This window comes from Natator depressus, chromosome 12 (genome assembly GCF_965152275.1).
Source record: "Natator depressus isolate rNatDep1 chromosome 12, rNatDep2.hap1, whole genome shotgun sequence".
NCBI classification, from domain to species: Eukaryota; Metazoa; Chordata; order Testudines; family Cheloniidae; genus Natator; species Natator depressus.
The window spans coordinates 40,170,479-40,231,426 of NC_134245.1; the positions used below are offsets into that span (position 1 = coordinate 40,170,479).

The window sequence follows — 60,948 nt, forward strand, 5'->3', positions numbered from 1 at the left end:
TTACACCTTTCATTAAACTGGGTCAACTTTCTCATAGAGACAAGGCTTTAAGCACATATTTTTGGGCTTTCATTCTGCATAAAAGCTCCCGAATTCAGGAGTGTGAAACTTCTCCCAGTGCACAGGGTCTGTTCCACTCTGCTTAAGCCCATATTGTGAGGCTGTACTTAAGTGATGAACAGAGCCTCATGCAGGCTTTTTTCACTGCGGTGAAAATCACCCACAATATTGTGTGTGTGTTATGCTGACATTGGCCATCTGTGTCAGACATTGAGGGCACACTGGTTCCCTTTGCCAGTGTTCTGAAAGGTGGATCTGAGAGCAAACATGTGCCCTAATAGGGGAAAGGAACAAAGGTTTGTGTGCTGGGGGTGGGTTGTTTTGACTGATCATTTTAATATTGCCACTTATTCAGATTTTGTGAGCCCCAAAATTAAACTCCTTTTTTTTTTAAACCCTTATGTCTCTTTCTTCATTGACTTTGAAGCCAGTTTGCTCTGAGCTTATGAGCAGAGTAGATATGGACATTTTTTTTATATTAAAAATAATAAATACTGCCTGTTCAGTGGATAGTCTTTTTCCCAAGACTGTACAGGTGGCTTTCTTTATTGTTTCCATCCTCCGCATAAAGCCTCATGTAAAGATAAACATGAGGTCTGACCAAGGAGGTCTGAACACATCTCCTTTAGCACCACTCCCAAACTGCTCCAGTGGGGTGATAACATTGGAGGTCTTTTCAGGAGCCAAACATGCTGCCTCACAGCAAATATAACAAGGTTCGTAGGACTGAGCTCTTATCTCTAATTCAGACCTCACTGCACCAATATTGGCCAACTGGCTTGCCCAGCTTCAAAGGTTTATATTTTCGGGTGCACACAATTGTTACTTTTGGTACCCCACAGCAGACACACAATACGGACTAAGCTCAAATGTCTTTCTTCATAGTTCCACTTATATTTTGTAATCTGTTTCATATTCCCAGCAGTTAGATTGGTGGTGTGCCTGCCAACAAAATACACTCAAGACGCCACTTGCAGTAGATTCTGTGGATGTCTTCCCAAACCAGAGAAAGTGAGGGGAGCAACTGTCAGGTGTTGGTATAAAAGAAACATCATGAGCTCTATAATCAAGTGAAATTCTGGAGATGTGGGTGAGACAGCTAATTCAAAGGCAAGGGTCAAGATGTGATGCTGAATGCCAGGTGTGCATGAGTACTGTTCACTCATGGAACTTGAAGTCTTTAAACCAGGATTTGAGGACTTCAATAGCTCAGACATAGGTGAGAGGTTTTTCGCAGGAGTGGTGGGTGAACTTCTGTGGCCTGCGTTGTGCAGGAGGTCAGACTAGATGATCATAATGGTCCCTTCTGACCTAAATATCTATGAATCTATAAGACTGCATGGGACATGTTTGGCCACATACTCGGTGCCATCTCCAGCTGGTTCATGTCAACAGCAGCATCTCACTCATTTCTAGAGAGCACTTCCATTTCTTCTGTTGTTTACTCCACTGATACCCTTACCCTATCCACAAAAGAGCTCTCCATAGGTCCTAGTGGGACCCTGCTGGCTGGTACTTCACAGGACAACCCAAATGCTCCTTCCAGCAGCAGGACTGAAGAGGGACACACCATGCAGCCTACTATTCAGCTGCTTTTGGAACACATCAGATGGAAAGGTTGACAATGCCCCAAACCCACACTGTTGCTAACAGGGAATACCCCCTCTGCCCCATTGTATCAGCCATCCCTTCCCATGATGGGTAACCTCCAGGCAAAGAAATCAACCGGGCCATGATGTCTGACATTTGGTAGTGGGGGGGGATGGGACGGGGGGGACTCTCCAGGATGAACTAAACATTTAAGGCTTTAATATAATACATTGCCCTTCTGAAAGAGCTTCACAGATGCTGGCTGAGCTCCACAACTTCCCTGTGGGGCGGATTACTCTCCCTTTGCAGCTGGGGAATCACAAGCAAGGGAGATTAAGTGACCTACCCCTCATCACACGGGAAGTCTGCACCAATGCAGGAAACCAAATCCAAGTCTCTTGACAGCACGTTTCCTGCCTTACCTACAAGACCTTCCTTCCTCCTACACGTCCTTTCATCTGTCCCTGTGCCCGCGTGCCCTGTCACTCCAGCTATACTCTGGCCAGGACGGTTCACATTCAGAACTTCCGACCACTCAGCAGCCTTGTTTGGCTAACCAGGCTCAACCTTTGCCACCCCATGCAGCACACTAACAGCCTGGCAGTCATCCTTAGGAACCCTACCCTTGCTCTCAATATCACTTAATGGATCTTCAATTCTGCAGCCAGAACACTGGGAATGAAACCCGCCCAGTGCTGCGCTCTCTTGGCTGCGGCTGGTCCAGTTTAATTTCCACTGAATCCTAACTGCAAATTCACACGGAGGTGATAATTGATAGACTCCTTGTGCCAACATAACCAACCACTTTCAGCATCCAAACATTAACCACGCAGGGACTCTTTCCAAGCCAGCATAAATGTAGCTTTGTTTGTTACAAAACATAACTGGCATTTTATGGGCACTGGCACATCTGTCTGGAAAATCAGAGCACATCTAGTCAGGCAAAGGGTTAGAAAACAAATGGATATAGGAGCAAGCTCACAACACACTTCGGCTTGACTTAAAACAGCAGCTCTCTTCCACACAGTGCCAAGGATCCTCAGGGCAAAAATCCATGCCCTCGCTCATGCAGTCACCCAGGTTTTGTCACATATCTGGGGGATACAGTCCAAGTGGCAGTGCCTCCTGTGAGCAGTCTGAAGGGGAGAGGAGGTAAAACCTTTGTAGAGCAGAATACCTTTCCCGGGGAATCTCCTTTGAAAACTGTCAATCAGGGGAGAGAGAATGTAAAATTCTGGGCTGCAGTGCCATCCATCCATCATCTAGGTTCTCACGTTCCCCTTTGTATTGTAGTGTCTTCATACAGGATCAGAGCGTAGATTTGCATGAGAGTGCCTAGAGGCCCCGGCCAAAACCGGAACTCTGCTCTTCTGGGCACAACACGTAGAAAGAAACAATCCCTGGCCCAAAGGGCTTACAAACAAATAAGACAAAGAGTGGGAAGGGAATCAGGGTAAGTTATTTGCCCAAGATCGTACAATAAGTCTGCTGCAGCCATTGGAATAGAACCCAGGCCTCCTGACTCCCCATCCAAAGCCCTAGCCACTAGACTGTGCTCCTCTCAGCTCTGCATCTTTTTTCATGGATGCAGACAATGCATTTTCTCTGCTTCCTAGTCTCTTGCCAAGATAGAGACTTGTATGACAGCAAACTGTCTCCAATCTCTCTCTCTAATACTTGGGACCAATACAACTACAACACACAACAAATGGTCTGAAATTCAACCCAAAAAGGCAGAGGTGACAGGGGAAAGCAGCACGTGAATCTGAGGGGGTACAATCTGCCCTCTCTCAAGCAAGAGTGCCTCTTTTTAACCGTGGGTTGTATCTGAGTCCTGGTTCTTTTGGACTCCCAACAGCCTATGGAAGCTGAGGTAGTGGTGATGGACACTAGCATTTTGCACTGGGCTAGGTTATGATTTTTCTTCTTTAATACAGACCCCTCCACAATGATCCATGTTTTTGTCTCTGCTACGTGAGACTGCTCCAAAGTGCTCTGCACTGGGGGTTACTGAAGCTTGAACTGGTGCAGAAAGCATAACACATTTGCTTGATGTTAGTCATATGCACATAATCATCCTGGGCTGGTAAGGAGAACTGGCTTCCTATCTGCTTCAGGATCCAATTCAGAGCATTGATTCTGTTCCAGATAATGGCTATAAGATAACAGCTTTCTATGAACCATGCCTATAACTGAGATCAACTGAAGGACTTCTTGCTGATACAGACCCAGTGATATTGCATGATGGGACCTTCAGTCTCCAAACTCTGTACCCTAAAAGACAAGGGTGGTTACAATCTGTTCCGTTTTAGATAAGAGACATAGCCCTTGGGCTTCGGGCACATTGCCAGTATGGCTCTTGGTAGAGCAGACTGGTCAATCCAACGAACATGAACAGGGTTTTTCTGCATAGACATCCATCCCCACATGGGATACGTTGGGGAATGATGATGAACCAGTGAGTACTGGGCCTTACAATCTCCAGAGCAGGGTGAAGGAAGCCCATGGATGTGCTCTCTTCAGAACAGTTGGAGCTGCCTTCAATGCTCCAGTCAAGAGAGGTGACAAATCTTCAGTGGGAGCTTTTCTCTACTAAACTCTTTCCTTCGGCTGCTACTGATACTGAACAGTTTTGGCTCAAATACCACAGGGAAGGATCTTGTGCAGAGAGAAGAAGCAGTTACTCCACTCTCACAATTGCTTCCTATCTAAATCAACTTGGATAAAGACCCAAAAGAGAGCAAACTGCAGAAATTCTTGATTTCATCCCTATTGTTATCCCACATGTGAGAAATCAGCAGTCCAACTCCTGCTGCCTCTTCTGTTCTTGAGTATCTTCACTTATAAGAAAGCAACAATGCCTTCTGTTTAATTCACCCGCCATCTTGGTAGCAGCTGGTCAAATTCCTAGAAACTCCAACTGCTCTATCAGACAGTCTGACTGAGGAAAAGGATCAAGAATGCAAATAGCTTGATGGGCATCATACTTTCATTTCATCAGCTCAAAGTAAGAGTACATGGCCAGGGAGGAAGCATGGGAGTCAGGCTTTGGGTTCCCTTCCCAGCTCCGCTACTTAAACGTGTGGCCCGCGGAACATGACATAGAGAGGAATTTTCAAAAGTGTCTGCATGGCTTAGTCCTGCTGCCTTTCAATGAGACTTGTGCTGAGAAATTACTTTGGCACTTTTGACAATCCCACTCTTAATCTATATGTGCCTCAGTTTCCCCATCTGTACAAAAATGGATAACACTGAGAAATCCACAGAAAGGCAAATTGTTTACACTTAACCGTCAAGGCAAGTTTCAGCTATGTGTTTTATTTACGGACAATGGCACAATAGGGAGTGACTGTGTCCCAGACAGCCTTGGCTCCGAGGCGGACTCAGACACAGTGCTGAACAGGGCTGGCTGAATTCCTTGCTCAGCATTTAATCTAAAGACGTGAATGTACGTACTAAGCTCCCTTCCCTGTGGTGTTTCCCTTTAAATCTTCCAGTCACAGCTGGCAGCTGGAGAAGATGTTCGAGGGCTGGGCCGCTGGCCCACGAGCCGCTGCCACAGCCGAAGCCTGTCCGAAGTCGCAGGGGGCTTCGTTTTGCTCCGGGGGGTGCCCCGTCGCCCCCGCCTGGCACCACCAGGGATACGCACGGGCCCCAATAAGGCGACCCACACGCCCTGCCCGGGAGCCCAGCTTCCCCGCCCCCACCCGGCCGGCTATATAACGGCCTGGCCCCGGGCGCTGGGCCCCGAGGGAGCATGCTCGGGATGGGAACCGGCTTCCCCGCCTTCCTCCTCCTCCTGCTGCTGGCCGGCGTCCCCGCCTCCCGCTGCGGGGCGGGCGGGGCGGCCCCCCCGCCGGAAGCGGGGCCCGGGGCGGGCGGGGCGGCCCCCCCGCCGGAAGCGGGGCCCGGGGCGGGCGGCGGCAGCCGGCGGCTGAAGATCGGCATCGTCTGCGCGCTGGGGGCGCTGGTGATGGTGAGCAACGGGGCGGCGGGGGCGGTGGCCGCCTCGGCCGTGGCGGGCTGGAGCCGCAGCAGCCGCCTCACGCTGCTCTCGCTGGCGGCGGCCGACGCGGCGCTGGCGCTGCTGGTGGTGCCGCTCAACCTGTACGGCAGCCTGGGGCCCGGGGCGCCGCCCGAGGCCTACTGCCGCGCCGTGGCCTTCGTCAGCGCCAGCCTCTTCGGCGCCGCGCTCTACTCGCTGGCCGGCGTCTCGCTCGAGCGCTACGTCGCCGTGGCCTTCCCGCTGCGCCACGCGCGCCTGCTGGGCCGGCGCCGCCTCGCGCTGCTGCTGGCGGGCGCCTGGCTGGGCCCCGCCCTGCTGCTGCTGCCCGTCGCCCTGCCCGGCCGCGCCGCCGTCCTGCGCGTGCGCTTCTCGGCCGCCGCGCTGCTCTGCGAGCCGGACTACGGCTCCAACGCCGCCTACGCCGGCCTGCTGGCCGCCGCCATCTTCTGTCCCGCCGCGGCCACCGTCACCTTCGCCAACCTGCGGCTCTGGCAGGCGGCGCGCGCCCAGCGCCGACGCGGCGAAGGGGCGGGGCTGAGGCGGCTCCGCCTGCTGCAGCTGGACGCCGCCTCCCGGGTCCTAGTGCCCGTCGTCGTGGCCTTCTACGTGTGCTGGGCGCCCTGCATGGCCACCATCCTGTACAACGGTGAGGAGTGGAAAGGGGCAGTGGGGAGGGTCAGGGGGATGGGATGGAGCAGTAGGGTGGGGCAGTGGGATGGGGTGGGGGATGGTGGAAGGGGGAAGTGAGGGAAGAGCAGGGGGTTGGGATGGAGCAGTAGGGTGGGGCAGGGAGCAGGGGGATGGGAAGGGGGCAGTGGGAGGAGCAGTGGGGTAGGGGTGGGGGATGGTGGAAGTGGGGAGGAGCAGGGGGTTGGGGAGGAGCAGTAGGGTGGAGCAGGGGGATGGGAAGGGGGCAGTGGGGAGGAGCAGGGGGGAGGGATGAGGAGGGGGTACTGGGGAGGGTCAGAGGGATGGTATGGGGCAGGGACCAGGGGGCTGGGAAGGGAGCAGTGGGGGATGGTGGAAGTGGGGAGGAGCAGGGGGTTGGGATGGAGCAGTAGGGTGGGGCAGGGAGCAGGGGGATGGGAAGGGGGCAGTGGGGAGGAGCAGGGGGGAGGGATGGGGAGGGAGGAGGGGATAGTGGGGAGGGTCAGGGATGGTATGGGGCTGGGGGAAGTGGGGAGGAGCAGGGGGATGGGAAGGGGCAGTGGGAGTCAGGGATGGGATGGAGCAGTGGGGAGGGTCAGGGGGATGGGATGGAGCAGTAGGGTGGGGCAGGGAGCAGGGGGATGGGAAAGGGGTGGGGTGGGGGATGGTGGAAGGGGGAAGTGGGGAGGAGCAGGGGGATGGGATGGAGCAGTAGGGTGGGGCAGGGGGATGGTGTGGGGGAAGGGGGCAGTGGGGTGGGGAAGGGAGATGGCAGCTGTGGGATGAGGTGGGGGGGAGACATGGGGTATAGATAATGGAAACTGATGAGCTGCAGTGGGTACCACGCTCTTAGAAGCCTGTGCCCAGGGTTGCTGCTGGGCTCCCATGCTCTTAGAAGCCTGTGCTGCAGGGAGTGGGACCCTTGCACAATGAGGATGCAAGAGGCTCAGTGGAGCTCCGTTGGGTGTGTGGGGGTGTCACTGAGTTCCTGGGCAATGCTCTGGAACTGCTCCCCATGAAGCCAGTCAGGACTCTGGGGCAGTTGCCTTCCTGTGAGCAGCCTGTCTTCAGGACACACAGCTCACCCGGCTTCCACCTTCCTGGGTCTGACCTCGGAGCATTCAGCATCCTCTGCCCCTCTGTGCGCTTCCCACAGAGAGTCCGCCCAGGCGGGGTCCTGGGGAAGCCAGAGGGTCCTGCCCCCCAATTTCACAGTCAGACGTGACTCTCAGCCAGCCAGTAAAACAGAAGGTTTATTAGACGACAGGAACATGGTCTAACACAGAGCTTGTAGGTGTGGAGAACCGGACCCCTCAGCTGGCTCCATTTTGGGGGGCAGTGAGCCAGACAACCACGTCTGCCCTTCACTCCATGTCCCAGCCAGCCCCAAACTGAAACTCCCCCCAGCCTCTCCTCCTCTGGGCTTTGTCCCTTTCCTGGGCCAGGAGGTCACCTGATTCCTTTGTTCTCCAACCCTTTAGCTCTCACCTTGCAGGGGGGAAGGGCCCAGGCCATCAGTTGCCAGGAAACAGGGTGTCGGCCATCCTCTGTGTCCAGACCCCTGCACACACCTGCCCTCTAGGGCTCTGCAGTGATCATACACCCTTATCCCACCACCTAGATACTTAAGAACTGCATAGGGGAAACTGAGGCACCCCCACACTATTCAGAGGAAACATTAAGAACAGTCCCACTTCGTCACAGGCGGTGCGCACGTGTTTGTGTCAGATCACATCTTAAACCTGAAATGCTCACGCCCAGGTTGGCTGTCAGGGGAGCACAAACAAAAACTGCTCATGCTTTTATGATCTCTGAGCTTTTTAAGCCAACCTCATGTCTTTGGGGGTCTGACTTGTGTGTGTAACCTTTGGGGCTGGCAATACTAGGATCAGCCTCCGGGGAGGGGCACCTCAATGCCATGTGCTGATATTTATTATTAGGTGCACTTGCCCTGTCCTGGGGGAGAGGAGAGACCCAAAACCAAGGGGTGGTTGGGAGCCCCGCTTGAAGTGGCCTGGCTTTGAGTGCTTGCCTGGGAGAGGTGAGGGGTGGGGAATTGGGAGACTTGGTTTCCCTTTACCTCTGCCCCATGTTACAGGTGAGTCATGGTCTCAGCTGGGGCAAGTGAGGGTCTAGAATGGGAGCATCACACTAGTGGGCCTGGGCTGGTGTGGTGCTGAGGCTGCCCACAATGAGTGGGGAAGGACCATAGGGTCTCACCCCTGGGCATGAAGAGCCCCGTGTAATGTGGGGAACACTCACCTGGTGCTCTCCTTCTTGCAGCAATCACGAAGGATAGAGTCCACGAGTGGCTGGAGTTCGTGGCCCTGTGGCTGCCTAGCGGCAGTGGCTTTCTCAACTGCTTTGTCTACTTCTGGACCAACAGGAACTTCAGGCACAAGTTCCAGAAGATCGGGCACAAGCTCTGTGGGCCCTGCAGCCGAGACACGTGGGAGCAGGACGTGCACAGGATGGTCACCATCAGTGCAGTGGTGGAGAGGAGCAGCAGCCAGCCTGTTCTCCCTCTGGACCGCTCCTGCAGTGGGTCTTCCACCAGCATCTTACTGCCCAGAGAAGCACAAACTAGCCTATAAGCTACTTTGACACCTTCTGTGTCAGCTACAGTGTGTCAGGCTCTTTGTGGCCTGCAAGATGTGTGAACGCCTGGCTTTGTCAAGAGCCTGGACACTTGTGCAGCAGAAGGAGCTGCTGCCTCCTCCTGGGGCTGAGGCTGCTCTGGCTGTGGGAAAGAAAATTGTGAAAAGTCACCAGAGGAGGTCAAGCATCTTTCTGTGAGCTTCACCAAATGGTGTCAGTGGAGAAATATACAAAGAGTGTTTGGGTTAAGGAGCCCTCCCTGGGAAGGGGTTTTGTGTGGGGAAACTGGTCACAGCATGGACATGAGCGTCTGCTGTGAAAGAAACAGGACATCCACTCGGAGCTAAGTGCCCTGAACCACCCCAGCCAGGGGCAGAGAAGGTATAAAGTCCCTGCTGCCCTAGCCCCACATGCAACTACCTCTCTGATCAGCGCAGTGTGACAAGGTCTCCCTCTAAGCCAAAGGGGACGCGGTTCTCTCACCACCAAGCCAGGTCACTCCAAAGTACCTGATGGGTTGGCAATAATGGCTAGTGCCAGGTTTTCAGGAGAAGGTTGGGTGAAGCTTAAGAGCTGAGGGGAAGGTGTGAGATCCTGACTGCAAAAGGGACTGTCAAGCAGGCATTGCGGTTCATGCCCCATGGCTATTACACCTGCCATGTGATCACTTCTGAAACCTGCCCAAGGGCCTGCTACACTGTTGCTCTGGCTGCAGACTTGCCTACCTCCATTCACCAGGTTCAGGTTCTGCCTCCGCTCTGTTTGCCATCCCAGCTGGGTGATCCTCCTTCCCCTCCCCTCACTTCACGGGGACCCTGGGCATAGAAGGACACAAACTCACTTGGGGGAAGGGTGGAATATTTTTATATAAGTTAAAAGAGAACTGCAGCTTCTGGTGTGACAGTCTGGTTTTAACACCTTTTTATCGGCCAGCCTCTGCCATCCAGATGTTGAGGGTTTTTAGAGTAGGTTTTAGTTAAATTGGATAAATTCTCACTGTCCGTGTGTTTGATCAATCTGGACAAAGGACTGCTGGTCATAGGGGTGGAACTTTAGGGAGCCCTTTGCTGACAGCATTGATTTTTTGGGTGCTCTCCTAAACTGTGTCCTGGTGCAAAGGAAGGAGCAGCAGGCTGATGGGTAGCCTCACTCCTCCACTGTATGGCTGGGGGTTTTGCTAGGCTGAATGTCCCATTCTACTGGAGCTGCCTCCCTTGCACCTTGCTGGCCCACTCCCCAGAAACAGGTGAGGAAATTGACATTTCGTAATTAGTTAACCAGACTTTTAATGACTTGGGCTGGTAATGGAGAAAGGTCAGGAGATGGAGCTCGTCCTCCATTCTCCTCTCACTTCTAGTCAGACCAGAGGATTAAATGAACAATCACAGAAAGATGACGTGAGCAAACCGAACATGTAGCAATCTGGGAAGTGCAGCTGTGGTTAAGGCCTGCCCAGTTTGTCTTTGCTCTTTTGCAAGGTGAATTCTTCCAGCTGCTGAAACCTCCCCATCCAGGGAAAGGCTGGGGTTTGTTCCTATTGTCAAAAAATATTAAGTCTTAAAGAGAATGTGTGATGTCACAAGGAAAGCAGTAGTGCTGCGTTAGAGGAAAATGGCCTCTGCTCTCCACTGTGCCTTAAATTAGGGAATTATTCTCTTACTGTTGGATTGTAAATAGCCTTTTTACCTGCTCTCCCCTCCCAGGGTTCCTGCTGCTCTTCTCCCCTCCTGCCCCCCGTGATTTATACATCAGGGACCAGTGGAAACTGCATCAAATTGAAATAGTATTTGTAACTGACTTGATCAAGTGTATACTGTAGTGGATTTGGAAAAAGCTTTACTGTGGAGTCTCTCCTGTCCTGTATGCACCAAACCCTCTTAAAATACACCTTAGACAGCAATAAAAAATACAGTGTGCATTTAATCTCTTGGGTTTGGAGCTGTCTGTAGGGAGATTCCCCTCCCCCTCAATCTTTAAATGTTCTATTTCTGGAAAAAAATATTTAATTACAAGGACTGTAAATAAAAAATAAAGATTTAGTTATTTAACTTCAGGCTGAATGTGTTTCCTTGGCTGGCTGCGGACTGCAAAAGCAGCAAATCTGACACGCCAAAGGGGTCTGGAATAGGGGAGGTGTTCTGGTGAGCAAGAGTTTTTGGCAGGGGTTGTGGAGTTCTCAGGACTCTGGTGAAGTAGGATTGGGATGACAAGCACCAGAGGAGCTTGCAGTGTAATGTAAAGGACAATAGCACTGCCGGACTTAGAGTACACTTGGCTGGAATTACAATAAATGAAAAGTTATGGGGGCCAGGGGAGGGGGGAACCTCCATGATCTAGAATAGGATGGAGACAGTTCTGCTCCTGCTTTCAAGCTTGCATGAGCAAATCTGGGTATTTTCCCACATAAATTAGGTGCACAAAATGCATGTGCAGTTGGGTACCTATCTTAAGCTAAAAAATCTGGTCCCTAAAACGTCCTTGACACTTTGAATCCCTGGGCAGGTAAAACAGTCCTGATGCTCATGGAACTGAGTGAGTTCCAAACTCTCCGGGAAGAGAACTGGAGTTCTAGTAACGTCAGCCTGGCCACCCTGCGTACGTGCCTCAAGGCCTCGTTCTTATTTTTAAACAACCGGCTGTTGTCATAGAGAAGGCAGCAGCCAAGTTCTGTGCAGCTTCATGTGACATTTTATGTAGAGCGTTTAATCAGCCAGTTTGCAAAACCATCCACTCAACTTCCTGTACCGTGTGGCTACAGGGTTGATAAGGGCAGCCTGGCTGCACAGAAGTCTGTTTTACTCCTGAGGGCATTCTACACTAAAAAAAAAAATTAAAACTACACCAAAAAATTAAAATATTGTGCACAGAATTTTTAAAATTATGCAAATTTTATTTGTCAAATAAACGTGAAGGCTCCAGCATAGCAGTGGGGAGCACAGGCCACTGGCTGCACAGAGGTGGGAGATCAGTGTGCAGCTCCCCCACTACAGGACACGCACTGAGGGAAGAGGCTGCACCCAACCCTGACACCGTGCAAGGACCGGGCCTGCCCCAGAAACACCTCAGGGCCCTGCCCCTCCATGCCAGGTGTGGACAGGCAGGCTCAGCAAGGCAGGATCCAAGTGTGGAGGGGCTTAGTGTGAGGGGATCCAGGTGTGGGTTGAGAGGGTTCTCTGTGGGGCAATCTGCACTAGGCAGGCAGCTCGGTGGGGGATCCGGGTGCAGGGGGGAATCTGAATGCACAGGGGCTTATTGTAGGGGGGGCTCTGGTGTAATGGGACTCCACAGGGGGGTCCAGGTGAAGGTGGTTCAGGCTCAGCGGGTGTGGGAGGAGATAGAGCTTTCAGGGGGGCCTTGGTGTGTGGGGCTCAGCAGGGGAGGACCTAGATGCTGGAGGAGTGGGGCTCAGTGAGGTGGGGATTCAGGTGTAACTGGCTCATCAGGGTGGTCTAGGTGCAGGGGGAGTGGGGCTTATCGGGGGGGAGTTCTGGGTGTTGGGGGGGGTTGAGGCTCAGTGAGAGGGTCTGGGTATGATGCACAGGGGTTGGGCAGATGGGGAGAAGCTCCCTGTACAGTGATCCTGCCCTGTGCAGCTGAGGGGAGGAGGGTGGGTGGGTTGCAGAGCTTCTTACAGCTGGGGGAGAAATCTGGGGTGGGTCTGACCTGGCCCTGGATGCCATGCAGGGGTTAGCCCTGCTTTGAGCAGGGGTTTGGACTAGATGACCTCCTGAAGTCTCTTCCAACCCTAATCTTCTATGAAAAGGAAGTCCCTGTCCTCCCTAACCCAGCCAGGACTAGCAGCTGAGCCCGTCTCGGGGTAGGAGCCACCAGCTGTGTCTTCCCCAGTCCTGCCCCTTGCCCCACAGTAATTTACCTCTCTGCCGGCTGCACTGGGCACCCGAAACATATTGCTGGGGAGGGACTAATGACCACTCTTGTGGCTTCCCGTTGCTTCCCTGTCAAAGATATTTTTCTGTGGGGATGCAAAGAAGTCTGTAGGGAACATAAATTCTGCACATGTTCAGAAGCGCAGAATTCCCCCAGGAGTACTGTTTGTCAGAGGCGCAGCCACAGAGCAAACTCCCTTCACCTTGATCTCAGGGGAATAGGGGAAAGCAGCTTCCTTTAGGGCAGAGTGGGGCAGTTCAGCTGCCATGGGGTGCCTTGCCTAGGCCTTCCAGAGGTGAGTCTAGCATTGCTTCACATTTCCCCAAGACTCTGCCTTGTTTTTTTCAGTGGGAGGCCATGCCTCCTTGCCCTGGATATGGGTTTGTGTTTCAATGCTGTACCAAGCACACCTGTGTGCTGGGCAGTGCCTGCTGGCTCATGTGAACGCTGGGCCAGTCTCCCCCAACCAAGGCCCAGTGGGAGACACTGGCATATCTGTTTGGGCAGTTTGATGGTTCTCCAAAGAATTCACCAGACACTTTCCATAAACGGAACCATTCAATAATTACACATAACACTCCAATACAAAAACCAGCCCCAGCTCTGAGGGCACGAGTGACCCCCCTCGCCCCCTGGGTGCGCTCAGCACTGTCACCATAATATAGAACTGTGGCAGTTAGACAAGTCTTCAACCCGCTGGCCATGGCAGGGGCTGCTGGTTGGCAGGGCCTGCAGGCTGGTTTGCACTGGGCCAAGGGCTGCCGCTTGGGCCAATGGGCCCGCCAGCCCGAGGAGAAGTCTGCTGCCTTCCGATATATAAATACAGCTTATCCACAAACCCTCTGGTCAGAGTCAGCCTGTCATTCTGAAGCTTATTTTGGCTTGAAGACAGGAGAACCTTGTTTCCTAAAATGATTCACAGGAATTTCACGGCAGCCACCAAAGCTGCATCCCTCCCCATCCCCCGGGGCCGGTGCTTCCTTTTTTGGTCACAGTCGGTGTTTTGCAAAGTCTGAGGAAGGGGGGAGTAACTGGGCCGAGGCAACGTTCCCCCATCAGGGCCCCCAGAAAGGCTGCTGCCCTGGCTCCCTCTAGGGGACTGGCACAGCCCAGCGGGCGCTCACTTTTGAGAAGGGCTGGGGGATGGTGCTCATAGCTGTGTGTGGGGTAACATTCAGCAGGGCGGGGGCTTGTGACCCTGGTTGTGACCAATGCATCCCCCCCGTGATGTTCCATCCAATCTTCTGTGTGCCCCCCGCCACTCCAGGAGAGGTTAGGGGCCTTGGTCAGCTCCCTAGGGCTGTGACTGGCACAGCCTTCTCCACTGTCCGGGGCTGGCTGGTGGGGGGCCCAGCACATGTTGCCCAACAAAGTACATAGCTTAGAGTTTTGTTTCCTGAGTCCCAGCTGTGGACAAAGCCTCTGCCCTGCCTGCTTAGCCATGTCCCTCGCCCGTGCAGCCCCCGCATCAGTCCATGAGCCAGCGGAAGCACAGACTGGAGTCCCGCATCTCCTCCTGGTAGATCTTGTGGAAGAGCATGTTCTGCCGTGGGGTGAAGTGGTCTCTCCAGTCTCCAACTGTCCCTAAAGCAGAGGAGAAGATGCAGAGTGAAGCCGGGTACTGGGCCAGAGCCAGGCTTGGCAGCCTTTTCCCTATCAGGGCCCAGATACCATGGCGATAGGCGCAAAAGGCCCATCTAGAGGACACATAGCTCTGGGATTCACTCTGGTCCTTAGCACCCCACAGGGGATCAGCTCAGAATGCAGAACATCTGCCTCCAGGAGCACGGCATGCTGCCCCTCCCCACTCCAGCCGCAAAAGCCCCGGGGCTGCTGCAGGACAGCCCTTTGAAGGTTTGCTAGCAGTCCCCGGTGGGAGGAGTTCCCTGGAGTCCCTGCAGCCAAGCCTGGGTTACATCAGCCCCTGCCCATTGCAAACCACTGCCTTGGCAGCAAGGGCTGCGGGCACACAAGCAAGCAGGGCATGCCTGGCTCCTTCTGACTCAGGCTGCCTGCCCGCGGGGGCAGCTCACACCCATCGTTGGCTCCCATCCGGGGGCAGCCACAGGGCGGCGAGCTGGTTCCATCCTGCCGCAGCAGTCAGAGCCTCAAACCGTCAGCAGAGCACCCACCAGCGTGCGGGGGCGGAGGCAGAGAGGCCAGGGGATGAACGAAGGCCCTTTGCTGCCACCTCTGCCCTGGTGGGAGGGGAAGGGGCTGGGACGGGACTGCTCACCCCCCGCCCCCGTACCTTTCCTCATGAACCGGCCCTGGCGGTGGTCCATGATCTCGCAGGGGATGAGCGTGTAGTTCACCATCTCGTTCTCGCGCATGGAGGAGAAGCTGCAGTGCTGCTGGATTGCTCTGATCTCCTCCGGCTGCAGCGGGCAGCCCAGCCAACCAGCGAGCTGCTCGACCGAGCGCCCCAGCTCCTGCGAAGCCGTGGCGACCGGCAGCGTTAGTGAGGGGCATCCCCAGGGCAGATCGGGTGAGCAGCCAGCGACTGGGGGGCTGGACCCCTGCTCCGGGGGCTCCGGCTCAGCCAGGAGGTGTTGTGTGAGTGGGTCCAGGTCACGGGTGGGAGGTTCATGTGCCTTTGGCTTCACCCTCCAGGGGCCCCCCTCTGCCTGGAGCTGTGCTGGGCGTAGCACCCCTGACCAGCCTGGGATTCCTGCCAACTGCTGCCACCCAGACAGCTGGGATGCCGCGGGCGGTGTCAGGGCGAAGCAGAGGCTGCTGGGCCTTGCGGGGGCCTGCAGCAGATGTGGAGCCACGTGGGAGTTGGCGGCTGTCGCTGTCCCACAAGCTAAGACCACCCGTGACCTCCCAGAGCCCAGACAGAGCTCAGCTCCCCCAGCTCCCAAAGTGCACAGCGAGGGAGCGGCTCCTTCAGCCGGGCCATTTGGCTGGCCCCGGCAGACGCCGGTGGCGGTGACCCACATGCCCGTGGCAGCTGGGAGCCCCAGGGCTAACCCACCTTGTGCATGTCCTCGTAGGTGATGTAGAAGAGACCCAGCTCGGCCTGCAGGCTCAGCCAGCCCTTGACGTGGTCGAACCAGGAGCCGTACTGCACTGTGGGGAGGAGAGAGGGTTGGGATCGAGAGGTGACTCTGGCCGTGGTGCAGACGGCCCTGGGAAAGCTCCTGCTCACGCACTCCAGAGCCAGCATTGGGCCCTGTGTGGCCCTCCTCCAACCCTGCGCTGTGCAGTACCCTTGGTTCTGACGGCAGGGCCCTGGCAGCCTGGATCTGCCCCTCACTCCCTCTGGCTCAGCTGCGCCGTTGCACCTCCCCAGATCACTTCCTGGGGTGCTGTTTGGCTCAGGCAAAGCCCCAGGAGCGTGCCCAACGGGACCGTGGGGGGCAGGGGCAGCCACATCCCTGGCTGAGTGTAAGGGACGGCATTAAAAGCAAACCTGCCTTTGGGGCAGCAGAAAGCTGGCTCCCCTGGGCTCTCCACTGGGTGTGACTGGGCTGCAGCTAATTCTCAGGCTCCTGCGGATTGCCTGAGCCTCTGAGCTGACCCCCCAGTCTCCCTGGGCAAAGCCTAGCGCAGGGGCCACAGAGCCAGGCCTCCTAAGCTCTGAGCCCAGCCAGCCTCCTCATTAGCGCTTGGGTGAGTCATGCCCTTCCCTGGGCCTTGGTTTCCCCAGCTGTAAATGCGGGAGGTGGCACTGCTGCGGGGCAGTGAAGCCTAGGGCATGTTTGCAAAGTGCCTGGAGCTCTCTGGGGCTGGGGATGGGGAAAGGCAGAGGATGCCGCTCACCTGTGCCATCCAGGAAGCGGACGAGGAAGTCCTCAAAGGAGCCAGGGTCAGGCAGGAACTTGGCCATCTTGTGGAAGTGATAGAAGGAAACGACAATGTCCTTGGGGTTCCGGGCCATGTAGATCACCTGGGATCAGGAGCAGACAAAGGACATTGGCGTCAGACAGACACACAGACAGGAGGAGCAATGGCCACATGCCCTGCCCCTAGCAGGGTGGTTCCTCCACGCTGCACTCTGCCATCAGGATTCGCCTCCCTTTCCATGCCCCATTCCCAAGACACCGTCTCCAGGAGTGTCCTGAACAAGGTGGTGGGACCCAATCGCGAGGCCTTTGGAGCAGCCAGGCTCCTTACCCCACCCCAGTGACTCAGCACGCCACACCCCTGGTCCACCACCCCCTGGGCCCGATGTGTGGCAGCAGGGTGCTTCCTCATTTGTAAATTACCTGAGTGCACAGAAAGCCCCAGGGCAAGCCCGCTGACTTGGGGGAAGCCCCTTTCAGCCCCATGGCTCACTCAGCCAGGGCAGACCCACCTAATCTAGTGCAATCCCCTTGGGCTGAGACCAAACTGAGGGAAACCCAGCCACGGGGTGTCCGGGCAAGCTCTGGCAGCCATTCGAGTCTTCTCCATGTAGCCCCACTGCCGGGCAGGCGCTGGGCGCATGGGCAGAGCACTCGGCCACGTCCTCGCCCCACAGTGGAGATACAAGCCACAATATAGCTGGCCCCAGCAGAGCAGGGTGAAGAGCTTGTACCCCAAACGCTCATTCTCTCCCTGCCTGGCCCTTCTCTAGCCAGCCCGTGTCAGGACGTGGGCACTCACTTTGGCCTTGGATTTCCTCAGCGCTGGGGCCAGGACCTGGCAGGGGAGGTGCGTGGTGATGAGGCGGGGCTCGCTGGTCTCTTGCAGCATGTCCTTGAAGTATGTGTGCTCCAGCCAGGGGGCTCTGGCCCAGTTCGGGATGGTCTTGGCTGGCTCAAGGTCCCCCTTGCTGCGGATCAGGGTCAGGATCTCCTGCATCCAGGTGGTGCCTAGAGAAGAAAGGCAGGGCTCTGGCGGTGAGCTTCTCCAGGGATCCTCCCCTGCCCCAGAGACAGAGCAAGGGTGATAACCTCTGGCAGTTCCAGTGGGCCTGCCTGGAGCCCGCCCGCCCCTCAGCACAGACACTCCCAGCCCCCAGCAGTGCTGCATTCCCCCACCAGAGCAGGGGCGACAAGGAGGGGCTGCGTGCTCCTAGAAGCCTCTTGCATAAAAGAGAATTCAAAAGAAGTGGAGTGATCGAAGGGTCAGACGCGGGGCTGTCATAACACAGCTGGGTTTATGGACCTCTGGCCCAGAGCCTTGAGTCAGAAGGGGAGATCTGACGCCAGCTAGTCCTGGTGCAGTCCAAGTGCTGCACTTCTGAGCAGGGCCCTGGCCAAGCATTCCTACTAAGTGAGCTAATCCAGGCCAGGCCTGGGCCAAGGAACGCCCAAGCCAAGCGAGGGGCCCGTGGCCCTGAGCTAACACAGCCAGTCACCGCCCAGCTGGAGCAAAGCTGCAAGGACTCATGGCTAGTCCCCCCAGCCCTCACAGCCTGGGAATTCAGGTGAATGTGGGGGCCCCACAGCCAGCCCCATCCCCGGCGTCTCAGTGCTCTGAGCAGAGTGTGACCTTTGCTGGAGCGGGACAGTGCCAGCAGAGCCTGCTCCACGCCAGGGGCATGTCTGCGCTTGGCGCCGACGTTGGGGAGTCATTGCAACAATCTGGGCCCACTCCACTGCCCGGGCTTGCTGGGAGCCCCCCTGCACAGAGCTGGGGGGGCCCAGGCTCCTCGTTGCTGTGGACCTCCCAGCCTTGCAGGCGGTTGGTAGACACCGTCCTCCTGCCAGGCACCCTCCAGCATGCTGCAATGGGCACCCAGGGCACCCCTCCCCTGACCGTGCAGTGTGCCTGAGGCGGGACACAGCTGGCATTGGGGGCTGTTAGGGTGGGAATGCAGCTGAGCTGGGGCTGGGGGGGCCTCTCTGGGGCCAGGCAGGGGTGAGGGGGGATTTTGCCAGCCCTGCTGGTCACACGCATGAGTCCTGGTATCTGGGCGTTCCCTGACAGCGCCTTGCTCTACCAGATGCTAATAAACATGTGGGAAGCAGAGCCTGTAATCCATCCAGCTGGCCTCAGAGAGCTCTTCTCCAAGCCAGCGGTGACGGGCTGGGAGCCAGAGGCAATATGCAGCCCCAGACAGAGCCCTCTTCCCGGAGGCTCTGGCATGCAGCTTCTGCCACACTGACAGGCGGTGCCTGGGGCCGGATTGATGGCCCATATGCCACCCTGAACAAACCCTCTCCTGCAGCCCCCCAGCATCGCACTGCGCAGGAGGACAGTTCAACAGAGTGAGACATGGATGGCAATCCAGTCCCTGCCCTGCCTTTCTCGGGGCAAGTGCTGCCCAGCCAGCCTCCTAGCGGTGGCCCCTGCTGGGCTGGGGAGCAGGGTCCCTGCCCTTCGCCGCAGGCACTGGGTCAGCGAGACTCCGGCTCTTACCAGACTTGGGGTAGGTGGCAATGACGACATCCGTGTCTCGGAACTGGAAGCTGCTAGCAAAGCGCAGGGACTCCTGCGTGTGCAAGTGGCCAGGCAAGGACATGCCAGCGAAGGTCTCCGTCACCTCCATCCTGTCCATGGTGACTGCGGGCGGACGAGTCTGAGCGCTCCCAGATGCCAGCAGCTTAAATAGCCAGAGAAAGAGGAACCCTCCCTTCCTGGCTTCACCCTCCCCTTATGGGCGTGGGGCCGGTGGAGAGGGAGGTCTCAGGCTGTTCTGCTTTGATTCAGGACTTGGGCATGATGGGAGAAACTTGCTCCACTTGGCTGCAGCGCTTCTGGTGAAGCTGCTCTGAGCCGATGGGAGAGAGCTCTCCCATCCTCTGAATAACCCCGCTCCATGATGGGCAGGACTGTGTCTGTGGGCAACGCTCTCTCGCCAACATAGCACTGTCCATACCAGCAATCAGGTCAGTATAACTCTGTCGCCCGGGGGGTGGATTACCTCTGAGTGTCACAGTTATAGCAAAGGAATTCTGCAGTGGAGACCAGGGCTCGGGGTCTGAATATTGACCTCAGGGCAGACTGCTGGACCCCAAACTACCTGTGAGCGCTATACTTCGATTTCACCAACCAGTTCTTAAGTGTAAACCCCTCAGGCACTAGAAGAGCCTTAACAAGGAGTCAGACAGTCCCCTTGGGTGCACCGCACTGTCTTGCCACCCAGGTGAGCCTGCTTTGTGACAGATGGTCCTTTACACCAAGACTCAGCAATATTCAGGTCAAGGCAAGTCACTTACCCCAGCTCAATTGCACTTCAGATCTCACGCCAAAGACAACGCTTGTAGCCAGTCCTATAATAATCCGTCTCAAGATTTATTATGTAGCGCAAGGAAACAAGGCAGGTATTTACAAGGCTAACGCAGCTAAACACACACACACATGAGTTCCAGTTGTAAATTTCAAAAGGTAATAGAAGCTTGTATGATCAGCAAGCTCTATATGTTCTCTAGAGCTAATGCAGGCCAACCATTGGGGAACTTTTCTTAAGCTTGGTGATCCTTGCCTTTCACAGTCCAAGCAGCATAAGGACACAGTTCCTTCTTCTTAGAGGTTTTTATCCCTCCTCACCTTCTGCTTGGAGTTGCAAACTGAGTTGTTGGGAGGAATTCATTTGCAAGACGGCTTCATGGGGGCTGTGGGGGAAGAGCAATCAGCAATGTCAAACCCCTCAGGCACTAGAAGAGCCTTAACAAGGAGTCAGACAGTCCCCTTGGGTGCACCGCACTGTCTTGCCACCCAGGTGAGCCTGCTTTGTGACAGATGGTCCTTTACACCAAGACTCAGCAATATTCAGGTCAAGGCAAGTCACTTACCCCAGCTCAATTGCACTTCAGATCTCACGCCAAAGACAACGCTTGTAGCCAGTCCTATAATAATCCGTCTCAAGATTTATTATGTAGCGCAAGGAAACAAGGCAGGTATTTACAAGGCTAACGCAGCTAAACACACACACACATGAGTTCCAGTTGTAAATTTCAAAAGGTAATAGAAGCTTGTATGATCAGCAAGCTCTATATGTTCTCTAGAGCTAATGCAGGCCAACCATTGGGGAACTTTTCTTAAGCTTGGTGATCCTTGCCTTTCACAGTCCAAGCAGCATAAGGACACAGTTCCTTCTTCTTAGAGGTTTTTATCCCTCCTCACCTTCTGCTTGGAGTTGCAAACTGAGTTGTTGGGAGGAATTCATTTGCAAGACGGCTTCATGGGGGCTGTGGGGGAAGAGCAATCAGCAATGTCTTTTGTTCTCTTTGATGTTCCACAATAGTTCGTCTGGTATCCACGGCCTCCCTTGTGAGGCAGGACATAGCACAATCTGTTGGTGCTCAGCACTTTACACTAATGTCTCTCTCCTGGCTGGTGATTTACACATGGAGGCTTATTGTACAAACACTTAAATATTACCATGCCATACGGGACACGGCTATTATAAGTGAGATTACTGCAGGCAGCAACATACCAGCATCCAATAAAATCTAAGCACTAAGCACATCTTCATAAGTCTAAGACCTATTTTAACAATACTGACATGCAGATGAGCCAGGCTGATTCCAGCTGTGTCTGTCAGTGCTCAAGTGAGCCATGGGGACCTTGGCATTAGCAGGCACGTGGTCAGCCAGCGTCACAGAGTGGGTCTGGCTGGAGCAGCTCACACAACACTGGCAGATTAAATGTCCCATAGACGAGTCACCCCATCAAGATCGGGGGTCCCTTGTGCTGGGGCTGCCCCCTGCCCAGCGCCCTGTAACCAGCCGATTCCTCATAGGCACCATGGCAGAGCTGGGCTGGAGGGGGCGAGGGGAGGGGGCTCGCCAGGCAAGCAGCTTTTGGAGGCAGGATGACCTGTTGTGGGAGAGCAGGCAGTGCTGGTCAGGCAATGGGAACCTTGGGGGGAAGCTGAACCTAGAGCAGCTCCCCATCCCGGTTAGCCTGGGGGCTCAGTCTGCGCAAGCTGGGAGCCCCAAGTTCCAGCAGGCAATGCTGGGGGAATGCCCTGGGGATGTGTGGGGTCCACCCTGACTGCTCCCAGATGGCAGTACCGTCCCTGCTGCCCCCCGCCCTGCCTGCTTCTTGAATTGGCTTCCAGGCCACGGACTCCTCTATGAGGCCCCAATCTCAGCCCCCTACATCTCTGCTTCCCTTCCCCAGCTCCACTTGTTCCCTTTGCCCATTCAGCGTGGCACCCCTACACCTGAAACAGTCTCCTGGCCTGTCCCATCCCCCGCACCCCCCAGACCAGACCTGCCCGACAGCCAAACCCTCCTGCCTTCCTCCCCAAGAGCCCCCACACCTCTCCAGGCTGGTGCCGGAGCCCATTCCCCAGAGCGGTGTAGGAGGTGCCGGAGCCCGTTCCCCAGAGCGGTGTGGGAGGTGCCGGAGTCCACCCCCACGGCGCCAGCTGAGCGATCACATTCACCACTGTTAGCATCCAAGGTAAGTGACTGGTTTAGTTTCACAAACTGCCAGCAGACCAGGCACCGTCCGCCCCAAAGCCAAGGGTGTCTCCAGGTCTGAGCAGACCCAGTGCGCCTGCTCCAGGGGGTGACCCTGAGCAGGCGCCAGGCCTGAGCCCGGCCGTGCGCTCGTCTCCCAGGGTCAGGCTGACACTCGGTGCCCATCCCCAAGGAAGGGAGCGTGGAGCAGTGCGGGAAACGTGCTCTCCACAGCACAGCCTGGGAAGCACTCGGGACCTTTTGCAAACCCCAGCCCAGTCCAGGGTGGAGAACGAAGGGACGTGTCAGCCTCAGCTTCCCCCAGCCGTCACCCCCACCCTGGCCCGGCTCTGCAAGCCACACGGGCCAGGCCTCACCACGTTCCCCCAACAGCCAACCACTGCCCAGGCACTGCGCCTCTGCCCCAAACCACACCCCCCACCCCCAGCAGCCACCTCACTGGCCCATTAGCCGGGCCCCGGCCAGTGGTTCTGGGCCTCCTGGCCAGCCAGAGGCAGCTGGTCCCCTTTGCAGGGCGGGCTGCCCTTTGTGCCATAGGCCTGTCGCAGGTGGCCCCCTCACTCCCCCACTGGCTGGGAACACTGCTTACCATTTAGAGCAGCGATGCCAGCGATCTGTGACGGCCCCAAGCCCACAGCCTGCTCGCCTGAGACGCTCTCGGGGCACCAGGCCAGGAGACAGCGGCGCCACCTCAAAGATATGAGAACTGCTGGCACCACCCGGAGCAACGGGGCCTTCGGCTCCCTCCTGAGCGGGGCACTGACGATCCTGCAGCCTGGGCTGCTCTGCTCCCCGCAGTGCCCTCCCGCCCCTGGGCTGCTCTGCTCATCGGCCAGCGGTGCCCGGGGGCGAAGGCCGGGACCCTCCTGAACAAGCCCGACGGGTCTGCCAGTGGGCAGGGGTGCCGAGGAGTGGCAGCTGCAGCAGCCACTTGCCATGCTGAGACTGGGTGCCAGCAGTGAGAGCCGGTGGCTAGAGAGGGAGCCGGGCGAGATGGAAAGAGCCTAGAATCAAGCCAGTGGGATGGCAGCACCTGGCTGGGACCAGCACGGGAGAGTGCTGGCCGAACACTGAGAGTCTGGCAGGAGCACAGAGCTGGCTACAGCTTTGCAGCCTGCCCAGTGCCCAGGGGCCCCAGGAGGGAGCCAGGTACCTAAAGATGCTCCCTTGCGAAGGGGGGTAAGTTGGCATCTCCGCGCACCAAAGCAGGCCCCACTGTGTCTGCCCTGGCCTTGCTCGCAGGGCGCTAGGCGCCACCCCGGAGAAATGGATTTCCATCGAGCACGGTGCTGGGGGCCTTCATGGGAACACACAGGCAGCTGCACCGTGCATGGCACAGACCGGAGCATAGCCATCCAACTGCCCTCCGCCCCAGCCAGCCGGCAAGCCCTGCACTGACTTTAACCCAGCGAATCTCCACATGAGCCCTGCAGCTCCACCAGCCTGCAGGTGTGAGAACAGGGGTGTTGGCCAGACCCCCCACATACACAAAAACCCAGCCCTGGAGTCCCTGCCAGTTGGATTCAATCAGTGCTTGGAGCTGACCACTCCCGGCTCTAGCTGCTAGCTGGGGCTCATGTTGGTTGGGGCAGGCGGTGACAGGCCAGCAATAGCCTGAACAAAGCCTAATGGGATTAAGATAAATGTTATTGGATTAAGTTAAACCTTATCGAATTGCGGTTAGCGCCTTTGGGGTCCCTTGGAGTAACAATGCCCTTGTGTCTGCTACTGCAGCATTGCACACACCCGCTCTAGTAGGAGTGGGGGCTAATTTAATTCCTCCTTTATCAGCCCTTTGAAGCCCCCCCCAGGGAGATGCACACGTACTGGTCAGACTGGATCCTCCAGGGATCAGCACACAAAGGAAGGGTTTGGGGATAAATAGCCTGGTTTTAAACAGGCTTGGGGCTTTCAATTCTGATCTAGAATCATAGAATCATAGAATATCAGGGTTGGAAGGGACCTCAGGAGGTCATCTAGTCCAACCCCCTGCTCAAAGCAGGACCAATTCCCAACTAAATCATCCCAGCCAGGGCTTTGTCAAGCCTGACCTTAAAAACTTCTACGGAAGGAGATTCCACCATCTCCCTAGGTAACGCATTCCAGTGTTTCACCACGCTCCTAGTGAAAAAGTTTTTCCTAATATCCAACCTAAATCTCCCCCACTGCAACTTGAGACCATTACTCCTTGTTCTGTCATCAGTTACCACTGAGAACAGTCTAGAGCCATCCTCTTTGGAACCCCCTTTCAGGTAGTTGAAAGCAGCTATCAAATCTCGCCTCATTCTTCTCTTCCGTAGACTAAACATCCCCAGTTCCCTCAGCCTCTCCTCATAAGTCATGTGTTCCAGTCCCCTAATCATTTTTGTTGCCCTCCGCTGGACTCTTTCCAATTTTTCCACATCCTTCTTGTACTGTGGGGCCCAAAACTGGACACAGTACTCCCGATGAGGCCTCACCAGTGTCGAATAGAGGGGAACGATCACGTCCCTCGATCTAGCAACAGCCAGGACCCTGGTCCAGCGAGGGTCCCAATCCTTAGGGTAGGGTTGGCAGGACTGGGCCTATGGGGCCCCATACAACTGGGTGCCAGTTCTCAGCTGAGGCTGTGATGAACTTGTAACCACAAGAAAAGCCTTTCTGTGCTGGGAATAGCACAGGGAAGGCAGGGAGCTGGCAGCCCAGAAATACCCTGCTCTGAAGGGAGACAGACACAGGTCTCCACCCCAGAGAGGTGTCAGCCAGGGGAGCTAGAAACCTGGGCCGTGGAGGGGAAGTACAGGTGCACTTGCCCAGAACTGTGACAAGTGGCTGGAACACTTTCTCAGTGCCAGGCTAGGCAGCAGAAGTGGCTGGTAACAAACGCATGCCAATGAGCCCCCTCACACATCCCGCACAGGGTGAAAAGCGCAGCACTGGCTCTGCCCAAAGAGTGTCAGCCGCAGCTCTAGGGCAGCACAGCGAGCCCGGGCTGTTTAAAGCATTGGTTGACTCTGGGATTCAAACTCTGGGCCCTGTGTTCCCGGGCCCAGCAGAGCGGCGGGCAGGGCCTGGCAGGGCATGCCAGTCCGAGCAGCTGCGCCCAAGGCAGCCAAGTCAAAGCTTTGTGCAAAGCCAGGCCCGAATCTCCCCTCTCAGGCCCCAGCCACAGAGAGTTTTCTCCCTGGTGCTCTTCCACATCACTGCTATTGTCTGGGGCTAACCCCTTCTTTGCCACACCATTTTAATTCGGATTCAGCTGGTTGCTGTTGTGAGCATGTGGCAAGTTCTCCAGCTGGGACTGCCCCCCATGGGGGAGAAAATCCAGAGCGGGGAGGGTGGCTTTCGTTTTCACAACTGTGCATTTCGCTGTCTGGTTATTTACACTGCGCTCATCACCTTGGCATCTCCTCGAGAAACACGCTGCACTTTAGACCTGTGTCTTCCACACGCGCCCCATCAGCTGACACAGCCGACAAACTAGCTCAGAGATCAGGAAAGGTGCCATCAGCTGAGGATGGGCGTATGCGCCCCACTAGATGCCCCGTCAGGGGTACATCCTGAATGGAACATGGCACCAGGCCCAGAAGGGAATGCTCTCCGTGTAAACCCAAAACGAAAACAAATGTGCAAAGTCCGTGAAAACCCCAGGGGCCTTTAGATCGTTAGCAAGGGAGCCCAGACAGTGTAGCCATTAGTACATGGGCTCTGCTGGTTTGCAATCCCTGCCTATGCCCCGGGATGGTCTGGCATACGGACTCTGACTCACACTTACTCTAAGGGGAAGCCCTCCAACTTCCCCTCTCCCTAGCCAAGGTCCCCTAGACACAGGCATCATGGAGTGAACTTGAGGGCCCTGGTCTCTGCTGGAAGGAGACTGACCAGGTCGGGCTGAAGAGGAGCTCTGTGAAGCTCGGAAGCTGGTCTCTCTCACCAACAGAAGTTGGTCCAATAAAAGCTATTCCCTTGTCTCACTAATGTCCTGGGACCAACACGGCAAACCGCAGCTGGGCCGGAAATGTGTGGAATTGAAGGGACCCTTGAAAGCAGTGGCAGGGCCTGCCCCAGCTGGTTTTCCATGGTTTCAGCACAACATTTTCCTCTTTCAAAGACTCCTTCCCTCCCCAGCTGCTGCTCCAGGAAGGAGAAAATCTCTGAGAAGTGACAGCGGCTGGCCTGGCCTGGCCGCACACAGGGAGTGCTCAGCTCCCTTCTAGATGCCTTGCAAATGAGGGATTGTACAGGCATCTCCCACTTCCAGTCTCTTGCCCGGCCCCGCGTGTCCTTGGACTTGCCTCTCTTGGACTGAGCCAATCAGGCCTAGCAGGTGGAATGCGGCTCACTCCCTGTCCCGCAGCCAAGTAGCTACACGCCGAACAACGGCACCTTCGGGGGATGTGGCAATGGTGACCTTCTAAACAGAGCAGCCGGGCAGCACAGCAGGGGCTAGCTACCCGCCTGGACCCCGTGGGCACAGACTCGGGGCAGCTGGCCCGTGCTGTCACTCTCCCCCTCCTGCGCTGCTTCTGGTGCCCTAGTTCACCAGAGCTACCTGGGTGTCACCCCCCAGCTCCAAGTGTAGACGTGGCCTTGGCAGGACGGCACCTGAAGCCGCCACTTGCGTGTGATATTTCTGAACGGGGGGGCTCCGAGCTTCAAGACCATGTGTGGGGGTTGCCCCATGTATGCCCAGAACGCTTTGTACAGGGCACTTTTGTGAAGAGCTCATGTGTGGCAAGGCTAAGAGCTAGAGATAGCTAGAGATTGCAGCCAGCTAGAGATAGCTCCGAATTGCTTTATGGTCCAGCACAGTTATTTATTGACTCTGGGTTGTTACCTAAGCCAAATTCCAATCACTGAGATCTTGGTCTTGGACTAGACAGTCTCATTTATGCAGCGCAGTCTCTGTGCCCAGCCGGAGGGACCCCTCTAGAGCAGGGTTGGAGGTGGAGGACTCAGAAGCCAAGGCTGGGCTGTCTGGCCACCATGAAGCCAATTCTGTTCAGCTACTTGCTTTTATCCATTTTCCCATTCTGCTCAGCGGAGCTTTACAGGGCGGAGGCAGAGAGAATCATGAACGAGACTCCTCTAATAGATGGGTAAATACCAGCCCCTGCTGCTCCCTGCCCTGTCTCGGCAAGTTGGGAAACTCCCCCCAGAGGGAACGAGCCTCCCCCCGTACTCCTGCCCTGGGCCTCCGTACTCCCCTCACCACCTGAGCTCTGCAGGAGAGGGAGGGGGAGCGATATGGTTTACCCTGGAGCTGGGCAGGTGACATATTCTCAGCACCTCGTGGCATGAGGCCAGGCCGGCGTGAGCGCATAGCAGCTGCCGAACTCAGGCACTGGAAATGCAGGCTCAGGAGTGAGTCCCCACTGCACGCAAGAGGCTCTCCATGGCAGGGAAGCATGCCTGCTACCCCGGCGCACGCAGCCCCTGAGGGAGCGGCCGGCCCTCCCGGGAGCTTTTCCTTGCCAAGGGGTAGAGTCATCCCCTCTGCGCAGCCCCCAGCTCAGGGGAAGCCAGGGTGCACCAGCTTCATCCAGCAGGAAAGTTTCCCACCTGCTCAAGGATTCTCAGTTCCCTGAGAAACCCCCAGTGATGAAAGCCCTGCGCGGCTCCATTTCCAGCAAACCCCCGACCTGGGGAAGCCCCATGGCTCGGAACTCCACAGGGACCTGCTCAGTGTGCCCCACGGGAAATGCTGGAGTTTCTGGCATGCCCCAGGGGAATGGGAGGGCAGGGTGGATTTGCATGTGGTGGGTTATCAGGGCCAGGCCATGCTACACTACACCATGAGTTCGCTGCAAAACATAAAGGGGAAACCCAGCCCTGCTGGCACATCACAGCCAGGGAAAAGTGGCTGCTCCCAGCTGGGGGAGAACCTCATGAGGTCAGGCCGGGAGCAGCTCGGAGAGACCCTGAGGCAGGTGGGAGCATTGGTCCAAGGACCATGTCTGTCCCACTGTGCGACAGGCACAAAGCTAGTGGGCTGTCACGGAGCTGGAGGAGAAACCCCAGCACTGAGTCATTTTACTAGCCTGTGGGGTTTGGCTGCAGGGCTCTCTGGGGCTTCCCAATCTCAACTGGGCAAAGCCCTGGGAACTGGCCTGCCTCAGAGGAGCTGCCATCCCCAGCGCATGCCAGGAGGTCACTGCTACCCAGCAGTGTTTTTGCATTTCCCTCGGCCTTGTTGGCACTAAGGAAAGCCTGGGTTCCTGGAACGCTGCAGACAGCAAGCCAGAGCCCAGAGGGGGACGAAGCACAGGGTCTGGCTGGGCCGGGCAGGCGGGTGTGTGGCATGGGGGGGGACGACGCAGCTGCTGCAGTTACTGGCTTCACGGGTAGGAGGGGTAAGTGTGATGCTGATCTGAAAGCTGCGCTAGAGGGAAAGGGGCACCTGGACTGAGACTCTTACTGATACCGGGGGGTTGCCAGACTCAGGCTTTGGGGCTTGCCGGATTCAGAGCAGGCAAAAGGCCTGCACACCTAGGGGGAGTCACTGAGACAGGGGGCTGGGTGTCACGGCTCTTCCACCCCTGGGCCTCCACGTCGCTCTGCCAGTGACTTGTGCCATCCCTCCCCCTGCTAGTCCGTTAGTGGGCTCCCACCCCCAGCTCGGTCACTGCCCCCAGTCCTGGCCCACAGCCCCCCAGGCCTGCCTTGGGCCCCTCCAGCGTAGCGACGAGCAACCGCGTGCGCATCCGTCCAGTGGAGCTGGTCCTGCTCGCAGGGCTGGCGTTGCCCCATATCCATGGGAGACTGACCTGAGCCTGCAGTGGTGAGGAGCCAGGCACAGTCCCGGCGAGCCCTGGGGGGGCTGGACTGCAGGGTGAGCCCCTTGTCAGCCCCTACCCTTGGGCTTAGTGGGGAGACGCTGTTCACCCCCCGCAGCGAGGCTGAGGGCTGCCAAATTGGGCAGCGTTGCCCTGGGCCCCCCGTACTCCCCTCAGCCCTTCCACACCCTGTCCCCAGGTTACACCAGAAAGAAGGGGCAGGACCCCCCCGCAGCTATACAGAAAGGGAGGAGGGTCCCCCCAGGCTGAGACCCCGCGGGCTGGTGCTTGACAGAGCCGGAGGAACCCCTCCTCTTTCCTGGGCCCCAGCCCGACTGCCCTGGCGCTAGGCAGCAGCACAGAGGGAGACGTCATCCCGCGTGAGCTTCCAGGCCGAGGCACAGTGACCAGGGACAGAAATAACCCCCGCGGGCCGTCTGGTGCTGAGTGACGTGGGGAGGGGGCCGTCTGCGGACCGAAAGGGGAAGACGCCCCCGCAGTCGCAGCACACACCTTGCTTCCCCCGGCCGCGTGACACTTCCTTAAATGACGGCAGTGGCAGCCGCGTATGTCAGCAAGCTGGGGCGGCTCTCGGGGGCCTGACGGGGGCCGGTTTGAGGTGGAGAGGGACCGCCCCTGAGAGCCCACCACGGGCGCAATGCTGCGCTGGCCAGGGGAGCGAATGAGCTGTGTCTGTGCTGCCGAGGGGGCACCACAAGCCGGCCTCAAATGCAGCTGGCTGGGGTGTGGGAGCAGGGCACGCTGTGGGCTGCACAACCCTGCCGGGAGCCCTGGCAATGCCCAGGCTGCTGCGCGGGGCCCTGGCTTAGCTGTACTGGCACACAAGCTAGCTAGCTCCAGCTGGAGTCTGTGGTGTGTGCAGGGCAGCCGGCCCCTGCAGTGCTCTGAGCCGGGAAGCTGAGGACGCTGGTTAAAGGCCCAGAGGAGAGGAAACTCACAGGCAGCCAGTTCAGTAACTAACCCTACCCCCACCCCTCAGGAGAGCACCCACGGCAAATGGCAGTTGCCTCCCTGCAAGCAGGAGCCTGCTGCCACCCACCCCGCTGTGCCACGCGGCTCCGGCCACCTGGCCATGGCTCCCCAAGCCTTGGAGCAGGTCGATGTTGCCAGGAACAGTGCCTGGAGCTGTGGCCTGCGGAGTTCCCTGCGGGGTTTTCCATCGGCTCTTGGAACCCCTCTGCCTTCCGTCTTGTGATTAGTTTCTTACCCAGGAAAGAGAAACACTCAAAACTCCTGGAAAGAAAAACTCCTCCAGCCTCTCTGCTCATCGTGGGCTCGCTGGGGAATTCCCCTCTGGCTCCAGCGTGGCGCAGGGAGGCTCTGGGTGGAATTTCGGACAGTAACACAGGAATGTCTGGGCGCCTCTGGCTGCTCTCGGTCCAGGGCAGAATGGTGCCTTGGCCGAGTGCTGGCATTCGCCTGGGCTCTCTCGCACGCTGAGCAGGGGCAGGGGTCTTTGCATACGCATCTGGGACCATCACAGCTACCTCCTGGCTGCTGTACAACACCCCCGAGCAAGGCCTTGGATCAACCCTTCCCGTGCCAAGGCCGCATGCCCTCCCAGGCCGGGCACGGCCCTCCCTCCACGGAGCAATACACAGCCCTGCCTGTGTTCAGGCAGTGAGAAAGTTAATTCAGCGCCCTTGAGCACAGAGCTAGGAAGTCCCCAATCCATTTCCCTGGGGTCAGCTGCTTCCATGAGCCTCCTGCAGCAAAGCCAGCGGAGGGGCTGTCCTGGGGCTTCGTTTCCTGCTCTGGCTCGTACAGAGCAGTCCGGGAGCTGTGGCCTCTGGAACGCAGCCCAGGTAACAGCTGGTGTCATCCCTGCCGCCTTCACCTGGGGATTAGGCAGGAGCCAAAGGGCAAAAGAACGTAGGGTTGCCAACGCTCCAGGATGTCCTGGCATCTCCAGGAATTAACGGTTAATCTTTAATTAAAGCTTATGTCACGTGATGAAACCTCCAGGAATACGCCCAGCCGAAACTGGCAACCCTAAGGAAGCGAATGGTGGGAAAGCCTGAGAGGGTGAAGGGGTACCAGGGGGCCCATGGGGAGCACTAGCCTAGCTCCTGGCAGCTGAGATGCGGGCACATTCCGCGGGTCCATGGAACAACGGATCCATCACCCCTGTGTACAAACACAGACCCAAACAACTGCCACGCCGCAGCAGCAAACTCTTCCCTAGCACCCTCATCACACAGCAGCCAGCCTAGGGTGACCAGACAGCAAAAATCGGGACGGGGGTGGGGGGTAATAGGAGCCTATATGAGAAAAAGACCCAAAAACAGGTCTGTTCCTATAAAATCGGGACATCTGGTCACCCTAAGCCAGCCAGTCACACGGACACCCTCCAGGAAGGCAAAGTGGTTCCCTGCCAGGAAGCGCTTTGTGGACAGAGCTTCATCCCGCAGAGGGAAACCGCCAGCAGGGGAGGATACGTGCCGGCTGCGTCACCTACACAAAGCTTTCTGTTCAGCAGGGAAGCTTAAACTGCTGCAGAAATGGAACCGGGGGGAATCAGTAAATCCACGTGCTGAGCCGTCCAATGCGGGAGAAAAAACAACCATCAGCAAAGAGTCCTCCAAGCGCAGGACTGTGGAGAAGCCTCTGCCTCATCTGGAAACCTCCCGCCAGAGCTGGGAAAGACAGCCAGCAGGAGTTTTCAGAGAAAGCCCCCAAACAACCCAATGAGAGTCAAATGTTACGACAGAGATTGAACAGGCCCTGAGCTGCACTCAGTCAGCCACAGTCTTTCAGGGAGTTTCAGCCTGGCTGGCAAAGCACCAGGAGAAAATCTCTAGGGGCCTTGCACACATGTAGGGTTGCCCAGCATGTGACCCATCCTCAAGCCACCTCCCCCGCCCCCAACACACCAGGGGTCTGGCTCTTCCTGACACTGGGGCAGGGCTTGTCTAGCTGGTCCCGCAGCAGCGCCTCACTGGAGTGCAACCAACCGATCGTGATCATCGGTGGTTAAAAACAGCACCTCCTGACTCCAGCCACCGCCAGCATCCTCCCTCCTGCAGCCCCTGCCTCACTGAGCTCCAGGGGATGAAGCGCTTGGGCACAAGGCAGCTGCCATGCTGTGTATCATGCTCCCTAATCTGCCGCCAGCCCAGCCCTGCTCCCCTCCTGGCCCCCTCCAAGCCACCAGCAACCGTAACAGCTCTTTGTCCCCGGCCCCTGCCAGCTGCCACCTCCGTTCCAGACACTGCCACAAACTGGGCTGGGAGCCAGCGGCTCCCAGGTTCTGATCCCCGTCTGGAGGCCAGCACACCTGTCCAAGTCACTGCACCTGCCCGGGCCGCAGTTTCATGGGCGACGTCAAGGCCAGAAGCCAGCCTGAGCTTGTGCAGAGCGCAGCCTCCTGCCTTGCCCCATTGCCTTGGGCTGGACTGGAGCATATCTGCAGAAAAAGCCATTCGGTCTTAGGCTAAAGATTCCTTGTCCCTGGGCAGCCCTTCCCATGGCCAATCCCCCGCCGAGCAGGACGCCTGTCTTGTTGGCTAGGCTTCAACGGCCAGACGCTGGGAAGAGACGCAAGCCTAGCGGGGCTGGAGACAGCACTGCGAGGGTTAATCTGCGAGGGTTAATCTGGGCTGTGGGACCTCCTGCTCGGCCTCTGCCCAGGCTGGGTTAGTGTAAGGAGGGGAGAGAGGCAGAGTGTCGTGGGCTCCTGCGTCTCCGCTCGCATGCAGAGAGCTGGCAGGACTCCCGTGGGGCGGGGAGGCAGGATATTGCCATGCTCAGGACTGCAGCCGTGTCCGGAGGGTTTCTACTAAGGGCAGGCAGGTTCCAGGCACCCGCCAGCTGGGAGCTGAGCCAGGAGCAGCTCAGCGGGGCAAGGGCACAAACCGGGGAGCCGGTGCCAGCCCTGGGCACTCAGCAGCTGAAGGACTAAGGTGTGTCCGCTGCATGGGCTACGGCCCAGGTCTCGCAGGCTGCCGAGGGGCCAGCCAGCTCCAGGCACTGGGCCTGGAATTGCTGCTGGCCCCGGCGATCTCGGCTTCGCTGAGCAGGTTTGGAGGAGCTGGGACGGGACCAGTGGGGATGGCCCTTCCCCTCGGGCTGTGCAGAAGCCAGCTGACACCTGGGCATGGCTAATGCCACAGTGCAGAGAGGGCCCCGTCTCCGCTGCGCAGAGATGGGAGGAGAGCGCGCGGGTCTGCGCCAAGCCATCCCTTGCTTTGAAACGCACGTAACAGCAAAAAAACCGGGGGTCTGGGTCGGCAGCAGCAATGGCGCCAGCCCAGAGCTGGTTAGGGTTGCGGCCCCGGTTCCAAGCGCTGGCTGCAGCCGGCTGCGGGGCTTCAGCGGGAGTGGCGCTCACGCGCCGGTGTGGAATCCTGAAAACCCAGAGCTGGGGCAATGCTCAGCAGAGAAGGGGGCCGAGGTGCCGGGCAGGGATGGGGACCAGCTGCCCCCCAGGCCGATACAGCCCTCCAGCCTGCCTGTGTAGGAACTAAACCTCACCAGGCCTCGTCTGCAAACACCGGTTGTGCTGCTTCAGCTCTCTGGACACAATGGACAAGGTACAAGCCCCGAGCGAGCGTGTGTAACCCACACACCTCCTGGGGTGGGGCTCTGTCCCTTCGAGTGGCACCGAGACCACTGAGAGAGCGATTAATGAGTCTGCCCTACAGCCTTAGCTACCAGCCAGTTGGCTCTTTGCTCATGTGGTAGCAGCTCATGCACTAAGCTCCAGAGGGTTCGATCCCGCCCACCGACAACCAGGGGACATGTGGACGCAGCTACCCTGGGATAAATGTGCTTAGAGGAGAGTGGCCAGTCCTGTCCTGGCAGCGGAATAAAGCTCCTTTACACCATAACCTGGTGTCCATGCCAGGGGGTGACCTGGTGTAACTGTCGGTACCTGGCCCCCCTGCAAACATGGGGTGTAGCCCAGCCCTAGGATCTGCCCCTCACACCAGCGTACCGTTTTTGGGTAGTGCTACACGCCAGCCTTGCCTGGTGCCAGTCCACACCCAGGCTTCCCCTGGGCTGAGGGCTCATGCCAGACACTCGACTCCCCTGCCCCAAGGGGTCGGGCAGGGCTGCTCCCCCCGCATGTGGGGGGCACAGGAGCACGGCTCCCAGGCTCCCTCACTTTCATCCCTTTCTTTTCCAGACACAACGACCTGCCCTGGCAGCTGCTGAAAAAGTTTAACAACAGGCTAAGCGTGGCGCCAGCAAACCTCACCCTGCTCAACGACACCCACACCAGCATCCCCAAGCTGCGGAGCGGGCGCGTGGGGGGGCAGGTAGGCTGTAGATCCCGCGGGCAGGGCCCACACAGCCACGCTCGCAGCAGGTCTCTGGCGCACACTGACCGGCAGCGCTCACGCCCCCATGAAGGCAGCAGAGCCGGGGACACTGACTCCAGCCGAGGAGCCTGTATGACTCAGCAGCTCCCTGGCGGGAGATCTCCCTGGAAAGCCCCCGGCAGGCGAGCCGCCCCTCGCTCTCGGCTGAGCAATTGCTGGACTTTTCCTGGGGCCAGAGGAAGCCGGCCTCTGTCACCCACCTACTGCCTGCACTTCCCCAGCACGGCCGCTTTCACTTCCACCGTGCTCAGGCTCCGGCTCCCCGACTCCCAGGGATCCAGCCCAGCCCCCAGGCCAGGTGGGACCCGGCAGCTCATCTGCAAAGTGGCTCACCACTTTCACTGCAGCTCCCAGAGGCTCTGAGCCCAGGGATGGAGCCAGGAGCTACCGACACTCTGTGACCATCAGCAGCCATCTGACCTCTCTGGGTCTGTGCCCACCCAGGGTGAGAATCCCCTGGCAGCGGCTGGCTGCTTGTGCATGCCACCCCCCCCAGTCCCAGGTACCAAGCGAGCCTTGTGCTCGCCCCACAGCTGGCTCTGGGATGGGTGTGGGTTGAAGGTGGCAATGAATGAAGCAAAGCAGCCTCCTGAACAGCTTAAGGCTGCCCTGCCCCATGGTGCTGCCCCGCCTGCCCCGCACGGAGGGCCGGGCTCCTTAACTCCCCCCTTGTCTCCCTGCTCAGTTCTGGGTGGCTTACGTGCCCTGCGATACCCAGAACAAAGACGCAGTGAAGCGAACGCTGGAGCAGATCGACGTCATTCACCGCATGTGCGACAAGTACTCCGAGGCCTTTGTGTGTGTCACCAACAGCACAGGTGAGCGATGGAGCGTGGCCCCTGCCCAGCTCCTTGCGGGGATGGGGGGTGCAGGAGCTGAGCGAGGACACCCCAGGCCGCATCCCAGCCCAGAATGAGCTGGGTGAGGGGGACCTCCCTGCCCAGCAGCCACTGCCATTCCGCACCCAGCACCCTGCCCAGCCATGGTCCTTGCCAGCCCCTTGTATGGGGGAGGTAGCTCCCTGGTACCCTGCCATGTGTGCCTCTGGGGGAGGCGTCTCTCTCTGCAGACATGCCTGCCCTGTGCAAAGCCCACTGAGGTTTCCAGCAGTCGATAGCTGGGAGCTCAAGTTGTCACGAGCCAGCCCCTCCGAGGTCTCCTACAAGGGTTGCTAGGGCCTGCCAGGCAGAAGGGGAGCTCAGCAGGCCCTAGGCAACACCCCCTCGTGGCACTCATTAGCCGGCATGGCTCGCTGGGATTCCCCCTGCCCGCTGACTCAAGCCTGGGAAATGCTGCTCTTGCAGGCATAGAAGACGCCTTCCAAGCAAAGAAGGTTGCCAGCTTGATTGGCGTGGAGGGCGGCCACTCCATGGACAGCAGCCTGGGCACCCTGCGGATGTTCTACCGGCTGGGGGTGCGCTACATGACCCTCTCCCACAGCTGCAACACCCCCTGGTAAGGACCCCAGTGCTGGGGTGCATGGCAACTTGCTGGCCCCAGTGGGGTCGGGACGCAGGGGGCAGAAGAACAGGGCCTGGTGGGTTTGGAACAACGTACAGTGACCCAGGGATTCCCCAGGTGCGTGAGTCCCCGTGCGGGTCCCGGGGCCCAGAGAGGGCTGAGAATTATGCCAATGCCTTTTCCTGCCCCTGTGCTGGCACTCGGGGGCAGGCAGCAGCCTAGGGCCAATAAATAGCTCAGGCCGCATGGGCTCACCAAGAACTGGGATGATGTGTGCACTCTGGCTCGCAGGGTGGACAACTGGCTGGTGGACACAGACCAGGAACAGCCCGTCCACAACGGCCTGTCGCAATTCGGAAAGGTGAGTGGGAATGGCCCCTGCGTGTGCACTGCCTGGGGGGCTGGAAGCCGACATCCCCATGCCCACACATGGGGCAGGGAGCTCTCCAGCTGGAGACCCTCGTGGGGATGGGGAGGGGACAGAGCGCCCGCACTTCTCCAGGCAAGGACCAGCTTTTCTGGAAGGGGCGCTGCTGGCACATCAGGGCCTGGGACAGGCTGTCTTCTCCCATCACCGGGGCTGCTCTTGCCACGTCCCAGAGCAAGGCCCGCCAGGCCTGCTGCCGCGGAGGCTGATCTAGCCTGGCTCCCAACGCGGCAGCTGCCAGTCCCTGGCCACATTCCCAAAGCCATTGTGGTGTTTTCCAAGCCAGCAGCAGCCTGGCAGTACAAACTCCTGACCCCACTGCACTGTCCTCAACCCCCGGCCTCTCTGGGCTGCCTGGTCCCCCATTCTCATCCCCCTGCCCCATGGGCAGAGAAACCTGGTGGCTGCTCACCTCCAGTGCCTGATGGCTTCTGTGCCACTGCCCAGCTCTCCACTGGCACTGGAGGGTGAAGTTCACATCCTGTGGGCTGACTCCCCCCACGTTATCCCAGGGCCCCAGAGCCCTGCCGTCTGCCCCACTGCACCGTCCTGTTCCTAAAGCGCCGTATGGCTGCTGCCCATGGAGCCCCCAGCCCAGGCCACCTCTGTTGCCCCCAGCCCTGCTCACCCCCATTTACCCACATGCAGGGCACAGCGAGCCGGGGCAGCTCACTCACACAGGGGCCAGAGGAAAGCATGAGCTGGTGGAAGTTGACACGTGGGTGGGCGCTCCTGTCCCTGCCCTGTCTTCCCCCCATCCCCATTCGATGTGCTGCCTGCTGCACTCGCTCCCCGGCCCCCCAGCTCAGACCCCCCTCGCCCAGAGGGAGGGGGCAAGGTCCCATTCACTCGGGCAGGTGGGGTGAGTCTAAGTGGGGTGAGGAGGGGTGCCCAGGAAAACATGCAGGTCCCACCACTCTGCAGGGCCTGGGGCCAGCTTGTCCCTGATGTGGCCTGCGCCGTGCAGGAGGGGCGCATGCTCAGCACCCGTCACTCATCTGCTCCCCCAGCGCGTGGTCCGGGAGATGAATCGCCTAGGCATGCTGGTCGACCTGGCCCACGTGTCTGTGCGGACGATGGCAGACGCCCTAGAGGTTTCCAAAGCTCCTGTTATATTCAGCCACTCATCAGCCTATGAGCTCTGCAGAAGCAGGCGCAATGTGCCCGACGACATCCTCCGCAGGGTGGTAAGATGGCCTGGATGCGCAGAGTGATGAGCATTTCCTCCAGCACAGGAGACCGGGGCGCACAGCTCCGAATCAGGTAGAGAGGGACCAGCTCTTGGGCAGGAGCAGCTCCCGCACAGACAGCCCCTAGGCAAAACCGGCACAAGCCACCAGTGCTTTCACCCCAGCAGGGGTCAGGAAGGAAATATCCCTTGTGCGATAGCAGGCCCTGCTGGGAGCCCAGGCCAGGGGCGGGATCCCGGGTGTGAGGGGCCGGACGCAAGAGGCTGGGGGCGGGATCCCGGGTGTGAGGGGCCGGGGGCAGGATCCCGTGGCGGGACCCCGGGCGCAAGGGGGCAGGGGCAGGATCCCGTGGCGGGACCCCAGGCGCAAGGGGGCAGGGGCAGGATCCCATGGCGGGACCCCGGGCGCGAGGGGCCGGGGGCAGGATCCTGTGGCGGGACCCCGGGCGCGAGGGGCCGGGGGCAGGATCCCGTGGCGGGACCCCGGGCGCGAGGGGACGGGGGCAGGATCCCGTGGCGGGACCCCGGGCGCGAGGGGCCGGGGGCAGGATCCCGGGTGCAAGGGGCCAGTGGTAACATCACGCTGGTAGTAAGAACCTAAGTGTCTGAGCTGGAGCTGCTGACGGTGCCTCGTGCAGCCTGCTGGCTGGATCGCTGCCGGGAGGGGTCCAGGGCTCTGAATGGGAAGCAGCATGCTGGGGACCATGGCGAGCAGCACCGCCGCCGGCTCCCCAGTTCACGGACAACCAGCTCCTCCGGCGCTGGGGCAGGTGTGGGATCCCTGCCCCAGGAGCAGCAGCTGAGACCCTGGGCTGCCCGGCCCACAGAGCCCTCACCTGCTGCAGCCTTTAGGAACCTGCATGCATGGGCCGGGGGTAACATCGGCCAGGGGAGGCTAAGCCTCCCCTAACCCAGGCCCTGGGCCCGCCCATGCTCTGCCCCAAGGCCCCGCCCTCACTGCCCTTCTTCCCTAGGCCGGTGCTGCGGTCGAGCCAGCTCCTTGGGCCAGCCAGCAGCCTGGTGCTCGGGCCAGTGCTCGGGGGTTGGGCCAGCCAGTGCAGCCAGGGGCGGGCCAGTCAGCGGTTCAGGGAGGGTGGGCAGGGGCTCCTCCAGTCATGGGGGGACTCGGGGCTTCTCTGGCCGTGGGGGGGGGGTCTCAGGGCTTCAGCAGGTGGGGGGCAGGGCCCCCTAGCCTCCCACAAAGGCAGGTTCACCTGCTGCCCATGCCTGCATGTCTCCGCCTGCAGAACGAGACGGGTGGCCTGGTGATGGTGAACTTCTACAACATGTATGTGTCCTGCAACAAGGAGGCTGCCAACCTGTCCCAGGTGAGTCTGGCGCCAGCCCTGAGGGACGTGGGGGGTCCCGCACACCGGGCCTTGCCCGCTCACCTCTGGCACTTCCCCCCGCAGATCACCTGGATCACGTCAAGAAGGTGGCTGGCTCCGCGGCGGTTGGCTTTGGCGGGGACTACAACGGCGTGCCCAGGTAAGGAATGGCACGTGGAGGAGCGGGCAAGGGCTTCCTAACCCCACCAAACAGCCAGCCCCCGGCAGCGCTAGCAGGGCCATCTGTGAGCCATGCCCAGCCATGCAGGCTGGGGCCCAGCTCCCACAGCCCTGGGGCCCAGGGTACCCCAGAGCAGGCTGACCTGGGGTTTGCCCTCCTGCAGGTCCCTTCCCTGAGCTTGCCCCAGAGCCTCGGCATCTCACTCCACCCCTGGCCCCACTGGTCTCCAGGGAGACACTGGCCAGGCCTTGTGGGTTGCTTTACTGCTCAGAAACAGGTCCTGGCCCGTTGCTGAGCCTTGGAGAGAAATGTCCCCCCTGTGCCAGGCCCCTGCCAGGGCCCCCCCAGCCCTGGAACCGAGGCATGGGGCAGCTCCTGGTACCAAGGATCTACAGGAGACAACAGGCTGCAGCTCCCCCCCTGCCTCCCCCCAGCCACCTCAGCTCGGGGCCCTGCACAAAAGGCGTCCCGAGCGAGTCACGTCTCCCTCGAGGGGCAGCGTGCGCACCCTGTGTGAGCCGGCCCATGCACCGGCTCCCAAGGACACAGCGCCCTGGGCTGGGGTGCCTGCTTCGTAGGCCTCACCACCTCTTCCTGCTGTGGGGCCCATCGGCTTGGGAGCTGGGGGAGGGGGCTCCGCAAGCAGAACCCTTTGAGTCACACTCCTGGGTCTAGCAAGAAGGTGTGTTACCAGTGAGGGGCTCTAGGGGGCGCACACTTCATAGCTCCTGTGGGCTGAGCTCGTGGTACATCCCAGGGGCTCTTGGCATCCCCCCATTCCTCCCACCAGCTCCCTGTGTGCCCCATCCCTCTATAGTGCCCATGCCCCTCTAGTGCATGGACTCCCTCAGCTTCCCCCCAACCAGGGGTCCTGAGCAACCCTCATTCCCCTCCTCCCCCAGACCAGGGTCCCCCATTCTTCCCACATGCTAGGGGCTGTGTGCACCCCCAGTTTCCTCTTCCCCCCATTATTTTTTGGGGGGGATTAATAGGGGGCAAGAGGAAACGGGGGCGGGAACCTTGGCAAGTTGGGCCAATTAACCCTGGGAACCACGTCCCCAGGGGAGCCCCATGACCTGAGCTATGCAGGGGTCAGAGTGGCTACTCACAGTGCTTCTGGCTGGCCTGGGAACTGCCAAACCAAGCTGTGAGCTCAGTGCTTTCCGGCATGCTGCAGGCTTCCCCAGGGGCTGGAGGATGTTTCCAAATACCCCGAGTTAATAGCTGAGTTACTGAGAAGGAAGTGGACTGAAGCCGAAGTGAAAGCTGCCCTCGCCATGAACCTGCTGAGAGTCTTCAAGAAGGCGGAGGAGGTGAGTGAGAAGAGATGGGAGAGTCGCTGCACGGAGCGCTGGCCCACCCATGCCCCCCTCGCTGCAAGACCAGGTGCCTGCCTCTCCATGAGCCACCCAGCAGCCCGGCCCTAACCCAGAAGTGCTGCCACGGGGCTCTGTGCCCCCACCCCGCACCTGCCATGCTGATCCTGCCCTCAGCTCTATGTCCCCGGCCCATGGCACAGTCCCGGCCCGTGACTCCGTGTCCCCGCTCCGCAGCGCAGACCCGGCCCTGGCCCGTGGCTCCGTGTCCCCGCTCCGCAGCGCAGACCCGGCCCTGGCCTGTGACTCCGTGTCCCCGCTCCGCAGTGCAGAGCCGGCCCTGGCCCGTGGCTCCACTCTGCAGCACACTGTGAGAAGCTGACTGTTTCCTTTCCCTGGTAGGTGAGGGACAGCCTGTCCCAGGAGCCACCTGACGATGAGCTGATTGTGTATGAGGAACTGGAAGGGCAGTGCAGAACCAGCTACGGGTACCCTGCCCGTGCCAAAGCCAGCACCCCCAGCGTGCTGCCAGCCACTCTCATCATCCCCCTCCTTTACTCCCTCCTCCTGTAGAGCTCTGGAAGCAGAGCCCAGACCCCCACCCCTTCTCACTTCTGAGCCAGCCCGGCTGGAGTGGGAGGGGTGCAACCCAACTCTCCACTGCCCTGGGGCTGGCCCTGCATGAAGGGGAGCCGATCAGACCACAGCTGCCCTGCTACCTCCCAGTCTCACTGGGCCCAAAGGGGGTGAGGTTCAGTCATGTTGGACACAGGCCTGGCTGCCATGACACGGGCTGCCATGATCGAAGCTGGGTTAAGTGGCCACGCCCCAGCCTGGGCCCCCCATTTGCCTCTGGCCAGTAGGCAACCTGGGCCTCCATGTGGCTTTTCACAGGGGTTGAGCCCACTCAGCTGAGCTAACATGACTTAACCCTGTCCCATCCCCCTTTCTGCCCTTTGGCACCCGGCCATCACCTGCAATGCTGCAGCATGTAAATTAAAGCTGTCTCTGCTCCCTGCTGTCTGTCTAGTCTATGAACTAGGACCAGCCACGCCTCCCCACAGCCAGTGTGAGCCCTCACCCCAGCAGGCCGGGCTAGGCCAGCCCCCAGCTTTCCCCTGGGCTGAAGGCAGGAGCAGGACAGCCTTTTCACCAGGTTCTTTCCAAGACGAAGCTCAGGGGCTACAAGGCTGGGGTGGGAGAGGAGCAGCTGCCCCGTGTGCCCGCGCCAGGGAACAGCGAAAAGTGCGGAGCAGTGGGGATCTGTGGTAGCCTTTACATGGTGAAGGCACTGTGCAGACGTTAATCATTAGCTAATTAGCTGGCCAATCAATCATCCTGTTAGCAATTTCCTCTAACATTCAAAGAACAGCCTGTCTTTACAGCGGAGGCGGCAGCAGGCACCTGGTAAACAGGCCTGCAAAAGCGAGCTCTCTTCCTGTTGCATTTGCAAGTTGGCTGCGGCACAGAGCCCCCACCTTCCAGCGAAACTGGCAAGGATACATAGTGCTCCTGGGCTCTGGCTATCCCGTACCAGGCCTCCCAGCCAGGCCCCTTCCCTCCAGGGAGGCAGGCACTGGAGGCTTCTACCCCAGCTGCAAGATGGGGGAGTGGCAGACTCAGGAGCCAGGTGACCGGATAGTGGCCCTTTCATCCCCTATTCAACCCAGCCTGGGTCAGGGCTAAACGGGTTAAGTGAGTCAGGCTCAAAGTTCACCCACCTCCCCCGGAATCCACGCTGGTGCTTTCACCAAGTGCCCGGGCCATGCGATGAGCCAGCAGGTAGCAAACCGCTTCTGGGAAGAGGGGCGAGGGCTGGAAACCCCGCACAACACAGGGTTAGTATTCCCCTGGCGTGAGCGCTGGTGAGAGGGGCCAGAATGCTAGAGCTGAGGCCTGGAGCCCTCCAGTATCTGCAGAGCAGGAACCCGCATGAGCCATAGCAGTGCCAGCGTCCCCGGCCATCCTCCCATGAAGGGATGCCCTCAGCTGCTCCATGCTGCGTGTACGCGGAGCTGAAGGCACCAACTCCTACTGATGCAGGAATTGGCCCTTCAGTTTGTTTGACGGCCCCTGGGGCTGACCCTTCGTGCCTCCTGCAGAGGTGGCAGAGCTGGCGCTCCCCGCCAGGGGGAGGCTTGTTCCCTGCCCTGGTGGACACTAGAACTCGCTGGGTTATTGATGAGCCGGTAGTTGCTCATCTGCAGCTTTGCTGTCCTAGAGAGTTCTCTGCATTGCAAACCCCCGTATGCGGGGCTGGGTGAAAGGGGTTGGGGAATTGGCTCTGGGCACCATAGAATCATAGAATATCAGGGTTGGAAGGGACCTCAGGAGGTCATCTAGTCCAACCCCCTGCTCAAAGCAGGACCAATCCCCAACTAAATCATCCCAGCCAGGGCTTTGTCAAGCCTGACCTTAAAAACTTCTACGGAAGGAGATTCCACCACCTCCCTAGGTAACACATTCCAGTGTTTCACCACCCTCCTAGTGAAAAAGTTTTTCCTAATATCCAACCTAAGTCTCCCCCACTGCAACTTGAGACCATTACTCCTTGTTCTGTCATCTGCTACCACTGAGAACAGTCTAGATCCATCCTCTTTGGAACCCCCTTTCAGGTAGTTGAAAGCAGCTATCAAATCCCGCCTTGTTCTTCTCTTCTGAAGACTAAACATCCCCAGTTCCCTCAGCCTCTCCTCATAAGTCATGTGTTCCAGTCCCCTAATCATTTTTGTTGCCCTCCGCTGGACTCTTTCCAATTTTTCCACATCCTTCTTATAGTGTGGGGCCCAAAACTGGACACAGTACTCCAGATGAGGCCTCACCAATGTCGAATAGAGGGGAACGATCACGTCCCTCGATCTGCTGGCAATGCCCCTACATATACATCCCAAAATGCCATTGGCCTTCTTGGCAACAAGGGCACACTGTTGACTCATATCCAGTTTCTCGTCCACTATAACCCCTAGGTCCTTTTCTGCAGAACTGCTGCCAAGCCATTCGGTCCCTAGTCTGTAGCCGTGCATGGGATTCTTCCGTCCTAACTGCAGGACTCTGCACTTGTCCTTGTTGAACCTCATCAGATTTCTTTTGGCCCAATCCTCCAATTTGTCCAGGTCCCTCTGTATCCTATCCCTACCCTCCAGCGTATCTACCACTCCTCCCAGTTTAGTGTCATCTGCAAACTTGCTGAGGGTGCAATCCACACCATCCTCCAGATCATTTATGAAGATATGGAACAAAACCAGCCCCAGGACCGACCCCTGGGGCACTCCACTTGATACCGGCTGCCAACTAGACATGGAGCCATTGATCACTACCCGTTGAGCCCGACAATCTAGCCAGCTTTCTATCCACCTTATAGTCCATTCATCGAGCCCATACTTCTTTAACTTGCTGGCAAGAATACTGTGGGAAACTGTGTCAAAAGCTTTGCTAAAGTCAAGGAACAACACGTCCACCGCTTTCCCTTCATCCAGAGAGCCAGTTATCTCGTCATAGAAGGCAATTAGATTAGTCAGGCATGACTTGCCCTTGGTGAATCCATGCTGACTGTTCCTGATCACTTTCCTCTCCTCTAAGTGCTTCAGAATTGATTCCTTGAGCACCTGCTCCATGATTTTTCCAGGGACTGAGGTGAGGCTGACTGGCCTGTAGTTCCCAGGATCCTCCTCCTTCCCTTTTTTAAAGATGGGCACTACATTAGCCTTTTTCCAGTCATCTGGGACTTCCCCCGATCGCCATGAGTTTTCAGAGATAATGGCCAATGGCTCTGCAATCACATCCGCCAACTCCTTTAGCACTCTCGGATGCAATGCATCCGGCCCTATGGACTTGTGCTCATCCAGCTTTTCTAAATAGTCCCGAACCACTTCTCTCTCCACAGAGGGTTGGTCACCTCCTCCCCATGCTGTGCTGCCCAGTGCAGTAGTCTGGGAGCTGACTTTGTTCGTGAAGACAGAGGCAAAAAAAGCATTGAGTACATTAGCTTTTTCCACATCCTCTGTCACTAGGTTGCCTCCCTCATTCAGTAAGGGGCCCACACTTTCCTTGACTTTCTTCTTGTTGCTATCATACCTGAAGAAACCCTTCTTGTTACTCTTAACATCTCTTGCTAGCTGCAACTCCAGGTGTGATTTGGCCTTCCTGATTTCACTCCTGCATGCCCGAGCAATATTTTTATACTCTTCCCTGGTCATTTGTCCAATCTTCCACTTCTTGTAAGCTTCTTTTTTGTGTTTAAGATCAGCAAGGATTTCACTGTTAAGCCAAACTGGTCGCCTGCCATATTTACTATTCTTTCTACACCTCGGGATGGTTTGTCCCTGTAACCTCAATAAGGATTCTTTTAAATACAGCCAGCTCTCCTGGACTCCTTTCCCCCTCATGTTATTCTCCCAGGGGATCTTGCCCATCAGTTCCCTGAGGGAGTCAAAGTCTGCTTTTCTGAAGTCCAGGGTCTGTATTCTGCTGCTCTCCTTTCTTCCCTGTGTCAGGATCCTGAACTCGACCATCTCATGGTTACTGCCTCCCAGGTGCCCATCCACTTTTGCTTCCCCTACTAATTCTTCCCGGTTTGTGAGCAGCAGGTCAAGAAGAGCTCTGCCCCTAGTTGGTTCCTCCAGCACTTGCACCAGGAAATTGTCCCCCAGATTTTCCACCAGCCAGACCTGAGGGTAACAAGGAACAAAGAGCTAGTCCCATGAGCTGCTTCAAGGAACCGAAGCAGCTAAAAGATCAGTAGAAAAAGCCGGCAGCGCCTGCTCTTGATTACAAGCCAGATAAGGGACTGTCTCCACAGGCCCTTTCCAGGAGGGGCCCAAGGAAAAGTTCTCTCAGAACTGGCCCAACGCTTGCTGATACCACGCCAGCCCTCGGCCACTCAGCCCAGAGGTACGTTTTATGCCTGTGAGACAGTGATCTTGATAAACATCCCTCAAGGCTCAAGTGCCTGTGTTTTCCGAAGCGATGCTGCAGCAGAGAGTTTGATGCAACAGGTTGCGAGGATCAGTTCTGCTATTTAAGAGGAAGAAGTGAAGAATTTGCAGCATGCAGCCTCCTGGGATCTGCAGCCAGCAGCGGGAGAGGCGCATTGCTTAGCAGAGGGCTCCCCTGCGTGGTACAGCGGAGTACAGCACCCACTACACTGCCTCAGAGGAGCAAGGCATGGTGGGGAGGCTCCACCCACGGCAGGGTGCTAGAGGACAGGGGCTGCCTGGATCCTTCGTACAGGTGTAACGGTCCCAGAAATCGGAGCTGGAGAAGATAGGTTAGGGCTCCCCCCGGTCCAGTGCTGGGGCCAGGGCACGACTCTTCAGCCAAGCCCATTTTTAAGTAGAGTCCAAGCCAGATAAATCTAGCGTCAAAAGAAGAGAGGTTGCAGGGGGCGGAAGGACCGGAAAGCTCCACATCACACAAGGAGCACGAGCAGCCTGACAAGAGCCCATGGAGAGGCAGGGCTGGTGGATTCCCTTCCCGAGCCACTGTGTCAGGCTGAGACAGGCCAGTGCCAGTCCCTCCAGAACCCAGCAGCAGAGCCCCGAGACCAGCACAGGCCATTTGCTTCTCCTACCCAGGCCGCTTCCCGCCTCTGCCCTGATGGCTCCACATCTCAGCAGAGCCCGGGGCAGAAGCGGTGCTCCATGGAACGCAGACAGGCGGATTTGCAGGGACAGTTCCTTTATTTAAAACGGCAGAGTGGAATTTACAGCTTTCATTTCAAAACCAGCAAGGGAAAGCAGCGTTGTAAAACCTCACAGACAGCACCACATGGAAAGAAAAGGCCCATTTACAGAGGGCAGGGTCTCCTCCCCAGGGCAAAGGCCAGGCCCACCCATTTACAGACCCCTTCTGCTGATCTCTCTCCTGGCAGCTGTGAGGGGCTGGGCAGGGTTACGCCATTTCCACAAGGTAGGAGCCTGGGGGGGAAGGGGGAAATTAGGGCTATTGCTCACTGTGCCTCCTGCAAACACCCCAGCTGGGTGGAACAAGACGTTCACAGCTGCCCCAGGTCAGCCTGCCCTGCAAGCCCAGTTAAATGCCCCCCATGGGGTTGCCCTGGAAAGCTCTGCTCAGATTTTCAGGGGGGCTCCTGCGTTTTACCCAGCTGGGTCTGACTGAAGCACAGAGACCAAACACCCGGTCACAAGCAAGTCAGGGACTCTGCCAGGATTAGAAACAAAGCCCCTGGGCTTGCCTACAGTTCCTCCTCAGTCTGGGAAAGGGGCCTGCATCTCCTCTGTCACCGTGTGGGGGGCGGCCACAACTGGACTCAAACAGCCCAGCTCGGGGTAATCGCAATAGGGAGGCGAACATGCATCTTCCAAGGCCACGAGACTCGGAGGGAAAATATCGAGAGATGTCAAAGTGTGTCCACACGCAAGTGCTGCAGAACCCCCAAGCCTGCTGACTTCTCTTGTACTCCGTACCCCAACAACCTGCTGTCTGCACTGGGAGTGGCAAGGCCAGCCACTCTCAGGCACCAGGCTGCACCTGACACGAGGGTGATGGGGATTGTGTCTGATGCCATCTGCCTCCCCTGCTCCCCAAAGTGGGGATTTCTTGCCCCCTAGCCAAAGGGTAGCAGTTCCCTTAGCACATCTATGAGAGGCTACTGGACACTTAACACTTAGAGACAGTTAACGAATTGTGAGCCAGCCCTCCCTGTGAAACCAGCAATCCAGCCCCAGGGCTGTTCATCACAGTAACCACTCCTGACTGTCACTGCTGCCAAACACGTGCCATGTTGCTGGGTATGCCAGATGTGCTCTCCACTGATTCCGGCACAGCGGTACCAGACTCCCGGCACATGGCAGCTAGTGTGGAGCCAGCAGGGCTGGGGTTAAAACTCTAATGAATGGGAGGCTGGCTCAGTTCCCCTCCCACCCAGCAGCAAGCTGGGCTCAGATCTCCCCTCACTACCTCCCACGCCCCCAGAGCTGTCTCCCACCATTCCAGGGAGCTGGGCTGAAGAGGCTGAGTGTGAGAAGTGACACCATACGCCTCCAAAAGCTCTCATGCCTGGGGCTGAGGAAAGTGGGGGGGCTGATCCTTCCTTCTCAGCCTGGCTCCCGGCCCTGCAGCGTGGAACCGGGTTAAAGGAAGTGATGAGCTTACACTCAGTCATCAGTGGAGCTGGGGCATCTCGTCAGTGTCAGCCCTGAGGAAGGGAGTTGGGGGGGAAGAGACCCAAGAGGTAAAGGCAACCGAGGTATTTAGGAGGGAAGTACAACATCCGCAGGGACAGTGCAGACATCCTCACCATTCACAGGAGGGTCTGGACATTTGCTCTGCTGCAGTGCTGCCAGCGACAGAGCTTGGAGACAGACCAGTTCCCAGCAGACAGCGCTGCACCTTGAACGCTGCCGGGTTGGAGCAGCTCAGGCCAGCTTCACCCCTGGGGTGGTGTGCATGAAGAATCCCATCTCGCCTGGCCAGATCTCAGCGGTCACAGCGTGTGGCTGTGGAGGCAAACTTCTCAAAGGTCACTTAACGGTGAGAAAATCCAGGGCGGGCAATGTGACAAGCAGCGCAAGGGCTAAGAGTTGGCAAAGCGAGATCCCTGCACACTGGGCATCACCACTGGGGTCCCTATCGTCTCAATGCTGCGCTGCACCAGGGACGAGCAGATAACTGGGAATATGGATGTTAGAGTAAGAGACGCCATTACACAGATTTGCGCCTTTCATCCAAGGCAGCGGAAATGCCCATGAAATGCTACCAATGCATATGTACACCCCAAGCGGGCATCTCTTCCCCCCTGCTACAAAAGGCAGTGGGGAAGAAAGGGGCTTGGATGGAAATGGAAAGGATCTGTGGCACTACCTGCTGCAAGCTGTTGGTAGAGGGTCACCCACAGCAAAGCACATTGTGGCTAAGAGAGGCAATGTACAGGATGTGGAGATAAAGATGCACTACACATTTGCTAGACATACAGCCATCCGGAGATGGTCAGGCCCCCAGTGTCCCATCAGAACATGCACTTCCCCTTTCAACAAGATCTCCATGTAGTGTTAGAATCAAAGCAGCATCTTCACTCCCCCTAGAGGCCCAGGATGCAGAGGGGGAGTGATAGCACCGCTTTAAAGACAAAAGCCCTGAACACCCTGCCACCAAAGCCCAGAGCAAGGTCACGCTCACTCAGCAAACCTCCCTCCAACGTCTCTTCCTGCTGCCTCTTCAGGAAGTAGTCATCCTCGAAAAAGACCAAAGAGAGTCCACCACAGAGCAACAGGCAGCTGAAGGAGTGACTGGCTGGTTCTGGTTTTGCTAGCAGAAGGCCAGAGAAGAGATGGAGTGGGAGGTTTGGGGGAGGGTCTCCCCCATCTCCCCACTCGATGCATGATCAGTAGGGGAACAGCAATTCTCCAGAACAATGGGAGACTTTAATTCCGCAAGGCAGCCAATCTGGAAGAAACAGCACAAGAGAGTCAAAGGGGAGCACGAAACACTGGGAGCTGCTTCCAGGTGAACCCAGAGAGCACAGGGGGAGCTCTCTGGAGAACTGGGCAAGGCTGGGGGCACGACGCCCAGTGATGGAAGGAGTCTGAATTGAGGAGGAAGCGGTTTGCAGGGACGAGACGTCTCCCCCTGGAGCACAGATAACCATTTACGTTCTAGCAGGTGCGTTACGAGCACCTTCCAGCCCAACGCTGCCAATGCATTTCCTGCACTCAGGCCAGAGCGGGCCCCAGCAGCGAAACACAGCTGTTTGAACAGCACAGCCACGCGACGCCACCGGCCAGGAAGGGAAGAGCGTGGTGCCCGGGGCTCAGCACAAGCACCAAGACTCCCTGCAGCACACGGGTGGCCCAATCTGAACTCTGACCTCAGCAGACAGAGCAGCAGGCACACGGCAAGCATGAGGGAGGATGGGGAGAAAGCCTCCGTGCTGGAAACACCTTTGGGGCTCAGACCGGACACAGGACAAGACCCTTCCAGCTGCCAGGGGGCGAGTATCAGGCAGGGCTGTGTGTGGAAGCAGTTGGGCTAGTTCCTGGGGACGGCCGGGAATAGCGCTTAGAGCGCAGAGGGAGTTTAAGGAAAGGCTGGATGCTCCGTTTGTCATCTCATAACCTATCTGATGGCCCCATGAGAGAGGAGAAAGAACAGCATCTCCCTCCATCGCAAAGCCCTGGAGCCCAGGCCGCGCCATCTTGTCTGTGTGTGGCGTGACAATCAGACATCTTCAGCAAGAGGCACCTTTCAGCCGCACCACACGATGCAGCCAGGCGAGGGTCTCCATTTCTCCGGGTCTGCAGAACGCCTCCCACCCTGAGGACACCCCTCAGCTCACACCAGACCCACCGCTCCTCTCCGTGCTTCAGACAACCCGAAGCGAGAGAACGTGGAGAAAGTCTGGCAGCTGTGCAATGACTTCTGGGAAAGGTGGGCGGGGGTCAAGGGAGCGCTGTACAGCCAGGAACTGCAGGGCTCTGTCCTCGGAGGGGCCCTCTCACGGTAACTGCATGCAGAGCTGCAGGGATGGGGAGGAGGAAGAGGAGCTCACCAGCAATAGGAGGCAGCCTCAAGCCTCTTCTGGGAAGGTTCCAGAGAAAGAGCCTGTTTGAAGGTCAGTGCCAAGCACGCCCAGAACAGCATCAGCTGCATGAGGCAAGCATGGGCCAGGAGAACTCCCACCAACTGGATACTGAGCTGAGCAAGCAACACCTACCCCAGCGCTAGTAGAATCAGGAGACTCCTCTCCTCCGTGAAGCACGACAAGGTACGCTGCCTGTAGGTGGCTCCTCTGGAGCTTTGCGAGGCTCCACCATGCATGGGGACGCGAGAGCCCAGAGGTTGCCCCAACAGCTGGCTTCCCTTCCAGCCATCCCTTCAGCCTGAACCACCCCTGTACGAGCTGTGAAAGAGCTGCCTGGGGGCAGTTCAAGCTGCCAGGAACACGAAGCCTAGGGACACAATCACACCAAGGGACGTGGGGGAGAAAAAGGGGAAGAGAAAGAACCTTCGGGACAGCTGGTCTTCCTGGGTGCGGACAGAGCTCTCCCCCACTGACGAAGCCCCCTCTGGGAGCTGGTTGAGTTGGTCCATGATCTCCAAGCCATTCTCTTCGGCGATCTGCACGATGAGGCTGTCCACCTGCTCCTGCGGCGTGGTCAGGGTGGTAGCAGAGCTCATGGAGTCCTCCATCACCTACCACGGGCAGAGTCAGTATCTGAAGCCAAGCCACCATCTGGCTCCATTGAAGAACCCACCCAGCCCACGTTCCTGCCCATAGGAGCCAGTTACAGATCTTGAGTTTGACCCACTACTCCCCTCCCCAGAGGGCTCTCCACATCCTTGTCAGCCAGACGGCTAGGTCATAGGACAGGATGACGGGTTGGAGCCAGAGAGATCCTGAGGCCCCTAGACATCAGTGTACCACCCAGCACCTGACAGCACACAGCCATATGAAGCGTTATGTCCACATTAGCCCCCACCCTGTCTCAGGTTCTCAGTGAAGCCTTCAGATACCGTAGACATAGTCAGACACTTGCACAGGGGCTTTTCCTTGCCGTCAGGGGCAGCTCTCTTTTCCTGGTTAGACACACTGCCCATCCAAGGTCAAGGCAATATTCAAGAATGAGCTCAAGGCCGGCTCTACTTGGGAGCATGGGACGTACTAGACTGCGCCCAGACTGATCAGGTCAAAGGTAGGCAGAACAGAGCATGCGCTACAATCACTCATGTGGCCCAGCCCCTTAAGCATACTGGGGAGAGCGGGGAAATCAAACAAGCCAGCAACCATCACCATGGGAAGGATGGACTGGCCTGTGGCTGAGGCACTGGCCTGTGACTCAAGAGCTCTGGGTTCAGTTCCTAGCTTGGACAGACTCCCCGTGTGACCTGGGGCAAGTCCCCTCGTTCCTTTTCTGTACCATTACTCCTGGGGGAATTCTGCCCCGCTGCGCACATGCAGAATCCATGTCCTCTGCTGATTTTTTTCTCCGCAGAAAATGGATTCTACCAGGGAGGCACTGCAGTTACGACTTTCACCCACCGGGGAGTGCTGTGGCACCAGAAAAGAGGGAGGCAGGCTCACAGCCGGAGCAGCCAGCCATGGAGAGGGAGGAGAAGAGGCTGCTTTCCTCCCAGTTCCCTGCCCACAGGGCCCGGTGAGGGGGCATGGGGGTGATGGACAGCGTGCGGCACGCAGGGCTGCTGGGGTGGCGGCACAGACCGTGGCTCAGAAGGGCTAGTGGAGGCGGCACAGGCGCTAGTGGGGTAACAGCACTGAGCCGGAGCTGAATGGGAGTGGGGGTGCAGGTCCACATGGGGGAGTGGGGGTGCAGGTCCACATGGGGACGGGCAGATGTGCCTGACTGAATGAGAGGCTGGGGTGAGCCAGGGTCTGCACAGGGGAGGCTCCCCAACTCCCTAACAATCCCTTCCCCCCCCAAAAAACCCTGTTCCATACTTCTCCCACCCACACTGAACAATTGTTCAGATTCGCTATCAGGCTTCTTCCCAGCAATTGCCTCCTTCTCCCGCATCTCCTCCATTACCCTGACTCCCCAACCCTTTCCACTGCTTCTGAGGGGTGCGGGAAATACGTTTCTGTATTGCGGTTTAAATGAATTATTACTGAATGTTCTGTATTAATATGCCTAGGGAGGAATCTAATTGTCAAAAACCATTTCCTGAATCTTTTTTGTTGTCTGCATTGTTACAGACATACTTGCTAATGCGTATCTTGAAATAAATTACCAAAATAACTGAAAGTAGCGTGATTATGTTGTGTTATTTTGACAAATAAAATAAGCAGAATTTTTCAAAATTTAAAATATTGTGTGCAGAATTTTTATTTTTTTGGCACAGAATTCCCCCAGGAATATGCCATGGGGACAAGACTTTCCGCACCCTTCCTCTGTATGTCTGCCTACTTTGATCGCAAGCTCTTTGGGATAGAGATTCTCTACGTGCAGCTCCTAACCCAAGAGAACCCTGATCTTCCTTGATGAGCTCTATAGACCAGAGCTCTGGAAACAACTGAGCCATTAATCCAAAGACCGCATCTGGGAGCCCGGGAAGGGCCTCACAAACGGGATGCTTGTGTCTGAGCCCATGATACCCATGGTTCTCTCCGCTCCACCCCGCAGCCTCCAAGAGTACATACATGCCAACGAGTACAATTCTTCCCACTGCCCAGCAGTCTACCCCCAGGCTAGCGAGTGCACAGCACTTACCGAAGTGTGAACATCCAAGTTCTGAACCTGATGCTCAAATTTATCCATCACCGCCGAGACCTTCTGCAGGTCCATGGAGCTCAGAGCTTTGTCCAAGGCCTTGGTCACTTGAGCCATATTTTTAGTCACCTGTAACAGAAGGTTGGAAAATATACACATCAAACAAAGTCAACACAGATGTCCCAGTTCAGAGTGGGAGCTGAGCCTGGCCAAAAGGAATTTGGTGTTACTGGCATTTCCACTACAGTGCAGCCTCAGTCTGCACAGGGCAGCGACGTCCTGCCATGAATAGCGGGGACTCTCAGCTCAGATTGGCCGCCACATTTTAGAACTGTGCATATGCAACCCTCTGCACGATTCCTGAAAATGCACATGCAAGTGATCCGCTAGCCTTCTAGCTGTCACTGTGCACATCGGAATCGCACCTGGCGTCTACTGCACACACAAACGATACACACGCATCGTTTTCGTATACGACCATGTAAATCTGCCCTTCAATAGTACAGAGGCAACTTCACCATGACACTCACATGAAAATAGTAACCGTGCCCATGAGCTCTTCTATGCAGGGGCTTCATGCATTTTTAGCGCATCCTCACGCTACTTCTCCACTGAACACTTTGGTGTTCATACCAGAAATGTTACTCCAAACGTTAGTACAAACACCGTGAAGACAGGAGCTCCAGCCCATCAGGCACAATGTGCTTCAGGGGCTGTTCTTGCTGCCCATCCTCTCTCTAAGCTGGGCCACATAAGTCCAGGTGGGACGCCAGTGTTAGTCACGTGACTCACAGTGACGAGAGATTCCAGACATAATCCGAAGAGGGGACAAACGGCCTCAGCTCCCAGCAAAATCAAAAGGACTTGAGGGCGCTCAGTACCTTGCAGAAGAGAACTCTAACCCCCAGTCCCCTGCACACAAGCATGCATGGACACATGGCTAAGGCAGGGGAGTGATTTCAGGCACACACCTTCCAAGCCTGCAGACTTGGGCTCAAATATGGATGAAGCCACAAAGGAAGCAAGTTTGAGGGGCTCATTTCTGGTTCCCCAGTGAAACGTATTGGCCACATCACAAGGCAATCACACACACACACTGGCATTTCAGCAGCTGTGGCAGTCTCTGCCAATGCCCAGTCTAGCTCCGGGCCCTGACCAAATCCCAGTTTGGGGGTGGGAGGTGTCACAGCGCCTGCCAACACTAAAGCCCAATTCTAACCAAGTTACAAAAGAAGAGAGGAATGTCAGCAGGAGAGGGGAGGGATGGGCCAATAGCCTCTATCTGTACAAGGACAGGAAACAGCTCCTGTCTCTCCAGGGATACACCTGAGACGACAAAGCCTCTTACCCCCTTCATGGTCACTGCTGTCTGGACCTTGGAGGACACTGCATCTACTCGGGAAGCCATCCGAAGCCAGTTTAACCCTTCGTTCTTCTTCCGGATTGCATTCTCTGCATAGACACGAGCACATTCTACGTTCTTCTGCTGAAGGGCCTGGAACATGGAAGGGAAAAGATTTGCAGGAGGCATCCATTCTGCTTTACACATCAGAAACAAATGTCTTCCATTTCCACCCAAGGGATGTCATGTAGAATTTGGTGTTTGCTTGGATCAGGATTAGTGGAGCCAGTGGCAGCCAGACACCCTAGGAGACACAGGATTCGGGTTGAGGCTAGGAGATTTGGGGATTTCAGGATGGCCTATTGCGCCTGGAACGTCAATCAGTGATGCAGGAGGAGAACGTGCTTGCTTGGATCTCAGCAGTACATAGACAGGTCAGAGAATGCAGGACATTAGATTCCGCTTATTAGCAACCACTCGCTTGCTGTTATCTGGCAGCTGCCAACCAGCAAAAGGCAGGTTTGCAGGGCTGCAGCCAGGGTAGCCAGCACTGGTTCATGCCTTCCCTGACTGCAGCCCAGCAAACCTGCCTGCGGGCCGGGCAGCAGCATGGAGCATGGCTGCAGCCCAGATGCTGGGGCTTTCTATGGGGAGCGGGGGCGTTGGGGCCCCACAGAGCCACACGGTATCTCTCCCTGTGCTCTTCGGGGGCTGGGGCTCAGCACATCGCAGTGCTTCCTTGCCTGGGTGCAGCCCCCAGGCAGGATGCAGCCCAGAGAGAGCCGGGAGAGGTATGGTGCAGCTCCAGCATCCAGGCGGCAGCCTCCCTCTCCACTACTGCTCGGCCCACAGCCCCTTACCTCCTGCGCGGGCCCCCTGCGCAGGCAGGTTTGGAGGCTGCAGTTAGGGAAGGCACGTCCCAGCACTCCCTTCCCAGGCTATAGGCCTACGCACCTGCCTGCAGCCGGGGCCTTTCTTCCAAATGCTGCTGTTAATAGGTGCCATCCCGTTGCCAATATCCAAACCCATTAACATTAAAGTCAACGGGGCAGCGATGGCTCCCAGCCAAGCGCTGCCATTAACCAGAAACTGTTAATATCCAGGTGCTACTAAGTGGAATCTACTATAATTCCTTGGGTTAATCCCTCTGGTACAGAGCCAGGGATTGACGGCACAGGCTCAAGGGCGTGATGGCTGAAAAGACACCTAGCACTCAGAGACGGTCTGTGTGTGTTACTTTCATCTCCACCAGGGAGTTCCACCACCTCCACAGAGTTCAGCCGCACTGGCCTACCTTCTTGACCTTGGCTTGCTCAGTCTTCGAGTCCTTCTCAGCCTTCTTGGCTAGCTTCTCCAGCTGCTTTGCTGTGAACTAAGAGAAACAGACTCTGGTGCTCAGCCGTGAAAGGGGCAAACATTAACACAATCAGAGGTTCCCACAACTCTCACAAAAGCCCACAGGCTGCCCTAGCAAAGCGTGTGTACGGTGCCCGCAGTGTCTGCTCGCACTGCCTCAGCTGCCTTTGCGGGCTGGCTTGTCCTTTATACAACCCTAAAACGCAGTGAGACTGGCTGGGCGGGTGCCATAGTTATGGACGTGTCTGGGGATACAGCAGAGGCCGCAAGAGGAAAGGGACTCAGTGAGCTGCAGTAGCCCCTTGAAATACACAGCCGTAGCGAGCAGTGGAGGCATTTGAGATTTCAGCCCCCTGGTTTAAGAGGCAGGGACCTGGGCGCTCTCAATGAGGCGTCTGGAACATACTCCTTAGCCTGGGTTCAGGGACCTTCAGGGCAGCTTACAGGCTCACTTTTCAAGGCTTTTTCAGAGGTGAGTGAAAGGGACTGATTGGTGCTTGAGGGGAGTGATGGGAAGGAGTTTGCTTTGGACTTGGCATAGTTTTTGCGTCACGTCCCCTGCCATGCATGACAATTCTGGACTGGGTTTGCACTGCCTATGTGGCTCCGGAACAGGTGGTAAGTGATCTCTAGATAAATAGCTCCCCCTTCCTGTTGAGGCTGGGAACTGCAGAGGCAGAGCTGCAGCTGTTATTTGAAACAGATTTTCATAACGGCAAAGCTCTGGAGGAGGGATTTTTGTCTCCCCTCTAGGAATGGAGGTAGTTTTTGGTACCATACATATTCCACCTCTCTTCATTAGCACAGGAGAATATGCTCTATAGGTTCCTGTCACATTTAATTCAATTACCAGATGAAGGGCCTATCCAGCCTAATGCACTTAACTGATTTGCGGCTCACACCAATGGAGATTAAGCACCTTATGCAATCGTGAGCTGCGCTGCCACTTCCTTTACATCAGGAGAGTCAAGGGCTTGCAACATGATCACTGATGTCTTCAGGGTCTAAATCACAGCATCGCTAGGGACCTCTGCACTGCTCCCTCCCCCGAAATAACAGACACCGGTTTCTGTTCTTTCACCACCACAGCCTTAAATACTGGGATCTTTGTGTAGCTGTTGACCTCTCCCCAGCCCCCGTGGACAGAAAGCCTAGTGGCCCCCCCCACTCTGGGAGACTATCACACCCCTGCTGGAGGGAGAGCACTGGAAGGAGGAGATAAAGCCTCGGGAAGACAGCACAATGAAAGCAACAGGAGTTGAAGGTACGAAGGAAGGTTCTGGGAGAGGTTTCTCCAAGTCAGTGAACTCTCCATCGAGTGAGAGAGAGAAGGTCGGAGCAGAAAGCATTCGAGAAGCCAAATTTAAAAACAAGGGATAAACCTAGACCCATAGTAGCTGCTTCTTAAAGATGATCAACCCTAGCCTCCAGTTGTCAGAGGAGCCCACAAAACACCCGACTAGTACAGGGCCTGGTAGTCAGCTAGGCTCCTAAGCAGCCTGTTCCAGGCAGAAAGTTTGGTTTTGTACAGACCTACCAGCCATACCACAAGTCACCATAAGAGGGTCTTAGAGCAACAGTTCAGTTGGGCTTGTCCACTTTCAATTGACCAAGGTCTCACTGGGCAGCCCATGCTGGGAGGTGTATAATAGTGAATCCCCATGCAGGGGCAGAAAGAAAATCCTGTAATGGCCACACTCACCTTCAGCTGGAAGAGTGTATCTGAAACAAGAGAGGAGGTGACTCAGATCACAGGTTTTTAGAGTCGCTGTCACTCCATAACATAAAGGTCACACAATCTTTCACCCAAGGAACTGTGCTTTTGGGAGGTACCTTCCTTCTATGGTGAGTCTCCCCAGTTCACACCCCCCCTTTCCCCTCCAAAGCATCACACCAACATTCCTTCTGCCTGAAGAAGACTGGACAGGCTGAGGTTGTGCTACTCACACATCCCAATACCACCACCAACCACGATTGTTCAGAAAAGTCTTTTCTGGGCAAGCAGAGGCCACGGCACTCAGCTGCCTCAACTATACTCTCAGCCTTTACCTGTGCACTGGGGACTCCTCAGGCTACCTAGCTAAGGTACTCCATATGGCCTCCATCACCCTAGTACGTAGGCACCTCCCAATCTTTACACAGTGCCATTATCCCCTTGTACAGATAGGGAACAGAGGCACGGGGAGACTAAGTGACATGCCCAAGGGCACACAGAAAGCTAGTGGCAGAGCAAGGGCTTGAACCTGGGTCTCCCAAGTCACAGCTAGTGCTCTAAACACTAGGCAAAACCGTCCTCTCCTGTCATGCTAGAGCACAGAAGCAGAAACTCCTGTGTTAAAGGCCTGTCTACACGTAGCTGACCAACCCCTGCTGGAGTCATATTTGGCTACAACTGAGCTCAAATGACACTGGTGCTGATTTTTAAATGTGGTTGTAAAGCCAGTGGGGATTGCACTATCGTACACAGTAAGAAAAAACTACCTAAGAACGGAATACGAGACATCTCAGAGAGCTTGTTAAAAAGGCTGTTGGAGGGTTTTACTGGAGACACTCCCACAGGATTGACTCCTGCTTTCAATTTCAATCAATGAGGGTCAGGCATATGCACTGATAACAAAGACCCCAAGCACCCAGGGTAACAGGGTATCTGAACTGCTCTGCTGGGGACTGGCTCAGAATACTGAAGGAGCCATACAAGCTAGTGAATTATCCCTTGGATACGGCTCTTTGAAATAAATGGACTCACTGAACGTTAGATACTGAAATATTCACGGGAAAAAATTATCTACCATAAATTAATCCATACGTGGCAAGGATAGTGACTTCACTATTCAGTTCTCTCTCAATTTGACATACGTCAGGCACAGGACCTAAATCCTGGAGTGGAGCTAATAGAAACCACATTCTGTCTCGCAACTAACAAGTGATTCCTCAGAAGGCAACTTCATGCCTTTTATTGAAATAGCTGTGTTACTTGTTACTGTAGTTTCTCGGATTACCATTACCTGGTGACCTTTGACTCAGAACTTGGCACACCCCAGATATCCATGTAAATAACTCTCAGCCAGCTTCACCCAGCCAGTTTCATGCAAGAGGAAATGGATCAGTTCAGGAATTTGGGGTGATTCTAAAGACTTTTTAGTTTTCTTAAATACCTGGACCTATTTCAACAAATCAGAAAGGCCAGGAACAAATAAGCTACCCTTGAGTTTTCTCGCTCCCTGACCAATGTACCATGGGCCCTCGGCCCCAGCTTCACCCAGTGCCACACACGTGACAGGGTCTCCACCATCCTCCTCAGGAGCCGACTGGCCAGGATGACTGAGCAGAGCCACTGGAGGTAACCCCCAGGACTCCCCACTCTGGGGTCACAGGGAACTCCCGCTCCCATGTCACATCATCATGTGCCCTGATGTCACCAACGGATTTCCCTCTCCCCTCCCCAGTGGCTGCCACCACCCCCACAACCCCACTTCTGACCCCCTTCCCCTCCCACCAATTCCCAAGGACAGCCCCCTGACCTGGCCCTGACCTCCTTCCCCTCCCCCGCCCCGGTCCCAGCCCCGGCCCTGGCCCCGGCCCCAGTCCCGGTCCCAGCCCCCTGACTCAGCCCTGACCTCCTTCCCCTCTCCCCAGCCCTGGTCCCAGCCCCCTGACCTCCTTCCGCCCCCGGTCCCAGCCCCAGCCCCAGCCCCAGCCCCGGCCCCCTGACCTCCTTCCCCTCCCCCCCGGCACCGGCACCGGCACCGGCCCCCGCCCCCTGACCCGGCCCTGACCTCCTTCCCCTCCCCCGCCCCGGTCCCAGCCCCCTGACTCAGCCCTGACCTCCTTCCCCTCCCCCCCCCGGCCCCGGCCCCGGCCCCCTGACTCAGCCCTGACCTCCTTCCCCTCTCCCCAGCCCTGGTCCCAGCCCCCTGACCTCGTTCCGCCCCCGGTCCCAGCCCCGGCCCCAGCCCCCTGACCTCCTTCCCCTCCCCCGTCAGGCCCCGGCCCTAGCCCCCTGACCTGGCCCTGACCTCCTTCCCCTCCCCCCCCCCGGCCCCGGCCCCGGCCCCGGCCCCGGCCCCGCCCCCTGACCCGGCCCTGACCTCCTTCCCCTCCCCCGTCAGGCCCCGGCCCCAGGCCCCTGACCTGGCCCTGACCTCCTTCCCCTCCCCCCCCCGGCCCCGGCCCCAGTCCCAGTCCCAGTCCCAGTCCCAGTCCCAGTCCCAGCCCCAGCCCCTCCCCTGGGGGCAGCAGGAGGCCCCCGGCGGGTTGGGCCCGGACTAGCGCCCCGCCCCCCGGCTGGGGGGTCTGTCTCTTACCGTCCATCCTGGACCCAGCCCCTGCAGCTACCACTTCCGGGTTCTCCAGACACTTCCGGATTGTTGCGTCATCACGCCGCTTCTTCTCGCGAGGTTTCCCCTCACCTCCCACTCCGCTCGACGCATGCGTAAATGGAGGAGGGTTTTCCAGAGCGAAGCCGGGCCGGGGGCGCCATAGCGGGCGGGGTGGGGAGTCCCATGACCAGAGCGAGGCTCACGCGCCGCTTCGGGCTGCCCTGGGGGGGCCCACCCGCCGCTCCCAACGCCCTCCTCCCGCGGGCGGCAGCCCACGTGGCTCCCGGAGCCTGGCCCCCCCCCTGCGGCCGCCCCTGCTCTGTGCCTCAGTTTCCCCACCTGCAGGGTGGGCTTGGTGGGGCAGTAGAGAGGGACGGAGGGCGCCCCGGAATGGAGGTCGGGGAGGAGCCGGGCCGCTGGGCTGGCGGCGGGGACAGAGCAGGCGCAGCGGGGCGAGGGGCTGGGTTACAGCCAGCGGTGGAAGTAGGACTCGTTTCTTGCCGGCTCTGCCCTCATGGGAGGGACACAGCGGGGGGCATGGGAGCTCCCCCTGTGACTCCTCCCAGCCCGGGCCCCCACGCTCTGCCCGTCCCTTCCGACGCCCCCTTTGCACAGCCGAACAGCGGCGTGCCTGGCTGCCCCCTTTCCCCCAAACTCGTAGTCTTGCCGGCTCTTTATAGGGAAGAGGGGAGTTGGCTGAGGAGCCATTTCAGCATACGCCTGGCTTAATAAAAGACAGATTTTAAGTATAACTGTGTCCTACGCTGCTTTATGGTATTGCACCCAGACATCGCATTTCAGTGCGGGATTCAACTTCCTTTATAGGACCAGACTCCTGAAACTCTTACCAGTCTACAAAAGTGGTCCACAGTCATGCAAATAGTCCTATTGTCTTCCATGGGATGGATCGAATGATTAAGGCTTTACAGGATTAGGTTCCAAGTTGATAAATTGTTCTGGATGAAACTGACAAGGCCTGGGCTGTCAGATCAGGAGCGTCATTGGAATAAAGGTGGGCAGACGCGTGATACGTCTTAGCTCCGTTGCTAAGAGGAGGAACATATTTTCAGCAAAGTTCTTGGCAGATTCCTGAGGCTGCTGGTTTAAGGCTGTCAGCGTCCAGCATTATAGTTCTCTCACCCACAAAGCTGGAAAAAGAGGCATTTGTTTTCTTTGTTTTGCTGTTCCAATTCCAATTAACAAAATGCATGTTCGACTAGTTTGGCTGCAAAGAATAATTCTAGGTACACTGGGGACAACAACTGATTCCCATCAGGCTGCAGAACTAGACTGACATCAGAATCCAAACATCCTCTGGTCAGTGCAAGCAGAGGCATTCCTCCAGTGATTTGGACTTGATGTGATGCAGTATGGATTTCATGAATAATTCAGACCAACAGGGAGAAACAGAATAAAAAACAGCTTCCATCCCCCCCACCCCTCCCCCCTTGAGGACTCCTAACCAATGTAACAGCACAATACATATGTTAACAAACTTAAACAAAGCCTTTGTTTAAGTTTGTTAGCATATGTATTGTGCTGTTAAAGTCATATAAAGAATGAATGTCCTCCCTAGCCCCATTCTGCTCCTTTAAGGAGCAGAGTGCAGCCCCCCTGCCCCACTCACGGAGTGGGGGCCAGCCCCAAGTCTT

General features: G+C 57.3%; 4 protein-coding genes across 4 annotated transcripts; 2 read left to right on the top strand and 2 right to left on the bottom strand.

The window, feature by feature from the left end:
• Nucleotides 1-5,407: 5,407 nt before the first annotated feature.
• LOC141996915 (melatonin receptor pdcr-1-like) lies at nucleotides 5,408-10,910 on the top strand. Its single transcript, XM_074969221.1, has 2 exons — nucleotides 5,408-6,302; nucleotides 8,588-10,910. Exons 1-2 carry the CDS (start codon nucleotides 5,408-5,410, stop codon nucleotides 8,896-8,898), a joined length of 1,206 nt encoding a protein of 401 aa, XP_074825322.1. The 3' UTR covers nucleotides 8,899-10,910.
• Nucleotides 10,911-12,369: 1,459 nt separating this feature from the next.
• On the bottom strand, nucleotides 12,370-19,237 carry LOC141996916 (sulfotransferase 2B1-like). The gene is made up of 6 exons (XM_074969222.1): nucleotides 19,082-19,237; nucleotides 17,381-17,589; nucleotides 16,556-16,682; nucleotides 15,768-15,862; nucleotides 15,042-15,222; nucleotides 12,370-14,374 (listed from the first exon to the last, which is right to left on the bottom strand). Exons 1-6 carry the CDS (start codon nucleotides 19,218-19,220, stop codon nucleotides 14,259-14,261), a joined length of 867 nt encoding a protein of 288 aa, XP_074825323.1. The 5' UTR covers nucleotides 19,221-19,237; the 3' UTR covers nucleotides 12,370-14,258.
• A 7,823-nt stretch (nucleotides 19,238-27,060) lies between these two features.
• Nucleotides 27,061-40,670, top strand: DPEP1 (dipeptidase 1). The gene is made up of 10 exons (XM_074968952.1): nucleotides 27,061-27,173; nucleotides 34,000-34,132; nucleotides 34,881-35,013; nucleotides 35,500-35,650; nucleotides 35,948-36,017; nucleotides 37,094-37,270; nucleotides 38,520-38,602; nucleotides 38,680-38,760; nucleotides 39,959-40,094; nucleotides 40,500-40,670. Exons 1-10 carry the CDS (start codon nucleotides 27,061-27,063, stop codon nucleotides 40,668-40,670), a joined length of 1,248 nt encoding a protein of 415 aa, XP_074825053.1.
• Nucleotides 40,671-47,747: 7,077 nt separating this feature from the next.
• On the bottom strand, nucleotides 47,748-59,451 carry CHMP1A (charged multivesicular body protein 1A). Its single transcript, XM_074968957.1, has 7 exons — nucleotides 59,282-59,451; nucleotides 56,680-56,699; nucleotides 54,916-54,993; nucleotides 53,628-53,774; nucleotides 52,280-52,408; nucleotides 50,059-50,246; nucleotides 47,748-48,500 (listed from the first exon to the last, which is right to left on the bottom strand). The coding sequence occupies exons 1-7, from the start codon at nucleotides 59,286-59,288 to the stop codon at nucleotides 48,479-48,481; spliced, it is 591 nt and encodes a 196-aa protein (XP_074825058.1). The 5' UTR covers nucleotides 59,289-59,451; the 3' UTR covers nucleotides 47,748-48,478.
• Between the last annotated feature and the right edge of the window lie 1,497 nt (nucleotides 59,452-60,948).

What these genes read in the sequence shown, in the direction of transcription:
- LOC141996915 (XM_074969221.1), top strand. Translation starts at nt 5,408, where the DNA reads ATGCTCGGGATGGGAACCGGCTTCCCCGCCTTCCTCCTCCTCCTGCTG. An exon ending in GGCCACCATCCTGTACAACG is followed by an intron (nt 6,303 to 8,587) that starts GTGAGGAGTGGA and finishes TCCTTCTTGCAG; the next exon opens with CAATCACGAAGGATAGAGTC.
- LOC141996916 (XM_074969222.1), bottom strand. Translation starts at nt 19,220, where the DNA reads ATGGACAGGATGGAGGTGACGGAGACCTTCGCTGGCATGTCCTTGCCT. An exon ending in TGCCACCTACCCCAAGTCTG is followed by an intron (nt 17,590 to 19,081) that starts GTAAGAGCCGGA and finishes TTTCTTCTCTAG; the next exon opens with GCACCACCTGGATGCAGGAG. An exon ending in TGAGGAAATCCAAGGCCAAA is followed by an intron (nt 16,683 to 17,380) that starts GTGAGTGCCCAC and finishes TCCTGATCCCAG; the next exon opens with GTGATCTACATGGCCCGGAA.
- DPEP1 (XM_074968952.1), top strand. Translation starts at nt 27,061, where the DNA reads ATGAAGCCAATTCTGTTCAGCTACTTGCTTTTATCCATTTTCCCATTC. An exon ending in GAGACTCCTCTAATAGATGG is followed by an intron (nt 27,174 to 33,999) that starts GTAAATACCAGC and finishes TTTCTTTTCCAG; the next exon opens with ACACAACGACCTGCCCTGGC. An exon ending in CACAGCTGCAACACCCCCTG is followed by an intron (nt 35,651 to 35,947) that starts GTAAGGACCCCA and finishes TCTGGCTCGCAG; the next exon opens with GGTGGACAACTGGCTGGTGG.
- CHMP1A (XM_074968957.1), bottom strand. An exon ending in ATACACTCTTCCAGCTGAAG is followed by an intron (nt 54,994 to 56,679) that starts GTGAGTGTGGCC and finishes TGTTTCTCTTAG; the next exon opens with TTCACAGCAAAGCAGCTGGA. An exon ending in ACTTGGATGTTCACACTTCG is followed by an intron (nt 50,247 to 52,279) that starts GTAAGTGCTGTG and finishes TGCCCGTGGTAG; the next exon opens with GTGATGGAGGACTCCATGAG.